Here is a 71436-nt window from a genome sequence, read left to right as displayed (position 1 = left end):
TAGGGAAAGAAAACATACTTCCATCAGGTATAAAAAAAATAAAGATAAACTATGGTTTGGTGATACTGTTGAAAACAAAAGTCGTGCGACATTTTCCGGGGGAAACTACTTTATGGTTTTGGACATGGTCAGCAAATTGAAGTCATCATGTCTGACCCTTGTTACTTCAGGTAACCTTGTCTAAATAATTATTTGAACAGAAATAAATATTAGAATAGCGGCCCTCATGACAGAGTATTAATGGTGCTGTTGAAGTGATGAGTTTCTCATGTCTCTTCTCTGACTTCCACTTGGAGAGAACACCTATTCACTCTGATCACAGCTTTAATCTGGCGGTCATGTCGGCCTGGATGTGTCCTCTTTTGTCTGTGTATCTAAACCTTGTTGGTCGAGTTAAGTCATTGTTAATAGGGTAATGTCATAGAAATGGTTATATATTTTTAGTCCTCTGGAAATAACGCGGAAGGAATAATGTGAGTTTACACAGCGTGCACCTTGTGACCTTTTAGGTGGCATGAATCTGGTCAGGGCTGTTTGGAGCCATTTTCCTGTCTCGAGAAATTTCGTGTCATGTTATGAACTGCACAAAACAGACAACCGCATGAAAACGTCAAATTACTCTTTTCCCCCTTTTTTTTGTCTCAGATTGCTGATTTGGCAAACGAGGACACCCCTCAGCTGTATGTCGCCTGTGGAAGAGGTCCCAAGTCTACCCTGAGAGTCCTCAGGCATGGACTGGAGGTACACACACCTCTCTATGAGCACATCCTAACCTGCTCTCATGGCTGCATCAAATGATGAGTTTTCATGTCTCTTCTCTGAATGTAATGTGAGGAGTTTATCTTTTTTATCTGACACCTGCAGGGTAGCCCCGTACCACGAAACATCAGCACATTTCTGCTCATTAATCGGATCTTCTTGGGTTTCCTTTCCTTTGTCCTCGGTTTCAGGTGTCAGAAATGGCTGTGTCCGAGTTGCCCGGTAATCCCAACGCTGTGTGGACAGTGCGCAGACACGTTGAAGGTAACGTCTAATTATCATCAATGCATCAGAGATTTCCCGATCCTCATTCGTTGGTGACTCTATTAGCAAGACTATTTCTTGCTAATATTTATGCCCACTAGGGAGAGCTGTTGTTTAATCTTGAAAGAGAGGTAACTTTACTTTAACCTGTGCCTGGCCTAGGGTCTTTTTGAAGACGTTTCTGAAGTCTATATAAATTAAAATCGGACGTGCGTGGAGTTATGCTAATGAGCTGCTCTTATGCTTGGATGGCCGCCTCATTGTTTTAAGTGGCAGTGGCGGAGAACAGAGAATAACAAGTTTGATGCTGTTTACTGTAAACATGACTACCACTCATGAAACCAACAATGAAAGTCATTCTACATTGAGCATCATTATTCCCCACGTCAATAAAACTAATTACAAATTGGAGCTGAAGGGGACTGTACACATACGAAGCAGGTTCCATTTTGTAAATTAAATAATTTTATTTGTCAGTTTTTACAGATCTAGCCAGTGAATAGATCAGCTTAACCAATCACACATCGGGAGCTTTGTTATAGTCATCATGGCCAATGTATATTTTGTACGACATAGCGGCAATAACACGTTTGCTCTTATTGCATCCAAAGTGGTAAACTACATTTATAAACCTATAATTATAAACCTTTAATAATTAATAAACCTATAGGCAGTAATCATCAATCCAGATAGCAGGAAGCGGGAGCCTTGAGGTTCTCAACTCTCCCCTCAATCCATTGCTTCTTTTTCCGCTTGCAACAACAATTATATTGTTTGTTGAACTCAAATTTGGCCTTTTGTCTCTTTTTCTCCGTCCTCTCCCACATGGTCCCTCCAACAGACGAGTTTGACGCCTACATCATCGTGTCCTTCGTCAACGCCACGCTGGTCCTGTCCATCGGAGAGACGGTCGAGGAGGTGACAGACTCTGGGTTCCTGGGAACCACGCCCACACTGTCCTGCTCGCTGCTGGGCGAGGATGCCCTGGTGCAGGTGAGTGGAACACACCTGGAGGCTCCCTTTGAATAACAACCAACTGACTGGAAGGGCACAGCCAAGGCTCCCACTTGACACTGTTCAACACTTGAGAGGAGGTTTACCCCGACTGACGGCGTCTTTAAAGTCTGCATTTCAGAGAAATGTGACGTAGCCATCGCTGTGATGATGTTATTTATTCACCATCCTGTTCCTAATCCCTCCTTCCCAGGTGTACCCCGACGGCATCCGCCACATCAGGGCCGACAAGCGTGTGAACGAGTGGAAGACCCCCGGGAAGAAGACGATTGTCCGCTGTGCCGTGAACCAGCGGCAGGTAGTGATCGCCCTCACTGGGGGCGAGCTGGTCTACTTTGAGATGGACCCGGTAAGTTACCGATTTAGCTTTTACTTTTATTAGACATTTTGGCCACAGGCAAATTAAAGCTGCTGCACATCAGGCCCACTCTGATTCATACTACAAATGTATACTTTATGTTTGACATCATCTCTGACTCTGGTTACTCCAGATGACCTTGTTAAATTATTATCTGAACAGAATATGTTTTTAGAATAGCAGCCCTCATGACCGTCAGTATTAATGGTGCTGTTGAAGTGATGAGTTTCTCATGTCTCTTCTCTGACTTCCACTTGGAGAGAATAACTAATCACTCTGATCACAGCTTTATTCTGGCATTATTAGGGTAATGTCATAGACATGATTATATATTATTTTCATGGGGTTTGTAGCTTTTGTTTCATGGTGTTGACAATTCCTGTCTATCTGGCTGATGAACTCAAATGTGTCTGTCGTCTGTCATTAATCTTCTTCTTCTCTCTCTCTCTCTCTCTCTCTCTCTCTGTCTGTCTATGTTGGCTTCGTAGTCGGGCCAGCTCAATGAATACACAGAGCGTAAGGAGATGTCTGCCGACGTGGTCTGCATGAGCCTGGCCAACGTTCCCCCTGGCGAGCAGCGCACCCGCTTCCTGGCCGTGGGCCTGGTGGACAACACGGTCCGCATCATCTCCCTGGACCCGCTGGTAAGTGGCACGCAGACCGAGGCTTCACCCCACCTCGCAACCCTATTATTCCCTGACCGAGAATACAAGACAATCAACAAGGCTGCTTGTCTCGCTGAGTTACGGCAGGCTTCTTAGAAGAGACTGAACAGGAGAACTGGCAGTTACATTTTACTGCTCTTGGTAAAAGCGTTACTGGGGGCTCCCCTACCCACAATTAAAGGGGAAGTTGACCGGGTGACTTAGGTTGGTATTAAACCTCTCTTTAGGGAGTCCGAGGCACCCACCCATACACAGGCTCATAAGGTCATATACTTGTCCATCAAAGTGAAAGCAGCAAGGGCTCCAACTGACCGTGGCTCCTGCACTGAGCTTGGATCAGACCAGGGTTTGTGTTTGGCTTTGACAGATGCATGACAGAGTGTCATGCATTAAATGCATTTTGAAGTTATTACTCTGTGGATCTTATTTTTTCATTTTTTTCATAGTATTTACGTATTCCCAAGTAAGCCAAACCTTTAGTTGGCACTGCTTTGACATTTCCCAAAGAAAATGGCCAATTCTGGGAAATAGTCAATACAATAGAAACAATTGTTGTTTCTGTATAGACATTCGTCATGTATTGTGAGCACTACATTTGATCTCTATAAATATCTTGACGTCTGTTGGGACAGAATGTGGTCATGAGCTCAATGATGTCCAGACATGGTTCAAACTAGTCAACTAGTTGGCTGGTAGTGATTGGTCTTGTGACCTTCTTAAGCTGATCTCCTGAAATTTGACCTCTCTACGTGGTCCTGATTGAGATCTTTGTTTGAAAAGCTACATTCTTCTCTGAACCAACTTGAACCATTGAACAAGTCCAGTCTCCTTTTTGTTTTTATTCTGTGCACAAGCATGCACGCCGGCCTAGATTGGTAACCTTTTAAAATGAATTGTCAGACATCCAGACAAACAAATTTCTCCTACGGGGGATTAATAAAGTTATATCGTATCGTATCGTATCGTATCCTACACTGACTCGTCTCGTTTGAACGTTTGCTTGTTTGCTTGTTGCCATAGTAATGACTAGCCCCATCTCATCCATTCTCATTCCAGGACTGTCTGCAGCCGCTGAGTATGCAGGCCCTGCCCGCCCAACCAGAGTCTCTGTGTATCGTGGAGATGGGGGGCGTGGAAAAACAGGACGAGCTGGGAGAGAAGGGAACCATCGGCTTCCTTTACCTGAACATTGGACTTCAGGTAGATCGGCCAGGCTTTGCTTGCTTGATGTTGGATCGTCTCTCATGTTGTCTCAAATCCTAATTGTATGCGTAGTACGTGTTCTAATGCAGTTATTTTCCCTCCTCTGGTAGAATGGAGTGCTCCTCAGAACCGTTCTGGACCCAGTGACCGGTGACCTCTCTGACACCAGAACACGCTACTTGGGCTCCCGACCGGTCAAGCTCTTCAGAGTCCGGATGCAGGGACAGGAAGCTGTACGTCTATTTATTTGATTCTGGCTGTCTCTCTCGGTTTCGCGAATCGTAACCTTTCACCCCCTGTAACCAAGGGACATGATGTGACCTGTGGCGAGCTGTGTAGTTCCCCGCCAAGCGTCTGGCACGCCCATCTGCTCTAGGGATTCCTCCTCATTTCATGTTTTATTTTCAGAAGCTCAAATAGTCCCGTGGTGCTTGCCCGTCCTGCTATTACTGTTATTTCCCACATGCGAGTCATTGTTCTGGTGGTATCCCACCGCATCGCCCCTGTCTGGCGCTGCGGGACTCTCCCTTCATCCTGACCCTTCCCATGGCTCCTGAGAACAGACACTTCTCTGAGGTCCTGGGAGGGGCTTGGGGGGGGCCGCTGACACCCTTTTGAGTTCTGACCCTAAAGAACAACCTTTCGTTTATAATCTCTTTCTTTATATATGTAACTTTTGTTTTCCTGCAACAAACATTAAAAACGAAATTGGAAATTTGAAAAAAAAAAAAGAATGTGACACCAAACCAAATGTTGAAAATGCTTCGCTACCATTAAAGTTCTCCTCGTCCTTCCCACCTCTTCCTCACAGGTGCTGGCCATGTCCAGTCGCTCCTGGCTGAGCTACTGTTACCAGTCACGGTTTCACCTGACCCCGCTATCTTATGAAACCCTGGAGTACGCATCCGGCTTCGCCTCTGAGCAGTGCCCAGAAGGCATTGTCGCAATCTCTACCAACACACTCAGGTACACTCCCTGGCCTAGCCCCGCCATTCATCCTCTTTTCTCTTTTATTATGGAATCGAGGGCACATGGATTTTTATTTTGTAATAATTGTGAAACAAACATGACTTATTCGTTTGTGAAATAGTTTTTGTTTTACATCTTAATGATTCCAGTTGCAAGTCAACCCGTGTCATTGACTGATTAAGATTTGCTGGTGTAGTTATGGTGTAGGGTCTTATAGATGGAGTTCGAGTGTGTGATTCTTCATCCTCCATGTGGTTCTCTCCCTGAAGGATCTTGGCCTTGGAGAAGCTGGGTGCGGTCTTCAACCAGGTGGCCTTCCCTCTACAGTGCACGCCCCGGAAGTTTGTGATCCACCCCGAGACCAACAACCTCATCGTGATCGAGACGGACCACAACGCCTACACGGAGGCCACCAAGGCTCAGAGGAAACAGCAAATGGCAGAGGTACGTGCAAAAGATGCATGGACTGAGTGTGTAAACCCTTGATGCAGTGTATAGAATTGATTGGCATCTAGCGAAACAGACTTTGTAGAGATTATTTATTTAGTTACGGCGATGCGCCATTGGCGACGCTTGGAGAGAAATTTGTGTCTAATTTTGTATTTGCATTGAATCTTTCTACTAGAGCTGTCAATCTAAGACAACTTTTCATTTGTGTGATGATTATGGGAATATGACCCATATTTGCATCGCTGGCGATGTGTTTAGCTTTGAGATTCACTTGCGTTAGACGGAACATCTATGAAAAATATACTATAGTAAATTCAGCGTTCGAATAATACAGGCACGTCTCAATAAATCAGAATATTGTGGAAAAGTTCATTCATTTCAATAATTAAATTCAAAATTGAAAATTATTATTAATATTAACTTTGATTCATTGCACCCAATGTGAAATATTAATAAACTGGTAGGAAAAAGCGAAATCTGATTGCCTAATGGTTGAAATCCAATGCTTCTGGTCCTTGCAGGAGATGGTGGAGGCGGCCGGAGAAGACGAACGGGAACTTGCTGCCGAGATGGCAGCAGCGTTCCTCAACGAGAACCTGCCTGAAGCCATCTTCGGGGCTCCCAAAGCCGGGGCCGGACAGTGGGCCTCGCTGGTCCGCCTGATCAACCCGATACAGGGCACCACTCTGGACCTGGTGCAGCTGGAGCAGAACGAGGCCGCCTTCAGGTGAGGCCAGCGCCGTCTGATCCCATGTGCATTCACCCCCCACTGCCCACACCCACGTCACCTCTCGCACCGCTAAAGCTAACGCATGCAGTGTATACGTCAGCCCTAATTATAGAAACAAGGTGGTCCATTGATTGCTATGGCAATCAAAACCAATTGCCTTAGCGGTGTTCCTATTCCTATAATGTGTGTAATGCATTGTTGTTGGATCTAATGTGGCACCTTGTATCTCTTGCTAACCGGCTGTTTATTTTGGCAAGACTCAAATGTTATTTTAAGACATGGTTTCACTAAACTCATTTTTACATTATTTCCATATTCTGAATGATGTCAGGAATTTGCCACTGGCTGTACTGCACAATATTTACTTATTTTTGAAGCGCTTGTATAGCATCCTACTGTTAATTCCCAAGGGGGACATGTTTCAACATCTTTTGAAGTGCTCGACATCCCTTGCATGTGTTCAGCTTCAGGAAACCCTTGTCTTACGCTGATGTTCTCTTTGCTTTTCTCTCCCGTCTCCTTCTCGCTCTCTCGCTCTCTTCCAGTGTGACAGTGTGTCGTTTCGCCAGTACCGGAGATGATTGGTTTGTTCTTGTGGGCGTGGCTAGAGACATGATCCTCAATCCCAGGTCGGTGGCCGGAGGCTTCATCTACACCTACCGGCTCTCCAGTGCAGGAGACAAGCTGGAATTCATGCACAAGGTGTGTACCGACCCCTGTGTTATCACCATCAACGTTCATATGATTCAATGTTATGCAACAATATATAACATTTATGCACATTAATGCAAACTTTTAGTCCTTAAATTGCACAGATAACAAAAGGTCCCATTAAGAAAGTCCAAGACAGAAAGGACGATGCATTAAGGAAACTCCAACTGCTGTAGCATCGGCCCTCTGCGAGATTAGCTAATTTAAGTGTTTTTCCGATGGAATCGTGTGTCAGAGAGGCAGCCTTTAGTGCCAGCCATAACTGTGAAACAATTTATTTTGGTGGATTCAATCAGTCCAGTAACACAATCTGTGCCCACGTATAGCGGTATGAAGTAAAGATGGAGACTGAGATATCAGTTTGAATAAAGGCATGGATTCTCTTCCCAGGATGCCGCCAATCCTTCCCCTTCTTCCAAATTGGTCTCATGCAACTTGATGGCCATGGGGGCTTTTTCAGCTCACATGTTTCCTTAACTCAAGTTGATTAAGATGGGAAGTGAGCCATAAGCAGTGCAGCTTTTTTAAGTACAAGGTCCTGGTCACAGACACATTCCCCCGATGACATACCTGTCAAGTGTATTTATACAGCCCTAAATGGCATCCGTTTAAAGGTCGAGGGCAGCACATTTCTGTTTGCCCACATCTCTTAATTATAGCACACAGTGACGCTGTTATATTCCTGCTATCTAGCAAGCTGCCTGTGTTGATCTTGTTTGAGACCAAGACTATCTTTGCTGGCCGGAAATGTGTCCCCATAACCTCGGTGTTAAGCAACAGCCTGAGACAATGAGACATGCTTATGGTTTACTCAGTCTTGCCACTGCTTAACGGGAACAAATATGATGGGGAAATAGCAATACTGCCCTATGGTCATTTCCATGGACGTTCTCCATCTTCATTGTCTCTAACAAAGCCATTATTATGGGTCTTTGCGTTAACACTTGATCGCCATTGCCCAACCACAGTAGATCAATGGTGATGACACCAAAGGTCAGGGTTTCCAGTCGAGGCGTGCGAGGAGACGTGAAAATCAGAACTGTAATGTCTCGGCAATGCTACATAAATACCTTGTCAATACTGTTTATAGATGCATATCTATGTATATATCTTCATGTGGTATAAAACTGAAATCCCAGAACCAACTTAGTCGCAACACTCCAAGACTCTGGAAAATAGTTTCATAGCCGTAACACTGTTCTCACTAAGAACATTCAAGAAACCGCTCTAGGTACCACTCTGTTTTGAACAGAACCTGTTTCTTTGTTAATCTTTCTAAATTACAATCAAATCAAACGGACGATTTGAATGCCCTACTCACAAATATAAAAAAAAAAATTATCACTGACAACTTGGCACTTAAATGTTAAATACGATAATGGAAATGTTGCAAATGTTTTTGAATATATTCAATTACTGCTGACATTTATAATGACGAGGAATAATCTTGTCTGCAGCTAACTATTGGTTGTCATGGTTTTTGATTGGCAGACTCCGGTGGAAGACGTGCCATTGGCCATTGCTCCATTCCAGGGGCGGGTCCTGGTGGGCGTTGGTAAACTGCTGAGGATTTACGACCTTGGCAAGAAGAAACTACTTAGGAAGTGTGAGAACAAGGTAAAGTTGATTATCAAATGTAGCAGTTGGGAACCTGCCACACCTATTTTAGGACCTTATTTGGCTGTCTTGCCATGACTGAACATGCACTGTGCTTCTTGTGTGTGGTCCATCTGTTCTGGTTGTTCAGTCAATGGCAGTTATTCACGTTGGCCTTTTTAATTTATAACTCGGTCAACATGATAACGATGATATGAAGATTTTGTGATGGACTATTCCATATCATGCCAACTGCTACTCTGCTGCCGTCACTCCGCTAACTTAATTCCTCTTCTTCCCCCCCCCCCCAACACTCTCGCACGCACTCACACCTCCAGCACATTCCCAACCTGGTGACCAGCATCCACACCATTGGGCAGCGCGTGGTGGTGACGGACGTGCAGGAGAGCCTGTTCTGGGTGCGCTACCGCCGCAACGAGAACCAGCTGATCGTGTTCGCCGACGACACGCACCCCCGCTGGGTGACCACCGCCTGCCTGCTGGACTACGACACCATGGCCTCGGCGGACAAGTTCGGAAACATCAGCATCGTAAGCAGGGATGGATGTTGTGAGGGTTTGATCGGTGGAACGATTGTTGTTGACACTGTTTATCGGTCCGGTACTTTACCGGTAGTCTTATTGGAAAGGATTTTTGTTTGACTGTTCTTTTACAAGAATTAGTTATAATTATCCATATAATAGAATTATATTTTTTATGCAAAGCAAGACAAACTATTTTTATGGGTCCTATTATAATTTTCTTTCTAATTCAGCCTCATTTTGAGTAATTATTTGCTCCTACATTTTTGGAGCGGTACAAGCCACACAAATTGCCAAGAATCGACATCCATCAGTACAGTCCACCATTTCTATCATAACAATTGAAACTTTGAATCTTAATTGACATGCTGAACCTTAATTCGTCAAGGACCCATAAGTCAGTTGAGATAAATTTGTCTTACTTTAAAAGTTTTGGAAAACCTTGGACAAATCGTGAGAACTGTAAACTCAAATGACATAAAATTGTCAACATTGGCCCGAATACTGCCCAACCTTATGGTATAATGGTTCTGTTAAAAATATCTGTTATGGAAGATTTGCACTGAAAAAATATTATGCAATGAGCCGCCATTTTTTCCCAGTCATAAATCCGCTGCTGAGAATCCCAGAGCTCTATAACATGGTGGGCCCATAAAGGAATTCCCCCTTGGGTAATGGGGAAAGTTGTGCGATGACGAAGAAAAGAATGACGTAACGGGATCAATTGTCAATTAGGGTTGCCGCGGTATACGGTATTACCGCTGTTACCGGTGTTGAGGCCAACACCGATTACTGTGTTGAACACCGGCAACAGTTATATATATTTTTTTTTTTAAGACGAGCATGCAAGTCGCCGTCATCTTTAGGCCTATTTGATTAAAAAAATAAATAATAATAATGTTTTATTGTTGATGTGTTTTTTTTCTTAAAAAAGTAAAACGTTATAAGACGCTGTCACCGAGAATTGGCACGCTGCCAGACGCTGTCACCGAGTGTGAGAGGAGAGTTGACGGAGAAGATGGCGGTTGACCTAGTTTCAAAGTTTAGACCACTTATGCTCGGTAATACCGGTGTTGACACGAGTGTATTACTCGGTGTGAAAATGTCCACACCGCGGCAACCCTATTGTCAATAACTCGCAACCAAACTAACGATCAGCCCAATTATTCAATCAAGCACAAGCTTGCCTCAAAGCGGCCCAGGGAATGGAGACTTGGCTTGCACACTCATTAGCATATCGGCATGCTCGCGGAATATTGAGCACACCAAGAGTTGGCTCATGCAACCATACTTTTTTCAGAAAATGCATATGCGGCGACATGTCTAGTATTGAATATGTATTGGTTGATGGGGAGGCTGTGGTGGTGGAAGGAGGGATAGTGGGCCTGTGTCTTCAGCCTTTGCGTGAGGTTTAATTGCTTTAGAGGATGAGTGGAGCCGAAACTGGAGCAATAAATACCTCCTGTGTAATTTGGTCAGATGAATTTAATTAGCTGTGCAAGCAAATACTTTCTAGCATTCAATTAGATATCTTCCTGGATTACATTAAAAGCAAGGGCTGTGTTTAAGCGGCCCTTATACTTTGCAGCTACATGTGTCCTTTTTTAATTTTATTTTTGGTCAACTATGTGAACAAATGAATTATCTCAACTCGTATATTTCACAGAAATTAACCATTTGATTTCCTTATTTAACTTCACCCGAGTCACAATCGTGTTTGAACTGCTATCTAATTCCCGGTTAATATCCTGATTTCTGACTTGCAAAAATATATATACGGTCACTACTAGGAATGCGCGATATACGATATAAACGATAAAAAATGGCCTACGATAGAGATTTTAGTTATATTGCTCTATCGCGATAATGCATGTTTGACGCGATCTATCCATGACCCGCGAAATATAAAGAGCGGGTCATGGATGTTAAATAAATGGGGTCAATAAATGTTCTCAAAATCAAATACTATGTTTCTTTCTTTTGTTTTATACATTTAGCAGTTTGGCTTTCCTTAGTCTATGTAACCTGTTCTGAAATGGTTCTATTATGATTTATATATCGTGATATATATCGTTATCGCAATAGGTTGCAATGTATATCGCAATATGGATTTTAGGCCATATCGCCCATCCCTAGTCACCACCACCAAGAGGTTCCTCTGAAGATCGAAGATTTCTGAGCTGTTTATGGACGCATCAACAGAGCTTTATATCTTCTATTCTGTTTTTTTTTTTCTCACAAGGTGCGTCTCCCCCCAAACACCAGTGACGACGTGGACGAGGACCCCACAGGGAACAAAGCGCTGTGGGACCGAGGCCTTCTCAACGGCGCCTCGCAGAAGGTACCACACCCGCCCCGCCGCAGTTCCTCCGCAACGTCACATTCTCTGTTCCCATTATCATGTCATTTATTTCCTGTGTGTGTGTCCCTACATCAGCCTTTAGCAGAGCTTTGTGGCATATGGTCGGATGTGTCTTGCATTTCCGTCAGCTCAGGGCTCTACAGTGTGCCCATTTCACTCGCATTCGCGTTTGGTTTGAACGCACTATACTGTGCGTTCAAACCAAACGCGAAGGGACGAAACGATTCCATACAAAGCAACGATTCCATTAGCGCGTTCACGTGGATTTGCAGCACGCCACTTTTGCTCGAGTTGAAATATTTAAACTTTGCCGCGACATTCGCGTGATGACAGCCAATCAGCGTTCAACAGCGTGGCCACTGAGTGACGTGCGTAACGTAACAGCCAATCAGTTTTCAACCGGCCAACCGTTCCCTGCAGTGCAGTCCGGGGTGAACCGCAGAATGGAGGAGAAAGTGATTGTTGCCGTTTGCGACTCCCCAAGCTCTATATAGAATAGTATATAATGTAATATAATTGTATGCATAATTTCACGGCCAAAAGCTCTGTGCGCCTCCGGCTGGCCGTAGCGTGGGAGGCGCTACGGGAGGGTTTAGCGGGGTTTGTTTACCTACGTTGCTATGGTTACCAGTCTTGTGTGTTCCACGGTTTATTAGGTATCTAAATCGCTGTCTAATCAATACTTCATTCACTGCCTCTTCCGTGGTCATTACAATATTATGAATAGACTGCGTGGAGAAAGTTAATGCTGTTACTGTAGTCGATAAAGCCTCCAAATTCAACCCCCGACTGGTTGAAGGATTTCGGGTGGCTAGTTTATGATGCTAAGAACATGAAAATGTTCTGTACATTTTGTAAGGAAGCCCCATTGGCAATGGCAAGCTCCTCTCTGTTTATAACGGGGAACCCTAATCTGAAACGCGATGCTGTGGTGAAACACATCGAGTCCACTAGGCATTCTCGCTGTCCCGATTTCTATATAAATCGCACCCAGCCCAATAACCCTGGTACGGTGGAAGCCGAAATTGGTGCTGTTTTGTGTAGCATAAATGTAATCTTGTCTATTTATTTGACTTAATTTTGCTTTAGTAAGTTGTTGCTGTTGGTGTGTGCAATTTCTGCACGCTAATAAATGTTCTAAACAAAAACCTATTGTGCCCCCATTTTTTTCCCCTGTGCTCCTAAATTTTTTAATTTAGGGGCACGAGTGCTCCTGAAAAAAAAAGTTAGTGTAGAGCCCTGCGTCAGCTTTGTGTCTGGGGGGTGAAACATCTTACCAGCCCTGGCAAAGCTTTTGGACATGAAATGAGTTAGAAGTCGTATTTCATGCCCAGAAACAAAAATTGAGCACATTACCCAGAAACTGCTAAAAAGGTCACTTATTGTCTTTTTTTGCGAGCCATGCACTTGTGCATAGCAGGGGATGTGTCTTGTGCAAGTTTCCCATTCCCACGCATTTCTTTAGCAATATCCCTTTGCACTATATGCAGCTTTGGTTCAAGTTTCTTTTTTCAGACCCATCCCAACCACAGTTCCAAGTTTTGTGGCCTTTGCTCATTATGTTGGGGGTGTCGGTTCTCTTCTGGAACCCAAACTCCTACGTCTGCATAGAGCAGTGTCCCATTCCTCTGTAATGACCTGTTGCAGCTTTCCCCCGACCGTCAGCCATCCCTGGACATGTTTAGTTGATGCTGGGTCTGTGGTGGCTGGGGGCCGGGGGTCCTGGGGGCCTGGGGGCCGGGTGTCTCTCGGGGTACTGTGCGTGAGTACGCTCGCTCAGTGCTGCGCATGAACGCTCTCGAGGCTTTTCTTGAACAAAAGCCCACCCTCCTAGCGACTTATGCATGATTCAAACATGAACAAAACCCAGTTCTTGTTTTGTCTCGGCTGTTCGTCGATTATGCGATTCAAATTCCAAAACAACTTCTTGGCCACCGTCAGCTGCAGCCCCTTCATCCGTTATTCTGTCAGTGGTTAATTTAATCAAACTAGGCATTTATTTAACTATTTAGTGTTGAATTATTAGATAATCTTGTGTGAATTTCATTATAATTCCATAAACTCATATTTTTATAGATAAATTGTCACTGATGTTTCTATTAGCGGCGCAAATGACGTGTGCGTTTGTGTGTCTACATCTGCAAATACCAGAGGTATTGGCCAAGAAACTATTGCATTGAACGAGACCTTTGTATCGTATTACGCTGGCGTTTCCTCAGGGTCATTGATGGGTGCTGAACTTGGCCCTCTTCCATGCCATGATGCAATAACCGGCCAACAAGCATGCACTAAAACACCCCCCTCCTTTTTGCCCCTCAGGCTGAGGTCATTATGAACTACCACATCGGAGAGACTGTGCTGTCCCTGCAGAAGACCACTCTCATCCCTGGGGGGTCAGAGTCCCTCGTCTACACTACGCTGTCCGGGGGCATCGGCATCCTGGTCCCTTTCACCTCACACGAGGTAATGGCTGACTGATCTGTTCTGTTGAAACACACACACCCACCCACTCATAAGTGGTGGTAGATCTTCCCAGGGGGTTGAATAACTGAAAATGACGGACCCGTTGCTGAATGTCTGTATATCTGTACTACTATTGACACTACACAACCTAGACATACATTGGCGTATTCCATGCCAGGATGGACAGTGAAGCAGGCTCTGTATCCTTGGCTGCTTGTATGACGGTTTAACCCGTCTCCCCTCTGACTCTTTCCAGGACCATGACTTCTTCCAGCATCTGGAGATGCACATGCGCTCAGAGTTCCCTCCCCTGTGTGGCCGGGACCATCTCAGCTTCAGGTCCTACTATTTCCCAGTGAAGGTCAGTATCGTGGTCTGGGTCAATTGCTGTTTGTTTAACCAAACACAAAACTAAACTTGTGTGTCTGTCTCCTTTTGGACTCGTTGTGCTCAATGTTCTCCTTCCATGCATTGAGACGCCTGTGCAGACACCTGCATACGATTTTAAGAGTGAATGGCTTCCCAATCGTTTCTTGTCCCTCCTGCCGAGGCACTCATCCCCTTATGTGTCTTAGGCTCGTCACATGGTCAATGACATCACCCGCTATGCACGCCTCTGCCCCATTGTAGCGTTGGTGGAGTGACTGACGTCAATTGCACGTCTCTCGGGGCCTAGAGATGCCCGAGGCCACCCTTTGTAGCCACTCAATGGCCCATAAAATGAATGCACACTTTTATTTAAAAACGCCTGCGATTAGCCTGACCGGGGCAACAGGGAACTGAATCGATGAAGTGCTACTTCTGGCTCAACCCAAGGAAATTCCCCCTCAACGTTCCCTCATGTGAATGTGATATTGAAAATGGAATGTTGAGTCTTCCTTAAATGTTATTTTAAGTCACATTCAACTGCTCATCTGCTGACTCTGTACTTGGCCCAAAAGGACTGTATGTTGTAAAATCATATATGGTATGGAATCCAAATTCTTCTATTCCAATATAAAATGTTTTTGGTTGAAGGCCTCCAATCGACATGTAGCGTTAAGTCGTAGCCCCTTGTTCCTGCCGTCCCCAGAACGTGATTGATGGAGACCTGTGTGAGCAGTTCAACAGCATGGACCCTCACAAGCAGAAGAGCGTGGCGGAGGAGCTCGACCGGACGCCGCCGGAGGTGTCGAAGAAGCTGGAGGACATCCGAACACGCTACGCCTTCTAGGCTGGAGCCGCCCGCCAGGACGGACGGACGGCCAGCAGGCGAGGCGCCCCGGACACATGTTCCACACACACGGACTGGTAAGAGGCAGAGAGCAGCTCACTGTCCTAAGAGTCCAGGGACCCTCTTCTGGGTTTTCGCGTTCAGGGACGGACGGACGGACGGACGGTGGCCTTAGAAATCTGCCGGTAACAGGCGGATTTCTTCAGAGGACTACTGTTATTTAATTAACCTGGATTAACAATCCAGATCATTCTGATCAAATCATTCAGAACAGTTTTTTTGCTTCTATATTTTCTGTTCCAAATGTGTTAATTGTACCGCCCATTTACCAAACAATAAGTGGTGGCTGCCACGTGTCGAAATATGGTGATGGATTATTAGGACAAGCTTTTAAAAACATGATTAATCCAGCATGGATGTAATTTGTAGGCTTCTTATGTTGACTATAAATCTCTGTATCCCTCTGCTGTACACTTACTTACACTGATTCATGGGTTTGTATGACAAAAGAAATGTTTGAATTGTTGTTGGAGTTATTGTTTGCTGATATGACTAAAAATGTAGCTGTCTGTTGGCTGTTGTAATAGTTGCGCCTTTATCTATGTCGGTGTCAGCAAGAAACTGATGCCCTGCCCTAATCCCGGGCTGGGGCCATGTCTTTTAAGAGGAGCTTTCCATGGATCAGACTAAACAAGTGGGTTAAAGCATTCTGACGGACAACAGCCGCTGTATTTGGTTTGGCCCTGTGAAATTCCCAACCTCAACCACAAATATTCTGAAATCATTCTCCCCATCGGCACACCCACCGATGAGGGGGTGTTCATGCTTTCCTTTGGACACAATACTCGGACATGGTTTTACCCGGTAGTCATTGGATTGAGGTTTTGGTGGTCACAGGGGGGGTTTGTAAATAAAGTTGTTTTTTTACTTTTAATAGTGTTTTTTGTGTCACTGAGTAACAGCTGTGGTATAGGATGCAGACGTCTTAAAGTGCCTAAGCAACAGGTGAAACATTACCAATGGAATTTCATGTGATCGCAAACAGGATGTGAAAGTTGCAATCTCAAGAAGATGACCAATTATCACTAACATTGCCCATAGACTAGGTAGATTGCCGTTGCCCACAATGGATGGATGTTTGTATTCCTGTAGTTTAGCTGGTATTACAAATACTGCATGAAATGTTGATGGGCAGATTGGCAGTATGAGTACTTGGTCGATGCCTTGTCTATTTGCTTTGGTTTTGGAACTAATGCATAATTAGTTCAACTGCTATGAAAGATTTTTTATTTTTAGCATGATCATCTTTTTTTTTAGTACAGTCTGGTTCAAAATAACCAACCTTTGATTATTTGCTTTCTATTTGTGGATGGGTCAAAGTATTCAGGGGGCAGGCCTTAACTCGCTGTTGAATATATATACATGGCTCCAAACAATGTGAGTGATTCTTCTATCGCTGAATAGCAATGTAAATTGGGTGGCCTTATCTCAACAATTCTTAACCTAATATACTTTACTCAATAAATTTGTTGAAAGGAGCTGAAACCATACACTTCCTCTACTCCTGAAATGAGTAGTAAGCCTGATAACAGTATTAACGTTACTCAGTCAGTCCTGGGAAGAGTAATGTTTTTGAGCATTAGCTTTTAATCATTGTATTTTTTTGAATGATCTAAAGAATTTAGTAAAATTACAGGGTTCAGAGGTCGGCACAAGATTACTAGAAAAGTCTTAATTGAAACAACTATTTTAAATTGGATCAGGGGGAGGCGCTGGGGGAACTGAACGAGAGAAGTTGACTGAGGTGACGTCTCTCTTCGGGGCCATTTCAGAAAAAGTATCTTCTTAATTCTTAAGAAGTTTATGTGTAACTCAAAGGGTCAATAAATCAGTTGCAGTCTCTAGCATAAATACAATCCTGACAATTGTGTTATTACAAGTTGTGATAAGTGATTCAGCCTATAAACTAGATGCTACTAATTTAAACCTAGTCACTTATTGTCAAGATTTCACACGTAACGAAAAAATAAAAAAAGTAACCAAGATTTATCTTATGATACTTTTGTGATAGGCCCCAAGGTTACAAGATTTCTCCTAACACACGGCCATTCGTTCATAGATTGAGCACCTCTATTCCCTTCTTGGCCTTCAACAGAATGTTGTAACAAGTCATCGTGGGAAGCTGGCCCAGCAGGAGTGCAAACAGCCCCTCATTTCAGTGGAGGCTAGCTGGCCAGCTATCTAAATTAATATCTACCATATGGGCTCAATTGAATTAAGGTCAAGTGACATGACAAGGTGACCAGTGTGAGCCGGCTGAATTCACTTTAGTGCTCATGACAGAGAAATTTAGCCACAGTGGACGCCTTCCGCTTGATGATTAAGAGTATTAAAGTGTTTATGCTGAAAATTAACAAATGAAAATGTAGCATGTCATCATGCTTTTGTTTAGTTATAACAGTGTTTGTTTTTTTGTCAATTAGGAGGACAAAGTGCAATGACATTACATTTAGGACATTTAGCAGACGCTTTTATCCAATGCTACTCACAATTAGTATCCAACTTTTTTGAGCTTCAGAGCAATAATGCTCCATGCTGTACTCTGTCTCCTTCCTCTTCCTCATTCCTCCATTCATAGACTTGGAACGTCCGGTAGTCTAAAGTTAAACGACCCCACTGGACCTTTTGGTAACAGCCTCAGCAACCATAAAAACTCTTAATGTTTTTGTCCAATTGCATGACAGAAGTACGTAAAATAATTATTTAATTATTTAATTACTCAAGATAACAGCATTCAGCTGGATTCCCCTTGCTGTCAGGAGCAAAAGGAGCTCATGATTAACCACGGTTAATATGCAATGTATGAAGGTGTCCTCTAGTCTAGGGGCCTGTTGTCTAAGAGTCTTGCGCTTAAGTTTAGGGTTAAAGTTGAAATTGCCCTACATCTGTGACTTGCATTTTACTGCTGTGTTCTTATGCGTCCACGTGTTGACCTTTAAACTCTCAGTGACCCTTCAATTAACCTCAAGCGCTGAAAGGGTCGATTCTGCACGCCATCTCTGTCTCTTTCCCCCCATCTCATCTCTTTTATGGAGGACTGCTACACATTACAAAATGATGGTCAGTATTGGTCATTACAGTGTTCCTCATAACAAAACATTGGTAATTTTAAAGTATTTGTCATTACATATTAGGGCTCATTACAGAGTATTGGTCGTTAACCAGTATTGGTCATAAATTCAAACTATCTGATGCGTACGCGCGTACACACACACACACACACACACACACACACACACACACACACACACACACAAATGAATACAAGCGATGAATACAATGAGTCAAATGAAATACAAGCTTCTGGACATACAAGCACCTCTTAAATTGCAAGTGTCAATCCGATTGCATGTCCTCCATTAATCAACTTCCAATCGTCAACTTTTTTCAAATAACACAGGAAGGAACTCATCTTTCGGTCATTGTTAAGGCTGATATCAACATGCGAGTCAATGGGACACATGAAGGATTTCTATCCGACCAAGGACAAACATGACCCTAAAAACAGGAAAAATCTATTCGGAATGCATTCAATGTGAATGTTGTTGCACCCTTCAGTGTGAAAGGCACTTTGGTGAAATGTAATTGTCCTTGACTGGCAATTAGGCAAACTAACCCATAAGCGTAGGCTACTTAATAAGGCTTTGTCTCTGTTTTTTTGAAGTGTCACAGGGTAGATTTCGTTGACGTTGATGCCTTAGGGCAAAATGCACGTAAATCCAGCTTCGATTTATTAAGCCATTGTCTTCCTTCTTTCAGTTATCTATCTCAAACTGTTTAAATCAATCATTGTGTTAATTCAGTCACAGGTGTGCCTAAGCTGAGTCATTGGTCAAGTAAGAAAAAAATCCTCCGTCCGTTTTTTATTACTACAACTCACCACTGAAATGGAAGGACCAGATCATGCAGCCAGTCTCGTCTCTTCCCGGGGTTTCCCATGTGAGAACACCATCCATTTCATCCAAAAAGATGGGAGTTGTGGTCAAGGGTTGGGTATGAGTGTGTTGGTTTTAGGTCTGGTTTGTGTTAATGGAATCTCCCTAACATGCACTAGCAGAAAACCACTCCATACATTTTCACCGAGGGACGGATAGTGATGCTAAGTACTTTCCAATCATTGAGTTTGACTCATGTCCGTGGTGGTCGTTGGGACGACTGTGAAAAGGTCTGCTGCAGTCTACAACTATCCTAACTATCCAACAAAAATCCTAAAATCAATATAATTCGGATTTTACATGTGATAGGGCTATCCGACACAAGTAATATTGCTGGAAAAATACGGCGGTAGCAAATTAGGAAATATCCCCGTCACAGATGAAAGTCCAGACAGTTTTCCAATTCATTTTTCAGACTGCTGTGGCGCGGTGGCTAAATACTGTACAGACCAGCCAATCCCATGAGATTAGGTCATTAAGGCTCTGTGAACTGGAGACCCTTCTGTGCCACTGGCTCACACGTAAGCCTATAGACGGCGGAAGGTGTTCAGATACATAGTTAAAGGAATCCATTGGGCTTTGAAGTCTAGCCAGAGGTGCACAGGTCCACCGCCGTGTAGCACGCGTGGGACGCAGACTGCATGGGCCCTCTTCTCCAGTCAAATTAAGCTCATCACAGAAGTGCTATTCTACGGGATCGAGTCAGAATGTGCCAAACAAGGTCAGAAACTAAACTAGTTGGAATATTGATTTGGGTTAGGCCAAAGTCACCATCAAGTCGTACGGTTAATGACGCATTGTTGATGTCGAAGTGGAATGGGGATTTGGGGACCTATCCAGCGCATTGTGGTTTCTCCCAGCGCTGCCAACTACTAAAGGGGAGGAGAGGACAGCCCAGTCACGACAAGGAGTGTTCCCCAGGCACTGGAGTTAAGAGCGCTCTGAGAAAACTCAATGGACTCTCCTTACTTCAACTATTCGTTTTTTGAAACAGCAGTTCCTAAGGCCGAAAGGCTAGAATTATTATACCTCTACCTCTCTAATAGCATGCACTTCACCTCTAAACGGGAATAATCTACTTCATGTGTAGAACGGAGGGCTCTAGTTGTGTTTCCGTGCAGTGGAGGGGCTGTCTCTGCGGGCCGCGTGTGTGCGCGCCTTGGATGGAGTCCTGAAGACCCGGATCTACTCTGAGGTAGGCTACAGGTGCGCATAGGATGCACGGATCAACCGTATACTTCCAGCTAATTGAGAAACGTATGTAAACGTATCTTCTTTAATTTTTTTGACGTTGCATTATATTTTGCGTGTAATCATTGTGTCTATTGAAAGAAGGCATTCTTTAGCCAAAGCGTCCTTAAACAGAGTCCAATTCCTAGGCAGCCTAAATATATCAAATGATCCCGCCAACTACTTTGCCATGTCGTCCTTTTATTTGATCTCGTTTCTCATTGAAATCTCCAGAAGTGAGGCTACCATCCAAACAGTGAAACACCCATTTTACACGGATACTGCACGTCTTTATATCTGTATTATGTGTCTTCATTGCGGCAGAATGCATGGGTTTGCCTACTGAAGTACCTGCCAAAACGGCATGACTTCGCCTTGGGAAAGTGAAACAAATTCGCCATTTTATCAAAACACGTCAATGAGGATTTTTTTTTTAACTGAGCAGTATACCATCTATTAGACCTGGGTATGTATGTGATGAGATGGACACATCCCATTCACGGTTCACTGACATCAGGGTGCAGTAGGGGTTATGTCTGGGGGCTTTGCGGCTGTTTCTACATTGGCCACTGGCCAGGCATGTCTACAACAGCGGAAGGTGTGGTAATTGGCCAGGAAACTTGTTTAACCGTTTATGGAGGTGTTATGTGATCCGATACAATTGCTATGAAAAAAAAACACAAATTTACATAATTTGTAGTTGTAAAGAGAAAAGGGGAAGTAAGTTGATCGTTGATTGTCTTGATGGTTTTGGGCATTTCGTTCAGTGAAATGGTGTAGGCCTAACCCTAACCAAAAACCCTAACCCTAACCAAAAACAAACTACCTTAAATTCTCACTTACTAAGGGTGGTAACTTATTGAAATAATACTACATCAATAAATTGAAAACCGTACATGTAAATAACTTTAATGAAATGAATTAAGAAACTAATGTATACAATTAAACTCAAGTTCAAATCGGTTGATAATCGGATGATCTCAATTATGTTTGTAGTAAGATTTCTTGTTTAAGCCTTGTCCAGCCTTGTTTTCTTTCAACAGACCTCTGCTGTCTGGGGGACAGGGGTGATGGGGCAGCAGTTGGTGGGATTTAATTAACATGTTGTATTCCTTCACACTACTATGGTAGAAATGAGTGTAGCTGCGTAAAGGTTCAGTTTTTTTCCATGAAAATGGTTTGGCTTTGTTGCTCATCTGTGAAAGGAAACTTACCGTTGTCTTGTTAGCCATTCCAAAACCCGTAAGGTACATATTGCTCAGATGAACGATAACGAGCAGAACAATTATTTACACCCTTTGATGCTTTATGATCTTAACAGGGCTCTACAATAAACCCAATTCATTTGGCACGCAAAATCATATTCTTATTATGTAATATTGGTTATGGGGTCTTACTCTGACTTCTGTGTCTAAACCAGCCTAAAAGCATGCTTGGTCTCTGAAAGAAATAACATCTATTTAAAGAATTAATAAAAGTTAGTTTTCATTGGTATGAGGGAACTAGTTTTCCTATTCTGAAATAGTTTGGTGCACTAAAGTTTAAGAGCTCAATAAAGTGCTGCCACGGGCCGTGGCTGCCTTGTTTCCAACCACACTAGTGAGATAAGGGCTGATTATGGTTCCACGTTCTCGCAATGCGGTCCACGCAGGCGCTTCAACTTAGTAGTGAACCTTTATGGTTTTTTGCGTCGGGTTTACGTGGCGCTATGCATGTCCGTGGTAAAGAGAGAACAAATAGTTGGTCTTTGTCTGTGTGTGCATGCTATTAGTTTACAATTGATCTGCTACTTTCATTATGGTATGGTATGGATTCTAGCAACTTGAAAGCTGAATACGACTCAGGCCACTAGTTGGTCATTGTTTTCCATTCTGGTCATTACATTCGAAGTCTATGATGACCGAATACAAAGCGTCTCAACTTTTTACAGATTACTAGCGAGTGCCTTAGATTTTTTACATACAAAGCGTATCGCCGGAAATGATGTAGTTAGCGGACCAATCACAGCCCTCCTTGCGGCTGCCTCGCCTCGACGCAAGGTCAACATTTTTGGGAGGTGCACGTCAGGCCCTTGCGGTGGGCGCAAGGAGGGTCCGCAAGGACGGAATGGGTCCCTCACCCCCTTGCGTTGCGTCAACGTGGAACCATAAAGAGCCCTTTAGTCATAAACACCTTTTAAAAGTATAGGCTAGTATAATACTCCTTCTTACAGTAACACCATGATTGTGGCTTTTTCCTGCTTGAAATTTGAATGCCACAATTGACAAGCCATATGATGAATCGAAATCCAGCGAGTAATTCAAAACAGATCTCCTTTTGGAGGAGATATGTAGAATAATTTTTCCCGATATAACAAAACCCTGCTTGATGGATTTACCTGGTTCATTTTCATCTGGGAAAATAGTTTATCCTAGAATATTCAAAGATGAATTACTGCCAACAACCTCAAAATACTAACAAATCCAACATGGATGTATTACCTTGTGTGTTTGTATGTGTAACATTTGACGTAACTAGTTGTGATTGATTTTCTTTGTCTTATAATTGTCTTTTTTGCACTTGACCTTTACTTTCATTATCTTCACGTTTTTCTCCCCCCTCCCCCCTCCATCGTGAGAGATTCTCATAGTTTCCCCTGTTGGCAATGATATAGCCGTAATGATAACTGAAGCTAAAACGCAGAGTTACGTATGTAACTCCGGTTCTATGAATCCTGGATGACCGCCAGAGGCGGTGCATTAAGCACTGGATTTATCCGTCTCGCGCATGCGCAGTTCGAGTACCTATACCAACAAGGTCACATGTGACCCTCGTGACATCGGATTGGCTATATAGCCCGGTGTCGACAGAGGATCTGTTCCCAGAATCTTCTCGCAAACCACGAGACTTCTGAGTGACCTGTAACTCTGGCGGTCATCCAGGATTCATAGAACCGGAGTTACATACGTAACTCTGCGTTCTATTTCATCCTTACTGACTGCCAGAGGCGGTGCATTAAGCACTGGATGGCCAATACCAACAACGTCACGAAGAATCAAAGCGCTCACCCTACTGACCAGAGACAGCAGAGCTTGGCCTCAGGACCACGCCCATTGGATGGGGAGTGGCAACGTTGACCCGGTAGAACCTGGAGAATGTGCTAGGCGACGCCCATGACGCCGCGGCACAGATGGTCCCCAGGGGTACCCCTCTCAGGGCAGCCCATGATGTTGAGACGCTCCTGGTTGAGTGACACCTCACCCTGGATGGCGGGGGGCGGCCACTGGCCCCGTAGGCGTGCGTTATGGTCTCCACAATCCAGTGGGACAGCCTCTGCTTTGTTAAAGCACGACCCCTGTTAGGGCCACCATGGCAAACAAAAAGCTGCTCCGACTGGCGAATACCGGCGGTAGCAGAAATATAAGCCCTAAGGGCCCGCACCGGGCACAGCAGCTCGGACCCACCCTCCCCAGAAGGGGGGTCAAAGCGTGCTAACTGGATGGGCTGGTTAAGGTGATTGCGTGGCAGCACCTTTGGCAGGAACGCAACATTCGGCCATAGAGTGACACCCGAGCCATCAGAGTTCCACCTCAGGCATGTATCACTCACTGATAGGGCATGCAGCTCCCCGACCCGCTTGGCAGAGGTTATGGCGAGTAAAAAGGCAGCCTTCATTGACAGCCACTTCAACCCCCCTTGACCCAAAGGCTCGAAGGGAGGCGATGACAAGGCTTCCAGCACCAGCGGCAGGTCCCATGCTGGAGACCTCATGGCTGTAGGGGGACGCAGCCTCAAAGCCCCTCTAAGAAAGAGGGACACTAATCTGTGGCACCCTACCGTGGCGCTGTCAACCCTATCATGTAGGGAGGAGATGGCAGCGACATAGACCCTCAAGGTAGAGTGCGAGCGGCCACTATCCAGGAGGGACTGCAGAAATTCCAGCACCGTGGTCACAGCGCAATGCACTGGATCCACGGCCCTAGCCGCACACCAGTTGGAGAACAGCTTCCACTTGTTTGCGTACTGCAACCTGGTCGACGGTGCCCTGGCACTCATAACAGTACCCCTGACAGCCGCAGTGCACTCCCTCAGCAGTGGGTCGGGCCCTGCAGTGGCCAAGCCCAGAGCTGTAGGTGAGAGGGGTCGGGATGCCAGATCTGACCCCCCAGCTGGGACAGGAGATCCCTCCTGTCGGGGAGGCGCCATGGCGAGCTGCAGCAGAGCCTGAGCAGCAGTGGATACCAGAGCCTCCCCGGCCAAAAGGGGGCCACCAAAGGGCTGGACGCTTCTGCCCAGGAGAACCAGAGGGGGCAATGCGCCGACTCCTCCGAGGCAAAGAGGTCCACCTCTGCCCTGCCGAAGAGGCCCCACATTGACTCCACCACCTCGGGGTGAAGCCGCCATTCCCCCGGTGGAAGCTTCCGTCGGGAGAGGAAGTCTGCCGCCCGATTCTGGGCCCCCGGCAAATAGACTGCCCGTAGGCTGGCCAGACGGGGAGAAGCCCAAGTCCACAGGCTCTGGGATACCCGGAGAAGCCGTGCCGACCTGGTGCCCCCCTGGTGGTTCACCTGGGAAACCGTGGCCATGTTGTCCGACCGGACCAGGACATGCCGGCCCGTGAAATGGGGCAGAAAGCTGGCTAGTGCCAGCTGCACAGCCCGGAGTTCCAGCACATTGATGTGTTGTGCCACGTCCCGGCCAGACCTCCGTCCCTGCGCAGTCCTGCCCTGCCACACTGCGCCCCATCCCGAGAGGCAGGCGTCGGTTGTCACCAACTCCCGGCGTGCCGGAATTGCGCCCATGGGCATGCCTGCCTCCAGATACGCTCTCTTTCTCCATGGAGCCAGAGAGACAAGACACTGCAGGGTCACCTTGACCCTCCTCTGCCTGTGCCACTTGGCATCTAGGTGCAGGCTGTTCAGCCACATTTGGAGTGGGCGCAGGGACAGTAAGCCCAGAGGCACCACAGCTGAAGCAGCTGCCAGCTTGCCCAAAAGCTGAAGAAACGGAATAAAAAGCAGGCTCCTGCCGGCTCTGAAGAGGGGAAGGAGGCGGAGGATGTCGTTCACCCGTCGAGGTGAAAGGTAGGCCTTCATGGCGACAGAGTCCAGGACCAACCCCAGATAGGTAACCCATTGGGAAGGGTCCAGGCAACTCTTTGATTGGTTCACCGTCAAGCCCAGCCGGGCGACGTGCGACAGCAGGCGGGCCGTGTCCTGGGCCACCTGGGACCTGGAGGGCGCACAGACCAGCCAGTCGTCCAGATACGGCAGGACCTTCATGCCCTGCGTCTGCAGGGGTGCGAGGGCTGCCGCCACAACCCTGGTGAAAACCCTCGGGGAGAGGGAAAGCCCGAAGGGAAGTACCCTGAATTGGTAATGCCTGCCCCGATAGGCAAACCTCAGGAACCGCCTGTGGTGTGGCGCAACCGGCACATGAAAATAGGCGTCCTTCAGGTCTATGGTCGTAAACCACTCCCCCCTGGCAACTACCCTCAGGGTGTCCGCCGAGGTGAGCATGTGGAATGGTAAAACTTTTAAAAACGTGTTCAGGCCCCTTAGGTCTAGAATGGGCCTGAATCCGCCGTCTTTCTTGGTTACCAGAAAGTACGCCGAGTAGAACCCTGTTGTAACTGAGCGTCCACTGGCTCGATCGCACCCTTGGCCAGGAGGGCGGATAGCTCCTGGGCCAGAGCTGCGGCCTTCGTCGGGTCGCGGACGACTGTCATCCTGACCCGGCCGAAGGCCTGGGGCCAGCGTCGGAACTGTAATTCGTACCCCCGGGTTAAGGTGGAAACCACCCAGGGGTCTATAGTACAGGCAGCCCAGTAACTGATCTGCTGCTGGGAAAAACAGCCGACGACCGGCCCCGTGGTCCTAGCGCCTGGCCCCCCGGCCTCTATCGGCTCTGGAGGGGTACCGGTGAGGCTCCGCGGCCCGAGGCTGCCCGGGCGATGGGCGGGCGGGGGCGCGAAAGCTATCAGCGGGCTGCTGGGCGGGCCGCCGAGACCTGCGTAGGCCCTCATCTCGCGCTGGGTAAGAGCGTGGTGGCTGGTAGCGGCCCCGGGGGCAGCCGGGGGGGCTCTAGGCCTGCCAGGAGCGGACACACTCCTGTGAAGACCCGACAGCTGCAGGTTGGTTTGCCTAGCTTGGGCAGCTCGCTCCAGCGTCTCCAGGGCAGCTGACCCAAACAGCTCCCCCGGTACCACTGGCACGGCTCTGAGGGCCTTCCTGCATGCCTCCGTCAGGGGCGACTGAGCCAACCAAACCTGGCGGCGAGTCTGGACCAGGGTGGACATAACACGCCCCAATTCCCTGGACATGAGGGCAAAGGCCTGTAGGGACGCATCGCTCAGGTCCTGCGTAGACGGCTCAACTGCAGCTTGTTGCAGCGAGGTCGAGAGCGCCAGCATTAGGTGGGAGAGGGAATTGCCAATCCGCCCCATACGCGCTGCTGCGTCATAGGCCTTCGAGAGCAGGTCATCTGTGACCCTGCACTGGGGCCGAGGACACCTGGCATCCGGCCGCAAGGCCTGATCGGGGGTTAAAATGAGGGAGGCAATGGCGGGCTCAACGGGTGGCATGCGACCCAACCCATACTGCGCTGGATCCCGCATGGCAGCCAAGGCCCGAGCACTGGAAGAAGGACGGGGGAGAGCCTTGGCATCCTTCCAGCAGACCTGCAGCTCCTTTAAATACTCCTCCGAAGGAGGGACAGAGAAAGGGGCTGTGGCAGGGCTGCGCCTGAAAAAGGCGCTAGGCTGAGCCAAGCCTAGGAGCCTGAGGAGCATCAAGCCCCAGGCGAGCCAGGGCCGTACGGATGACGGCCCCGATGGGGTTACCCTCTGTGCTGTGCCCAGAGCTCTGAGCAGAGGAGCGGGAGGCCTCCCCAAAAGCGTTTGAGGCTTCCTCCCCCGTGACACCCTCACTGAAGAGGTTAGCCGATGCCGCCAGCGACAGGACATCGTCCGTGCCCGGCACATCCCCCAAGGAAGGGTCAGGCCGGATGTCAGCCACCGCGCCACCTGCCCCAGGTTGCAGGGTCAGGAGGAGTTCCAGTATCCTCACCATGTCGGACGACAAGCGATCCACCTTGGATGCTAGCTCGTCCCTAGCCCTTTTCCTGGGGGGAGGCCCTGCTCTACCCCGACGCCAAGAACGGCCGGGCTGAGCTGGAGGAAGTGGCGCCATTGATGGAAGGTCGACGGCTGCCGGATGTTCCACCGCTGCGAACCTAGCCAGCCTGAGTGCCAAGGGCATGGAGCCGCAGTTCATACAGGCCCTCTCGGTAAGGCCCTCCCTCAAATGCTCGAAGCCGAGGCAAGAGGGGCAGCGATCATGGCCATCGTCAGGCTCAAGGAGGGCCACACAGGCGCCACACACATGAGCCATCAGCAGAACACTGGGAGAGGGAGCACTGCCTTCACCAGTGAGCTACTAACTCAAGAAAAGCCAAGAAAGTGTTACCGGGAGAGGACGCGAGAGCGCAGTCTTCACCAGCAAGTGACTGAAAATAATTACACACTCAAATATACAGCAGTGTTCTCGGGAGAGGACGCGAGAGCGCTGCCTTTACCTGTAAGTGACTGAAAAGAAACACACAAGTGTTACAGGGAGAGGGCGCGAGAGCGCTGCCTTCACCGGTAAGTGACTGAAAAGTAAACCCCAACAGTGTTACAGGGAGAGGGCGCGAGAGCGCTGCCTTCACCGGTAAGTGACCGAAAGAAATACGCAACAGTGTTACAGGGAGAGGACGCGAGAACGCTGACTTCACCGGTAAGTGACTGACCGGAATAATTTTTTCTTTTTTTAAACAAAAGTGTTACCAAACAAATTTGGTAACCCAGAACACAGCCGAGCTGTTTCTATCAGGGAGCTATCAAGTAGCAGCTACAAGCGCTGGAAGGGAGCGAACTGTACAATGTAGCCAGTAGTGAAAATAATCCCAGCAGTGTTGCCGGGAGAGGACGCGAGAGCGCTGCCTTCACCGGTAAGTGACTGAACGATTATATATAGATATATATTCTTCTAACAAAAGTGTTACTAACAAAACTTGGAAGCTTCTACTCAAAGGAAGCCTTTCAGCGCTGTACAGACAAACAGCCCCTGGAGGACGAGTTCACCCGTTGCTCCGACCCTTGGTCGCGAGGCTGCACACACGCTATCCGCAAGCGGTACTACTACATGCGTCTTTGCGAGAAGATGAAAGGAACAGATCCTCTGTCGACACCGGGCTATATAGCCAATCCGGTGTCACGAGGGTCACATGTGACCTTGTTGGTATAGGTACTCGAACTGCGCATGCGCGAGACGGATAAATCCAGTGCTTAATGCACCGCCTCTGGCGGTCAGTAAGGATGAAATAGAACTCAAGACACTAGATGCTGCTAATGGGATAACAACATATTGCAGGTTTAGGGAGTTCATGAAGTACTTCCGCACTTTTTGGGAGGTGGGCTTGGTTATGCGCTTGGTTATGTGTTTGCTGCTCCTTAGGGGACACCACTTAAGATGACTATCACTCACTGAAAATGATCTTTTCCCTCTGCAGGAAGCATCAAGTATCAAGGGAACAGTGAGCAGTGAAGCTAGTCTACAGCGTGTCGCTTGCGCCATGCCAGTCATGGTGAAGAATGCAGTGAAGTTGTGAAGGACCCAGGAAGTGTGAGGAGTTGCTGAGCGAGCCCCCCCGTGTACATGCTGTTCTGAGTGCCAGTGTCCTGCGGAACAGAACGTCAGAGCCCAGGCGATGGTCCAGCTGTCTGTCTTAACCTGCCTATTTGGAGGCCTCTTGGGTAAGTGTGTGTGTGTGTGTGTGTGTGTGTGTGTGTGTGTGTGTGTGTGTGTGTGTGTGTGTGTGTGTGTGTGTGTGTGTGTGTGTGTGTGTGTGTGTGTGTGTGTGTGTGTGTGTGCATGCATGCTTGGTGGTAAAAATAAAGAAGAACCCTTTTAACTACAAATTAAAAATAAGTCATCATCACATTTGGTGGTTCACTGAGACTCTCGGACAGTGAGCTATATATGATGATTGATATCAAAATATATTTATATATGAGCAGTATTCTTTCAGTACATTAAAAAATAAATATTTTCACAAATAAATCTACATTCTTTGCAAAGAAAAAATTAATTTAGCATGATTTATGACCTACCATGACCTTAAGGACCTACATTACATGTGCACCTTATCATAACATCAAGTATTGTCTCTCTAGACATTGTCCTTTGGCTAGTCACTTTATTCTGTCACTGGAATGAGGAGAGGGTTGAAAACATCAACCTGACGATCATCTTGCTCCAATGTTTCAGTTTTTGTGCGCAATCAAAGGTATCATGCAGAATCGCACACACACACACAAATAAATTAATACCAAATTACCTATTTGGTATTATGCTGTTATAAGCAGACCTTTTACGCTTTAGTGTAGGATTATTTTTATAAATAATGGTTATATATTTCAGGATTGTAGTTAAGATGTGGAGTATAATTGTACAATTGCAAATAGAATACAGAAGTCACTGATCCTCAGCCCTATATGTTTTATGTGGCGTATAGTATATTTTCCACTACAATTGCTTATGTTTGTTTAAAACAGGCTTTGTTATGTAAGCATTTTCATCAAAGGTTCTGTTTCCAAGGCTTCGATGGTCAGCATGCTTTTCATTTGACTTCGTAAAACATACAGTGTATAAACATATATTATATTTCATTGGGAATGAATGTCATTGGCAGCCCTTCATGTGTGGTTATATTCAGATTGATTTGCAGAAATGGTCTATTTGCTTTGCTAGTGATTATGTGACCAAACGTCAGAGCCTCTCAACACTCAGGAGGCCAGGGTTGAATTATATATATCCTAAACATTGTTGTAGAATTTAGGCTGGTCAATTGCAAACACTGTGATTAATGTTAACGAAATGATTATCCATTTGGATTGCCTTGCGTTTGTTACTTGTTGAACTGAAGGTGAAAGTGTTACCTGTAAAACTATCACTATCGCACGTTTTTTGTCCCACTTCTGCACCGCGAGAACCTGCAACATGATCAGTTGTCTCCCTACACACAGAATTTGTGCTTGAGGAAGGTAGAGCAGAGATGGCGCCCTCATGGGACTTTTGGCTCGACAGCTTCTGATGATTTGTCCAGGAATGGCAGACCACATACAAAGAGTGATCACAGTTCACTCTGTCGCGTGCTGTGAAGCAGTTTGTAATAGGATGTTCTTTGGCCGATGGAAATAAGCGAAGACTAAACTGTGAATGTGTTAAGCATAACATAATTTTCATGTGATTCTGTTCCTCTCAAACTCTTTGTGATTTGTAATTTGAGAAATTATTTTTCAAATTAATTCATAGATTTTCAGAAGATACAGCTGTGCCTTCCATCTATGTTATAGATGGAAGTTAGAGATGGAGTAGATGGAAGTTAGAGATGGAAGTTATGCACACCCATGTTATAGAAGTGGGCAGATGTTCCTCTGCATCGCAACAAACGTTGGCCCGGGGGCAAGAGGCCTATTTAGAAAAACACAAAACAAGACATTTATTGAAATTGCAGCAAAACTTGTACCAACTGAAACATGGTTAGGTTGCAAGTTCACAAGAGCTATCTCATAGTTCAGGTAACACAGTTTAAAATGAACTAGTTCATGTTCATAGTTCACAATTTAGAATTTTTAACTAAGTTCAGTCCCAGAAAATGATCTGTTCATGTTGATTTCTTATTATTTTCTTCTATTCTATTATTTTCAGTAGAACCTCCTCCTACTCATCCATCCCCAGCCCCCCACATTGATTGCCCCCTACCCAAGCGAAATTATTTAGGGTTAGAAATTATATACTACTGTAGAATCAAGATTACTTTTGAAAGCCAAGACAGTTTGACTGGGTTGGAGGAACTTCGCGGCTGTTGGCTCAGGGCTTACCCTTCTTGTGATGATCGTCATTAAGCGGCAATATTTCCCCAGACTGGTCGGATTCTTCAGTTCGATATGTCTTTTTAAATTCGTTGCCAATATGGCTGAGTTTCGACTTGTTTGCCCAGACCCGGAACTGGGAGGCACAATTTGCATATAAACAAGTGTATTTTACCGTTCAAATCTGTACTCGTTTGTTCATAAAACTCTTTTGAATATTCATATGCACTATTGGGTAACAGTGGGTGAGCGTCGTTCACTATCGCCAGTGTGCACGACGCTCCCATTCAGTAGCTGCAAATGGGAACCTTCAGTTCACCGAGAGTTCATTTAAGCTTGTGTAAACAAGGCTGCTATCCCCTCTGGGCATTGATTGTATCATTATTTACAAGGGATTCAGTACCGTGCAGTAGTATCGGTCCGTCGGAAGCAGACCGTGTGTGTGTGTGTGTGTGTGTGTGTGTGTGTGTGTGTGTGTGTGTGTGTGTGTGTGTGTGTGTGTGTGTGTGTGTGTGTGTGTGTGTGTGTGTGTGTGTGTGTGTGTGTTCTCTGCTCAATACCAGCGAGGTTACACACGAAGAGGTGTGTCAGTACACAAGCATTTTAATATTGCACAGCCAAAGTAGCAGGGAGAAAAGGTAAAAGAAAAAAGAGGTTAAAAAAAGCAAAGCAGTGTTTAAAGCATCTGTGGTTGATAATGGGGACAAAGAAGTGAAAAGTTATTACTTTATAAGAGAAAAGGATATGCAGTGTTGTATAGTAGCGAAGTAGAAATACTTTGTTACTGTAGTTAAGTAGTTTTTTTGGATATTTGTACTTTACTTTACTACTTATATTTCTCTACTTTTACTTTTACTTCGCTACATTTTGCGAAGAAAACTGATACTTTTACTCCGCTACATTTCCCTTGAAACCTTCGTTACTCGTTACAAAATCAACTCATCTTTAGAAAAAAAAAAAAGAATCATGAGAGATATGAGAATAACGTCGGGGACTGTGGTAGAACACAGCCTGCGAGCCTGTTTGGCGAATCAGCTGTCCCAGCGCACGTTCGCAAAGCCCCCTTGCTTAGTTACTGTTGCTACGTCGATCAAAACTCCTACGACTGTCAACACACAAATGCATGGCTAGGACGAGGGCAAGGGCTATCAAAATTCTACTATTTGTATCAGGCTGGTTTGTACACGCAGTATTACAACACTATCTTATACACTTCAATACGCTGTATATGTGCCATTTTTGCTACAAAGCTAATTTAAATACCCTTTTTGGGCAGGGACTTAAGTTTTCCGAAAATCCGCGATCCTGGATGACACCAAAATCAATATTAAGTAACGTGTACCAGCGCTTGCGGGATAATAGGTCGGGCTACGATATCTGTCAGTGTCAGTGATTTTTTTTGGAGTAACTCCGCGACAGCATCCAGATCATGGCAAAATGGACTGCAATATGCAGTGGAAGGATGCTTTCAAAAAAGATCAACAACGAAGGGGAAACAACAATAATCGAAGCAAAATCATACAGGTCTCAATCAAAAAATTTGAAACTTCACGACCTCAAAATAAATACCACCAGCACAACATTTTAAACTAGTAAGGTTCTTTCACCGCTGGGTAATATTTGTATATAATATTTCAAGCTAGCTAATAACCTATAAAGATTATTTATTCTTATTCCATCTCTGGCGAGGTATCTATCTAGCCAGTTAGTGCTAAGGCATGATTGGACGAGGGCAGTTATAGGGAGGAGTTTCGATAACGGTTACTTGTACTTTTACTTTCAGTACTTAAGTACATTTAATATCAGAAAAGTACTTTTGATACTTAAGTACAGTAAAGATCAGATACTTTAATACTTTTACTTAAGTACTATTCTAAAAGGTGACTTTTACTTTTACTTAAGTAATTTTCCAGTAAGGTATCTGTACTTTTACTTAAGTATGGCTTTTGAGTACTTTATACACCACTGAGGATATGTATATATATTAGATAATAGCCAGTACTCATTTATAGAAATATATATATTATATCTATTTTCAAATGATCATTTAATGAGATCAGCCTCTTTCACAAGAGAGCCCATCACAGCAGCAGCACACACCCCATGACTGCATAACACACCACGTCCAAAGAAGAAGAATGGCGTCATATCAAATCAGTCACTGGTAACTAGCATCCTCTGGGTTTCCCATTAAAACAGGTTTATTGGAAAGGGGCAGCGCGTCCGGGAAAGAGGCAGCTCATAGCGGAGGGCTGTGACCTCAAATATTTAGGTGGGCTATAGAGGAGCAAAGGGTCAACTTCAAAGAGGTTCTCACGGTCTGGACGGCTCTCTGCTTATCAATTTACATGTCTGAGTCTGATTTGCAGTACAGAGTTGACTCCGAAAGGGCGGAAGTTGGGGAGGCTTATTTGATTAATTTACATGGTATAGAAGCTTATTTGTTTTATATGGTGTATAGTTCATATTTTTGTTGACCATTTATTATGGTTGTTTAAACCAAGCTTTGTTATATTAGCATTTACATCAAATAATCCTTTTTCACGTAGTATTATTTTACTTTGTAAAACATGTCTTTCCTAGCCCTTAATTTGGGCGTAGATTCAGATTGATTTGCTGAAATGGTCTATTTATTTTGAATATGTGACCCAACGTCAGAGCCCTTCAAGACAGATTAGGGTTGAATATATATTACTTAAACAATATTTTTCCATTTAGGCTACGTTAATAAAACACCTTTCATGTTAGCTTATGAAGGGTGTGTGTGTGTGTGTGTGTGTGTGTGTGTGTGTGTGTGTGTGTGTGTGTGTGTGTGTGTGTGTGTGTGTGTGTGTGTGTGTGTGTGTGTGTGTGTGTGTGTGTGTGTGTGTGTGTGTGTGCGCGCGCGCTTCAGGATGATAATCCAGGATGGGTTGATGCATTATGTTACAAAGTTAGCATGTGATGGGTTGATTAACCATTTATGTATTACTTGCACTTTATATTCATAGTGCATTCTATGGACCCTCAGAGCTATATGCACTTTAAAAACGGACTGGATATTTTTAACTTTGTTGACCAGCTGCTATCTGCTATCTGTGTCTTATGTATTATTATTATTATTATTCTTATAGCGCTGCTTTAACAATAACGTTTTATTGATTGCACTACTGGTTAGATGCTAAACTGCATTTCGTTGTACTGGTTGTCCTTACTTGTGCAATGACAATAAAGTTGAATCTAATCTAATCTAATCTAAATGTGCAAGTTTCCACTGCTGACTCGATTATTAACAATGATAACAATTATTAACAATGAACTATCCTAATAACACATCAATAAAGAATTAGCTATTACTTATTTTAGGATTAAAAATGCATTGCTTGGTTCGTTTTCCCTTTTATTTCTTGCATGTTAACATTTGTAAGATGTGTCAATTCAACACAGATCCAGATCAAGAAACATAATTTACAACAGACGTGTAGAGAAGAAAGATAATTTACGTTATTTTTTCCTAATTGTGGACCAACTGAGAACGCATATCCCAGACGTTGATGGTTCAACTATGAGACACAATGTCCCAAAAGACTGAACCAAACCACAACACATTTTCAACACACAGTGATTCAATAGTGGTTACAGATTAAACTGAGGTCCTAAGCCTCCCATTCATATCCGCTGGGGAAATCTAAACCAGAGTAAATGGGTGTTCATTGACGTTGCGATGCGTAAGTGCCATATTTAAGGAAACGCTTTGAGAGGTGATGAATCTGTGGCCTGCTGTTAACAAGCATCCTCCACACCGACATTCTGTCCTGCAGCTTTTGCCTTAACCTAAGGGTAGCTAGCTGGCTAAACCATGATCAACCAACACCTGTGGTGTAATGAGTTACGGGTTTGTTTCCCACGGCCCAAAGATCCAAAGATTCTTTCCCAACATACCTCAGCCTGCACATGCTCTTGAGCATTATGACGAACTCCAACCACTCAGTGGAAAGCTGCTTTTGATTTGTATGCTAAAAGTTCCGGATAAATGTGAAAATTGTGTCCTTAAAGGAATGCACGTAATGAATGAACTTGAATGGCGAAGCACAAGTAGCGGTGTCATATTGCCCCTTGGAGCGAGGGATTAGTTGAGGATTTGGCGTGTGTTTGCAACTGGTTGACGGGGGTCTGGTTCATCTTGTTTTTATCATCCATCCTCTTGTTTGAGATACAGTTTCTCCCCCAAAGTCGTTTTTATCCGGGACATAAATCTTACCACAACATGTGCATGATGTAAAAGATTGTGTACTTCTGACGGCGACACTGAGACAAAAGTCAAAAGTTGACATCCAACAATAATGCTTTTTTTGGCTAATCTATTTATCTGAAAAGCGAACGCAATGCGTAGCCCAATTTTATTTCTGTCATTCCTGTGTTTGTGTGTGTGTGTGCGAGCGTGCCTGAATGTATGCATGTGTGCGTCTTCACGTTGTGCTTTTAGTGATGTTTTTGGTAACGCTCCGCTAACAATGTGGCTAATGGAGTAGTGACTGTCCCTCTCTTCCAGGCCTATTACTGCTGGTACCGGTGCTCCTGGCCCCCACGCCCCCTGGAATGTGCACGGCCCTGAGAACCATCAACAGCAACCTCAGCCAGAGGCGGAAATACATGGTGATTAAATAGCAGCACGATAAATGTAGTGTTTCATTTTGTGAGAATTAACATGGATTGTATCTGTGTATTGTATTATTAGGTGGGCATATTCCTTTACATATGTGATACCCTTTTTTAAACAAATAATGCAACCCCTCAGCTAAGTGAATGCTCATATGTACCACAGGATTGAGAGTGCAGGGTCAACTAGTAGAAAGACATCATCATCAATCATGGGCTGGGGGGCAGTGCAGGCAGGTGTGAAAGCCAATGGAGCCCTTTATTCAGCTTATCAAGTCCAACAGTTCCACTCCTAATCCAAAATGTGTTCAATGTCTCCACACCCCCCATCCCCTCTTTTCCACTGCAGCAGCATAACTTCCCCATCAACTACACCATCAGGGTTCACTACGAGGAGGTCTTCAAGCCCTCCAACATCAGCAGGCTGGTAAGGATGACTCCCCGTATCTTTGATATCCCTCCGCTCTCTCCGTCTGTCTCTCTGGGGAATCCCATAAACCTGCCTGTAGGGGGGGATTTGGATTTGTGCACCATCTCTTTGAACACCTTCCTCACCCTGTGTCTCTTTTCCCCTCCCCCTTCAGAAGTTAAAAATCAACAACTTGGAGATGTTTGCTCTCCAGAGGTTGTGGTTTCATGTCAATCACGGCATCCTGAAAAAGGTAAGGAAACCCAAATAGAAAAGATTTAAAGTCGAATCCTCAGCATTAGCAGTTCAGTAGTTAACTCCCATGCATAGTGTTTTACTTTGACCCCCCAAAAAATGTCCTATCTAATGTAATGCGATGGCCAACCGAAGCCTCACGGCTCTTCCCTCCTCCTTCTCCCCTCTCCTTCCCAAGATCCTGCGGGTGATCCCGGAGAGGCACCCCTCGCGGCGCTACGGCGCCGAGCTGGAGCGCCGCTTCAGGGACGCAGAGGGGCTCTTTGTTCAGTCGCACCCGTCTGAGGTAGGCGGCCGGCGGCAGCCACGCACACAGACGGCACACACGGGGTCGTGTCCCAGCGTGACAGGCCTCTCTCACAGCAGCAGGTCACAGCGTGATGTCAAACAATAATAAAGATCACAGACGCATCCATTTGCACGGTGCACCAATCATCATGTCATCAATCAATATCTGTCATCCTCACAGAAGAATAATAAACACTTGACAGCATATGAGAGGGAGAGAGAGGGAGATGTTTTTCTCAATCTGGTTTACGTGCCATCTGTTGACAGCCTGCAATGCTCTAGGGCTGTTTTTTTTTTTTCTTTATTAAATTAGGTTGGATTCATGCCTGCTGTCATCTCATTTGAGGATTGTCTGTTACTAAACTGTATATCTTACAATCCATTGGCACTTGGGACATTATTTTCTGGATTAACGTGGTATTTGTCCTCTGGGCTTGTAATACATGGGCAATGTTAACTGTGTTGATGGGACAGACCCTTGCTGCATGCCAACACTTGCTGAAATATGGTTAAGGTAGATCTGAATGGACTACTCTTAGCCTCTATCGGTGGATACCTTTTAGCCCATATTAGGGACTAAGGGCTGATCTCTGAAACACAAATAAAACCTCAAATGCTTTCCTGGGAAAACAAAGATACCATCCATTGATTAGAATGAAACCATCAACCATGCTTAAAATCCGGTAATCACAAACATCATTTCACCCATCGAATATCTATACACACATTTTTGTGAACATCAAAGGCACAGCATATTAACTGTTGGCTCACTAACATTCAAAAGTTGATGTATAGAAGGGTGATTAAGGTTGGTTGGAGGGCAGATCTTTTGTTCATCAAGAAGTCCATTAAAAACACCTAGATATTGGAAACAGTGGGATTCTTCGGAGTGTTAGATTGTGCAGACTTTGATCCATCTTGTAGAGAGGTCAAGTGGAGGGTTGGCTTGATACCATTTCTGTGCCTTTCTATTTTGAGCAGCGGTTTGTACCTGGTCTTAGATCAAAGGTTGTTTTTAATGTGTGTAATTCTAGTTCAATCGCAGAAAAAGACATTTAGCTTCCAAAAATGTAGCTTCTTAGAGCCAGGCCATTGGGATCATTGGGATTAAGAGATCAGCACAGCTTACAGGTGCTACGGGTCGTGTACGATTGTTGGTTTAAAAGATTAAAAATGTAGCTAAATTACCAACAAAATGTGAAGAAATAACAGTTTTGAAGTTATATCAAACACATTTATTTATTGTGTTGCAGAGATATTTTCTTAAGGTAGCAGCAAGCCCAGCTAGCCTTGGCTCGTGCTGTCTCGCACTGCCACGTTTTAGCTCAAGAGGCCGTTTACGTCCCTGCAGCGTCCAGTCTGCCCCCAGTCTATCTTGAGAGGATGAAGGAGCCTAGAGGGTGTATTATAACCTCCGGTCAAAAGTATGCTGGGCATGTAATGCTGGCTCTAACTTACCGGATCACATGGAGAAAAAAAACAACGCCAAACACACACTCTGTAAATAAGCTCAACGATATGTTCAGTTGAGAGTGACCGTGCCTGTCCTCGGTTATCCCAATAGGTATTTTGTTGAGGACTGATTCGACAGTTGGACTAATCTCACACATTGCACCTTTTAAGGAATTGAAATCATTAAAAACGAATAAAGCAATCATTTAATGACTGCCACATTCTTAATGATCTGCCTCACCCACAGTCAGCTATTGGCTGTACCCTTGCATGCCTTCCCGGTCACACCGGGCTCTATGAAGGTGTTTCCCTCTGGGGATGGAGCTGCTCTCGATTCAAGACAAGTATGATGGAGTGCTTTGTCAGTTGGAGAGCACTAGGTGTCACCATTGGCCCAAGGATATCCTCTTACGTTCTACTTCCCTGGCACAATAGGTTCTGTGGTGTTTTGGTCCTTTGATCCAAATGCTCTTGGTGGTCGTGTGTCACAGAGAACGCTAAGATCTGGAGGTTCTTGCTCTGGGGCATTGCTCGGGTCTTGCAACCATGCAGGCCTGCACCACTACCTAGTATAGTGTAGTCTCCTTGCTGTCTCCAAACCGACCGTCCATCCTGTCCACATATCTCATGGACCCCGATCCGAAGCTACTCCTGTACCAACAGCATGCATGGGTCAGTGTGTCAACGCAACGCTGCCAGAGCCAGTTACGTTATAGACTTCCCTCGCATGTCCCCCACACATTAGTTTTCCCCTTTTATCACCTTGATCAAAGCTTGGGAACCCTGTCTCCTATACGTGTTCATTCTCAAGGCATCCTATGTGTCTAAGTACACGTGTTTTTTGGCTGTGCCCAGGCGTTCCAGAGAGAACTCCCAGAGAAGGTGCAGGAGAAGTTGGACAGGATGACGGAACACCTGGACAGCGTCCCCGCGTCCAGCTGGCGGTTCGTCCCCCCAAAGCACCTCCTCGATAACTTCCGGCGCTCCATGCGCTGTCTCTTTGGGGAGTGCTTCTCCCAGGTTAATCCCCAGGTTGACTGTGAGTACGATGTGAACCTGTGCATGTGTGTGTGTGTGTGTCTGCTCTCTGCCCGCTGTACTGTAATCTACTGTAGTGGGTTTAAAGCTAAAGTTTACGTGTCAGTTTTTGTGTAGGATGCACAAGTTTGAGCAGGCCTAAGTTCACTTACCGACCAAAGGGGCCAGGGACGAAAAGGAATTTCTGATTCTTACACATATTATTTTATCATTATTTGAAGACTTAATTCAGCTTTCCTTATTGCAATTGTTGTTATCCCCACTGAAATTACAGTAATGATTGTGATACACAACGTTGTATTTTCATTTTTGAGAGATATTGTTATTCCTAAATACAATCTTTAGGTACATGACCTTTAGCAGCTTTTCTACAGGCAATTTAGTCCTCAAATGTAGACCTTCTTTGTGATATTTAGACTCCTGTTCAATCTCATTTTTTACTGTTAAAAATGTTTAACAGTTTGGTTGAATTTGTAACAGTCTGGAAAACACATTTTGGAAGTCCTAATGTTATTCCTAAATCATCCTGATTCTGTAGTAGATTTATTCACAGAAGATATATTAAGTACTACTACATCGAGCAAACTCAGTGAGGACTCAAGGCATCTCAAATATGAGGTGGCCCAAGGGGGAATGATTTATTTTAAGATCAATGTAAGGAGTTGCGAGTTGCAAGTCGTTGCAAGGCGAATCTTTGGTCTGAACTGGGCTTAAGAGAGTCGTGAATACATTTGAAAGGTAAACCAGTCAACCAAAGACGGCAGTCAATTATTTACATCGAATCATTTTATACCTGCACTAAACATTAGAAAGTGATGTAATATATAAACAAATGATTTCCAAAAGAAAAAGACTTCTGAAATCTTTTTTTTTGCAGTGTGTGGAAACTCTCGCTCGAAGAAAGACGGAAAAGTAACCCAGCGACAGCCACAGCCTCCACGGTGAGGCCAATGGTGGAAGCTAATCCTACCAATGGACCGATTGGGGACGAGACAAGATCTCAAAATGAAAGACAATTTTTTTGGGATATTCTACCCAAAAACTAAGGTTACGTATGTTATTTCTAAAGTTTGCCTACGTGAATACTTTCCCAAAGCTGCACTTGAAAGGAAAGGAATAGGTCATACAAGAGACAGATCCTTGATTGGACACAATAACTGTTCATGAGTAGGGAGTGCAGAATTCTGCTTGAAGCCTGGAAAGTATTTTCAGGAGAACAACTTCACTGCCAAAGAGGATTGTTTGTCGATCGTAGGAAAGATAAGAGCCAGGAGAGGTTTCAGGTTTTTTGTGATGGTCGTCTTTACACAGTCAGTATCTATCTACATACAGAATCTAGATATATATTGTTATATATACCTTCCAGTAGACACATATTTTATAATATATAATATATATATATATTATATATTATATGTGCATTGTGTACATTGTATGTACATTGTTTTCTTTGCATTCCTAGTAATAGCATGAAAGCTGTGTAGATTGGTTTGCGAACGTTACCTTATCTTACTTCAGAGAAGTTATGGTTGAAAGCAATTGGTGAATCAATTTCTATCATGGTCTGTTGCATTGTCAAATCCCCTTCCAAGATATGAAGACTATACAATTCGTTTCATGATCACCACAACAAGGAATTACTAAGGAACTACTAAGCCGACTTCCTTAGACACAATTGAATCTCTGGGATTTTCTTTATTTTTCTACAGTCAGTATGAAACAATCTAACGCCATGACCAAGGGCTCAGTTATTTTTAATTTCCATTCAGACGTGTCAGATTATTGCTATGATTTTTTTTTTTTTCTCTTAGAAAGACGGCTAAACAATAAATATTTGTCAAAAAACAAGCTTGCCAATTTTATAATCCTCACTTAAAGCTGCAGTGTGTAGAATCGAGAGACATCTAGTGGAGCTAACTTTACAGAGAGGGAATATCATTTCCATAAATTGTCAATTTGTGTATATTCCAATGAAAATAAGATTAGTTGTGTTTTCCATTAGAATGAGCCTTTTATAACTACATAGGGAGCAACTGCTAGATTATGCTAAATTCTGCACACTACACCTTTAATATACTCATCTGTTACTGCTTATCTTGGTCCACTTGTGAATTGACCGTTGTGACCATATAAAATCGGTTTGAAATTGTAGCAACCATCATATATGATTGAGTAGTTCACCCCGAGCATTTGCCATAAATAATTTGATGTAAAAAGCTTTGCTTTTCATTGCTTTGCTAGAGTGAATCCTGACTTCGACAGCCGAGCAGCCATAAACTTTGACTGAAATCTACGACTTTTCATTTCTGGAAACATAGAACTATATTGTGTATGGTCAGACTCACTTATAATAGAATACACTTTTGCCAATGAGCCGCATAGGCATGCCAATCAAAGCCAAAATGTTCATGTCATGGTGTAAAAGTAATGATATGATGTGGCTCATGCTAACAAGACATGGAAGTTCTCCAACTCATTCTGCTTCTGTTTCTGTCATTCTCAGAGAGAAAATAAATAAATAATTGTATTTATTTTACTTTATTTACTTAATTTAAATTAAAAACTGTTTGCTCCAAACATTGTTATGTTTGGTGTGAAGCCACTAAAACCAACACTTTGATGGGAAGATGAAATAAAAACTGGCTAACCAAGGCCACTTATCAGTTTGCTTTATTTTTTAACAGTATTATGTGCTTTAAAATAGCCCTGAAAACACACTACACTATAACAGCATCTACAATATCTTGTATCTATTTTATGTTTCAACATAGAATTATTAAATGGCCTTGTGAATATTTTCCCTCTTTTTTTAACCAAAGTGGTATTGAAGTTATTCAACTAAAAGTCACCCAATTTGTTTGAATGTTTATTTTTTAATTTGTCTTATAAGTCAGAACATCTTTTCTTATAAATGCAATTTTTTTGTTTTATCTTTTTAACAATGCTTAAAACGAATTTATCAGCCGCATTTGCCATTATTTCCATTAGCTCTCAACAGTTAATAACAATAACATGCCATTTAAAGGGAAAACACATAACTACTTCCGTCCGCCCGAACAGAGGATAGGAGGGTAATAGAGGGTAATAAATGTCTTTGTTACTTGCACAGTCGGAGGATTCCCCCTGATATTGTAAGCTCTAGTCTTTTCTTTATCTTTCAAATTACATAAAGCTGGAGTCCAGAAGAAGGATTGGCTACTGCTTCGATGGTGCCGACCAGTTTAGTTTCTTAAGCAATCATTTGGGCATAATCCGAGAGGTGGATGGGGAACCATTCACTGTAGGGTCTCTGTGTGACTTGCATGAACACATGACCATGCACTGTGCAACATCTGATTGGGCTGGAAGGAACAGGGAATGTGATTAAGAAGAAGTCCTTGTTGACCTGTATCTGAAGGAACTATTATGTATCTTACTAGCTTAAGCAGCTCCTGAAATGTCTTCAGCTTGTTGCTTGGTATCTAGTACGCATGAGGTATCCCATAAATGTATTATTAAGTTGTGTCTACTAGAAGGTTGGGCATATGCCATTAGTTTTAGTTAAATACAATCCAAACATTCTCACTACCTTCTGTTATTTATCAGCCCACTTGCTGTGTTTGTTTTGAGTTTGTTTGAAATGAACACTTCATCACCTCTTTGAGATTTATATTGTATGCACTAAGAAGCACATGACAGAATAAGAACATAATTGTAAAAATTGTTATTTGTTGCATTAAAGCCTTTAGTTGTACAAGCCATGTATTGACCACCCTATTCTGGATTTATTGGCTTATATTGTTTCTTTCTCTGCTAGGAATTAGGAACACAATTGCATAATGGAAATACAATGTTTTACATTATTTCAAAATGTTCACAGTTTTGTCAAATACTATCGCTGTCACTCCAGGGACAATGATACTAAAAATATATACATAAATATGCATATGATTATTCGATTCAACTTCTTGATTAATATTCACCAACCATACCAATAAAACATCTGCCTTAAAACTAGAATTGTTGTCAGGAGTAAGCCTTTGGTATACATTTTTAACATTTGTATCATTTAATGGTTCATATAGAGAATCGCTTGGTGCAACATGTTGCAGTCTAACCTTGGCCAAAGATTTTATTAGCAGGGTTTTATTCATGACAAGATGTTGAATGTGTTTATATTTAAATGTGTACGTTCTGGTGAAAGGCTTTTTTTATCAATTAAAATATGTATGTTTACCAAGTCACATGTGTCCTGTTTCTTTTTTGTTAAACGTAACTGTTTTTTTATTTCTGCAAATAAATTGCAAATATGCAGTTGCCCAGATAGGCCTTCTAACATTTAGAGTTAAGCCGATTTACTATTCTGCAATGTACAATTAGTAGAGAAAAAATGGATTTAATATATTTGACATAGAAGGGATACAGATTCATAAATGGGTTTGGTATCTATATTTACAGTAAATAGTAACCAGTAAAAAAAATACGCTTCGGTAAAAACAAAAAACGTTGTCCTTTTGCCCTGCCTACGTTTAACAAGTGTGTCCTTCGATAGACACCGTAGTTCCTTGTTATGACGGCTATGTCAAGCAGAGGTTCGGCAACGCTGGTTGAGATACGCTTTGAATAGTTCTCTCCAGCGGTTCGTTTGTAGTCCAATAATGTCTAATAACGGTATTCAGATTCCGAGACGTCTTCCTCTGCTCTTGACCCATGAAGGGGTGCTGTTACCCGGTTCCACCGTGAGGATTAGCGTCAACACTCCTCGGAACATGCAGCTTGTTAAGAGTCGCTTGTTGAAGGGGACTTCGTTAAAAAGTACCATCATCGGAGTGATCCCAAACACCAGAGACCCTGACCATGACACAGACGATCTCTCCCCTTTGCATAGGTATGGTCACCCTGTTATAACACAACGAGTACCAAATGTTATCCCTGTGATGCATAGTGCATACCTAGTTTTCCAGATTGGATTTTTGCCCACCGAGTCATTAAAATACATCTGTGGATCCAAATAGATATTCCGGTAGTTTTCACTCAGGGACATGCTATAGATGTTTCATAACTTCGATAAATGCCCTATACTCTGTCCTCTGTGTTGTGTTATTTTACTTGTGTTTTCTTGTGTTATTCTGGTTATTATTACATCCAGCTGTTGAGTTAGTTGATGACTTAACCACATGAAATGAGTCTGGCCTTTATGGAAATAATAATGGAATGATGATTGTAACCTTTCACGACAATTTGAAGTAACCTGCCATCCATTATAGAAACCTATTCCCCTGCCATGCTGGATAAACTTCAACAGACCGTGAAACGGACTTTAACCTAGAAGTTATCGATTTAACAACAGTGTTATCATATCAGTCTTGCTTGTATTTGTCAATACGTATCTTCTGTCAAAATTCCGTGTATGTCATGCATGTTTCTCCAAATCATTACATTTTTTGTCCCTAATTTAATTAGAAGGCTTCTGGAGTTCTGCTTGTACTTTCAACATGCCTTTTCACTGTCCTAAGCATTGGCACAGCAGGACTAGCAGTGCAAGTGGTGGGGAGCAACTGGCCCAAACCCCACTACACCTTGCTCATCACGGGATTATGCCGGTTTCGTGTCACTGCTCTGCTGAACGAACGACCATTTCCTCTGGCTGAGGTGAAACGCCTACGTTGCTAGGCTCTTCTCAAACTGATCTAGAAGCCTAATCAGTGTACATAGTTTTATAGTGATAAATGGTTAATCGAAACCATACCATTTTCTGAGGCTATCATTTCGTAGAAAAGTCATGACAAGGATTTATAGAAATTCCATTATTTCAGAAATGTGAATTCAACAAGTAGTAATGTTAACACAATATGCCGTCATCGTATGTTTTGAGCACATGCTGGAAGAACCGTGTGTGTTTGCTGAGGCCAATGTCTCCATGTTTACTTTTAGGTGGAGCAGCTGGACAAGCTGGAGCAGTTTTCACCCTCTATTAGCCTGGAGGAGACGGAGAGGGACGGGGAGCTGGGGGCTCTATCTCAGGCCTTCTACCAGGCAGCTCTGCAGGTAGCTTCAGTGTGACTGTGGCCTATAGCGGCTCTGATTTATAGGTTATCACCATACAGGGGATGAGCAGAGGTTTGCACGCCCCTCATCAGTTAACACTAAATCGCCGCATGCTGTCTGTTTTTGTGTGTAGTTGGTAGACATGCTAGACATGTCGGTTCCAGTGGTCGCCAAGCTGAAGCGTCTGTTGGACAGCCTGCCCAGGGAGACTCTGCCTGATGTGGTGGCCTCCATGATCCGCAGCTCAAACAAAGAAAAGCTACAGGTGTGCTCTCTGTCTGGCTGTCTGTCTGGCTGTCTGGCTGGCTGGCTGGATGGCTGTCTGTCTGGCTGTCTCGCTGTCTGACTGTCTGACTGTGTCTTCGTTTGTAAATATACAATATAAATAAGAGCCCCATTGCATTTCTTAATAAGATTGTTACATCACGGCAATTGCAAACAAACGTTGTCAGATTTACATACGGACATTGTGGCTATATTATAAATGATGTGTATTATGGGTGTAGAGTGAGGTCAACAATGTTCACAAATCTTCACTGGTGTGTTCTCTTCCCATTTTCATTCACTCATCATTTCATATATCGTTATCTGATATTATTTACTCTTTAAATCCTCCATACAATGTGTTGCTGCGTCCCATTGTGCGTCGTGCCCTGTGTGTGTCTGATCCACGGGTGAACCCGTAGGTGCTGGATGCAGTGGGCCTGGAGGAGCGCTTCAGGAGGGCTCTGCCCCTGCTGACCCGACAGATAGAGGGCCTGAAACTGCTGCAGAAGAGCAGGAAGCCCCGGCCCGATGACGAGAGGAGGGTAACGGAGCGCACACGCATGCAGGCACACACCCGGGCACGCGCAAGCACTCGAAGCACTGATCTGTCAATGCAATCAGTTGATGGAGTTTGTTAGTACCCAAACCGCAGAAGGCCTCAGTTTACTGGTCAGGCATTCAAATGAGAAAGAATAAGGTATTTCCCAGCATCTGAGAAAACCGAATTAGAATTGATCTAAAATGCCTCTAAAATGTGTTGCATGGTGTCAAAAAAGACTTCCTTTAAAAAAAGAGTTACCTCCTCCAGCCTATACCCAGGAGAGTGTTTTATGGCTTCAAGTCAACTCTCTGTTCCAACTGCGCAGGCCTTTTCCGTGCGCAAGGGAGGGGTGCCTTCCGGGCGGCAGTTCTCCCTCGACGACGAGGCGGGGGAGGAAGATGGGGATGACTTCCAGGTCCTGGAGAGGAAGGTGCATGGGGTCAACATGCCTGAGGCCGCCCTCAAAGTGTGCCTCAAGGAGCTCAAGAGGTGTGTGCTGCACCTGTGGTCACAGCCCCCTGTAAAGGGTCCCTTGACTTCATGCGCTTAGAACGTTACTATTTTTTTTTGTTCTGTTTGTATTTATATTCAGGCTGAAGAAGATGCCCCAGTCCATGCCTGACTACTCCCTAACCATAAACTACCTGGATCTCATGGTAGAGCTACCTTGGGACAGGAACACAAAGGGTATATTACACGCACACGCACTCTCACTCACTCACTCACTCACACGTAAACACTCAAAAATCCAATATCGTGGCTTAACTAGTGCAGACAGTGCAGTTAAAATACAATGTTAATCCTCACCTAACCCTACCCGGTGCCCTGCATGGTTGAGTGTGCCTTCTTTCAACTCTCACGGAAGTAGATCTTAGAGCGGACGCTTCAATGCCATTTTGCTCCACGTCCTTCACAACCTCTGTGCAGACCGCCTGGACATCGGCGCCGCCCGGGTCCTGTTGGACAACGACCACTACGCCATGGACAAACTTAAGAGACGCGTCTTGGAGTATCTGGCTGTGAGACAGCTCAAAAACACACTGAAGGTGAACCATACGCCCCTTTGCATAGTGCATGGTGTATATTGTATGAAGCACACTACAATGTATGCACAGTAAATAATAGAATAGAATGTATGTGCTGCTCCATATGTTATGTTGATGTGTTGGTTGTGTTACTTCAAACCATTTCAAGGGCCCCATCCTGTGCTTTGTGGGGCCACCTGGTGTGGGCAAGACCAGCGTGGGACGTTCCATAGCCAGGACGCTAGGCAGGGAGTTTCACCGCATTTCACTTGGAGGCGTCTGTGACCAATCAGATATCCGGGGACACCGGTAAGGAAAATAAAGTTTGGTATTTTTGGGTTGCTCTGGGAATATTTAAATCTCTCAAATTATCGTACAAAGAAAACCAACTAGGCTTAGAATGTTTTCAAAACAAAACCGATGGCTACAAAGCTACATTTATTGATTTTATTTTAAACTATGATTTACATATATTATCCGGACTGTTGGAACATCCCACACTGCCCTGGTAAAACCAGACCAAAACCAATATTTCATCAATGTGTTGCTATTTTGTGTGACTTTCCCAAAGCATGCATGGTAATGAATATTCGACTATGTCAACGTAGATGGAACACAATGTTTGTTTGTTGTAAACAGCATGTTTGTTGGTTTTAGGGAAAACCAAATATTTGTCTTGAACAATGTTTTCACAAGATTTGAATAAGTAATTACATTTGTAATTTTTTAGCAATTTGGTTGCGTATACCCTAAAAGTCAGAATAAATGTCCATGTTGTTGCCACCAAGTGTTTCAAACACTTCCGCTGTGTTTTCAGGGTTGAACCCTTAATAATACATATATTAAGAAACAAATACGATATCAGAAAAAGATAATTGTTTACAAAAAAAAAAGCCAACATACAGTAAACAGTTCAGTGAAAAAATCGATGTACCTCATTTTCCTCATGTTCCTATTGGTCAGTCGGACATACGTGGGGAGCATGCCTGGCCGCATAATAAACGGTTTAAAGACGGTGGGCGTCAACAATCCCGTCTTCCTATTGGACGAGGTCGACAAGCTGGGGAAGAGTCTGCAGGGGGACCCCGCAGCTGCGCTGCTGGAGGTAGGACGGCAGGACATGTGCCTTATTTAAACTAAAATATCACACAAGATAACACACAATAATGAAAAGAAATATGTCTCATTGGCCAAATGAACACACCATTTTCCACCATTTCATTTTGGAGTCGTCGGGAGTAGGTCATCTGTTCTATCTAGAAGATTTAGATGTTTAACAATATTGACAAAGTGGGACAGCGGGACAGCTTTTCTGAAGCCAGTATTTTGTAATGGGCTTTTTACTTGCTGCCATCAAGGTCTTTAGAGGGTAGGTATGACCTTTACTCAGCCTGTCTGGGATATGTCCAAGATAGAGGGAGGTAAATGTTGCTACCACAGGTGCTCAAAGGCTAGCATACTGATCATGTGCAAGCAACAGCAACTATCTACCTTTCCGTTTCCTCTCAGGTCCTGGACCCTGAGCAGAACCACAGCTTCACAGACCACTACCTCAACGTGGCCTTCGACCTCTCCCAGGTCCTCTTCATCGCCACGGCCAACTCCATGGCAACCATCCCCCCCGCGCTACTCGACAGGATGGAGCTGCTGCATGTTTCAGGTGAGGCCGGAGCAACATGAACCAGGGACAATTCTCTTCAGGCATGAAAACGTTTTTTCTTGACGGGAGAAATTCAGAGAAAATAAGTATTTTTAAAGGTCTTAAACGTTTTTTTTGGGATGTGCACACATACATTTTAGAACAAGTATTAACAAGGGGTTAATGTTGCCCTTTTTTCAAAGTCGTAAGTAATACATGCACACAAATGTTTTTGAACGAAGATCTGAGGGAGCGCTATTAACTTAAAAGAATGTTGATTTTAATTACATTCAGTGGGGAAGTTCAGGGGTTTTATCAAGCAAGGTCAAATGCAGTTACATAGCTAATTTTAGCAAACCCTTAGATTACATAATTAGACTTAATTAATTTTGCTGGGCACAAGAAAGAGTTAGAGAGCATGCCGCTCTGCCAGCGCTGCAAGCTACACAAAACCTTATTTGTGAAATGTATTAGCAAAATGTCAGTAGATTTAAAATCTAAATTGACCATGACCAAAACATAGCTTGATTTTGGTTGGATGGTCTCTTTTGGCTGCGGATAGTTTGTTTTAATACAAGGGACGATCAGTTGCAACAGTCCTTACCGGTGACATTTTAACTTTCTGAATTCTTTGTGGGGGCATTTCAGCGCTTTAATGAGCCAGTGTCTTCTCTTCCCGTGGTTTATGAATGGAGTGGGCTCCATGTGTATTTGTATCCTCCTCCTACTCTTCTGAATAAATGTCCCAGGACGTGTTTGGTGCATAAAATTGGGAACTGCCTTTGCTGTGAATGGTCCCTGTGCTCAAAGCATCAGACCTGTTATTTTAATGGATTGATGGATTATACAGTTGTGACTTAGACGAGTTAATCCTTGGATAGGAAGAATCAAACATTGTCCATGATATTTAATAAAATATACTACAAAATATATTGTATTGCTGCCAACTACTTGAGATACGTTGCGACAGAAAGGAAAGCATTGAGAACAAAAAGAAACAAACGTTGGTGTCAGTGGAGAAGAGAGCAGAGGAGAAATGGAGAGGAGACGAGGGGAGAGGAGGGGAGAAGAAAGTAGAGGAGAGCAGTTGAGGAGAGGAGAGAAATGCTGGGGAGGGGAGAGAGGTGGGCATTAGCTAGTGTGTTTTAAAAACCGGGGCATTATAGGAATGAAAAAAGTTCTCATTCCTGGTCGTTTCCTGTGGCACCGTGACCACTTGAGGGGTCAAATGTCAGTGGAGATGCTTATCTTCCAAGAGGCCAAGCTTGTGCTGTGTGGTGGTCTGTGCTCTGATGTTCCGTGGCTTGGAAACATCACATATAAAGGGTGACCCCGCCGTCGCCCTGTCAATAAAAAAAAGGGAAAGGACATCTAATGAAAGCGTTCCGATTTCATCAGTGTTTCTAGATAAAGCAAAGGTCAGACCCTCTCCCTGTCCCCACCTAGACGTGCACGGCTTCCGTAACCAGATCATTTGAGCCCCATGTTGCTTATCAGGTATATTCGATTAGTCATTTGATTGAGTTGATACCAAAAGCCCTCGACTAATGCATTTTGCCAGGAGCACCTGATTACTGCACACCACCGGATGTACACATCCGGTCAGGATAATCATACTGTAGTTATTCTATTTTCTGTTTAGGTTGTCGTAATTAATATTACATTTCCGTATACAGTTACGGTACTTTGAGGAACCGAAAGCCAGGAAACAAGGAACACAGCTGGAATGAACAAAAATGGGTTTTCTTTGACCTGAATATATATAAAGCAGGTAGTGGAAACAAATAGCCCAAAATAGAACTTAAGTCAAAATAATCTAAGATGGATGATAGACTTGACATAAACATACCGAGCCGTCAAGAACTGAACCCCAAGCAAGACCTACAATGTCCGGGAGATGGACTCAATGATCAGCTGCGTCTCTGGTTGGTCATATTGATCTTTATTTTTTGGGAAAGGCTAAATGAGGTCTAAATGGGGCTGCCACAAGTCATTTTGGGGTAACTGGAGCTCTTTAAGGATGCACCTGCACTAGGCTAAGTCATTATGCAACGGCGGATGATATGGACAGGGGTCTCTCCGTTCCAAAGATGGGCCACTGAAAACACATCTTCACCCTGTCCGTTCTTACCAATTGGTTTCCTGCAGGCTTTATGAACATGGACATTACTTCACAATACACATTACACATTTGACTTCCTTGCCAAGGTTGGTCATCCCATTGAGAATGGTTGCTCACACTCACCCTCTTGTCCACCCATATTTATCTACATTTGTCCCCAAACATTATGATTGTATGGAAATAATTGTAGATCATGTTGATTTTCTTTTGTTTTTGCTTTTTGTTTTTTGTGAACAGCCGAATGGTGTGGCGCTTTAAATGTTGCTGCCGAAAGCACTTGGGGGATGGCATAGATTCTTCCAATCTGTCCAATTAAACACACGTGCATCTCTACACTCTGTGTTGGCGAAACACCCAGCCCTCGCATACACATTATACAAGGGTGTTTGTGTATGTGACATATACATTACTTGATTCCATCGACTAGTATGCAGGAGAAAGTCCCTTCAGTTCAACTTGGGTTTGCAAAGTTGCATCTAAGCGGACCACAAGACTTTGAGAGTGAACCACAAGGACACAGGGGAATCGGTGGGTTGAAATGCAGACTTATTGTCCATGTTCTTAAGTTAAGCAAACAAAGCACATCATCCCCACATTAACCTCAGACCAGCTGACCGGCGACATTCCTGGATACCTCGGAGTCAGTGAGTCCACCGTGAACTCCACATTTGTACCAAAATAAGGTTGACAAATATCTGGTCATTCAACGGGGCCAACGATCTCAAATATATAAAGTGTATAGCTATAAAAAGAATGCCATGGTTGTCACATTGATTTGTTGATTTAATTGTCCAGCTTGAAAATGTAGCTTATAAAAAAGAATATACATCCTCATCCCGATTCTTCAAGCTATAAGTTGATCTAAATAGCTATAACCCCCCTAGGCTACACCCAGGAGGAGAAGGTGGAGATAGCCAAGCGTCACCTGATCCCCAGTCAACTGGAGCAACACGGCTTAACATCCGAGCATATCCAGATACCAGAAGACACCACGCTGGATGTGATCCGCAGGTCACGCACACACACACACACTCACACTCACACTCACACTCACACTCACACTCACACTCACACTCACACACACGCACAAAGATCACAGTGATTGCAACGACAGTCTGGTCCACAGCTGGACAGAGCTGAGTCACCTGTGGGACGGGGAAATGTACAATGTGCAAACATGGGAAGACTGAACCTAGGTACTCTTTAACTAGATTGTTAATTAAGGCAGTGTTTTGGTCCAAATTTACTTAACAGTGAGGGAATTCAGATTCAGAGCAGGTAGGGGGTTATGTAGAGGTGAGAGGTGAGCTCTCGACTCTAGTCCTTGCATAATTCTCCCTGAATCTTCCTTCCCTAAAGCCTGGTTGATATTTATATTGTGTGTGTGTGTGTTTCTCTAGCTATACCCGGGAGGCAGGTGTCCGTTCCCTGGAAAGGAAGATCGGTGCACTGTGCCGTGCTGTGGCTGTGAAGGTGGCCGAGGGTCAAAAGGTCACAGAGCCCGAGCACGAGAGTCTAGAGGGCTCAGCTCAAGAGGCGAGAGGTCAGAGCCCTGTCCGTCTTTTAGTCATCCTGGCTTTTTACGAGGAAAAAGATAAAATACAAGACATTGGTGATAAAGGATGTAGAAAGTTAAGTAAGTAAGTAAGTTAAGTATAGTTAAGCACAGCTTGTGACGACTATTTTGATATATACAGTATTTATAAATATTTAATATCTATAAAACTTTATGTTGCCAATTTAGGGATGCAGTCTGAGGAAACTGTTTATTAGTGGTGCTTATGAATGTGTGCACACATCTTTTCATTGATGTGAGGTGACAGGACCTCGCTGCTGCCATGTGGCGCACCTCCTCCCCTTCAAAAGTCCATAGGCTCTGAACACACACACACACACACACACACACACACACACACACACACACACACACACACACACACAAGCCCTTTTCGGGGCGTCTATGGAGACAGGCCCTCTCCCACTTGCTCGCTTTCAGTGTGTGTGTGGTTGTCTGTGTGTGTCTGACTTTGAGGTTGTGTATGTGCGTTGGTCGTCAAGTAATCCTGCAGCAAGTAGTACTGTACCACGGGGCCGTGTACACTGGCAGACATGAATTACAGCCATTATTGTCCCATGTAGATGAAAGGGAAGCATTCTTGGGCCCTTTCATTGTTTTTTGGTGACGACAAACTAGAAGGGAGTATCACAGGGCAAGTGACACTTGTATGCGTTGTAACGTGTGTGTGTGTGTGTGTGTGTGTGTGTGTGTGTGTGTGTGTGTGTGTGTGTGTGTGTGTGTGTGTGTGTGTGTGTGTGTGTGTGTGTGTGTGTGTGTGTGTGTGTGTGTGTGTGTGTTGGATGGATGGATGGATGGATGGATGGATGGATGGATGGATGGACAGACACTGCAGCACCACCGGAGAGGCCCATAGTAATCGACCACGTCGCCCTCAAAGACATCCTAGGAGCGCCGCCATTCGAGATGGAGGTAGGGGGGGGGGGGGGGGGGGGGGGCGTCAGAGGGCAGCCTCCGTCCACGGTGCGAGCACGTTAATTCTGGGTTTGGGTGAAGAGAGAGCAAACCAACAACTCGGGAGGTCTTAATGATTTCAGAGTCAATTTGGTCAAATAATATCATTCCGCGCAACTTTCCTTTTCTTCTCCTGGTTTTATTCCGTCTCTTTAATCTGCGCCGCTGTCCTTCCCCCTCCTGCATTCTCAAGGCCCACCTGGCATAGCTCAGCACCCCCATGCACCCCCTGCTCTCCCTGGGATTTCACAGTCAGCCCCCCCCTCCAACCCCTCTTCAAAGCCTGAGATTCCACAGGCATGGTGGTAAAACAAGGCATATCATTCATACCATCATGGTCTCCATCACAGGAGTCTCCCACAGAAGATGATAGCTTCTCAACCCCCTGTTCAATGAGGTCATACTGAGCCAGGCCCTACCAAAGACGTTCCAAGTTGATGTGCTGGTTTATGTTAACCCTAACCTGATGTGTTCCTTCTCTCTTTTCTGTCGTTCTTTTTGAGTACCGGTATACATAAATCTGGCCGACACCATTCACTTGCACTTTGGCACCTTTAAGACATGATTTAATTATTTTAGACTTTAAGAACTTGCTTTTAATACTTGCCCGTAGACTTGCTATGCCCAGTTGTGGCTTTGGGCCTTGTCAAACTAACTTTGCAAATGGCATGCACTTTGTTGAAAAAGGTTGCAAAGTAGGAATATGTGCAAGCTGAAATCAAAAGAATGTTGATGTCTACATATCTAATCATTTTCATTAGCACAGCCCTGTTAAGTTGTCAGGATCAAAGAGCAGGATTAAGAAATTCACATTGTAGGGGCTGACTTGTTTCAATCCCTTTGAGGACCGAAAATCCTGTGTCACATGTACAAGTGGTTGTGAATTAAGTGGATTGCCAGTAGACTCATGAGTGAAACTGCCATTGAGCTAAAAACATTTGACCGATGCTTGGTTTCCTGTTGACTGACCATAATCGGGTCAGTTAACAATCGGGTCATTCAACCCTAACCCTTACTATTTAGGATTTATCACCAACAAATAAATGTTGTTGGCCATATGTCGCCCCCATCTGGTCAGAAATTGTACTGCCCGGAAAAATACCTTATCTTAAATTTTTGAGTTGACCCTTGATGACCTGGTTAGCAACATCCTACAGAATCGTCTCTACCACATGTGATGTACAAAATGTGCATGTCTGAACGCCAAAAATCATTATGCTAATCTATTAATGTATATATAACTTAACACATCTTTACTGAATATATCTACGGGTAACATTTATCGGTTGCCATGTTATTGGTCTCTGAACATTTCTAAGTAACTACTGTTGAACATTACACGATTAACGATCAGCCTTCAAATAATCTTGTGCTTCAAAACATTTATAATGTTCAAATTTAAGAAACTGCAATTGATTTTTCTGATACTTCTCTTCCACTAGAGGGCAGTGGCAGATCTGCTTGCATTAAACACCAGACTTATCACATCCATATGTCCGTGCCTACCGCTAACATGCTGCTATACCCAATTATTACAGCTTTGTTGCCGGGCAGAATCATGGACATATCATGGAAGCATAATCTCTTTGTTAAAATGTCTATATATATTTTTCTTTTCAAATGTTATAAAAATGATATATAAATTCTAAAATTTATTCTGAGAGCACCAACCATATTTTTTTTGTTTGTCCTTGTTGCTAGGTATCAGAGCGCCTCACGCTGCCTGGTGTGGCGCTAGGCCTGGCCTGGACCCCTATGGGGGGGGAGATCATGTACGTGGAGGCCAGCCGCATGGAGGGGGAGGGCCAGCTCACCCTCACGGGACAGCTGGGCGACGTGATGAAGGAGTCTGCCCACCTGGCCATCAGTTGGCTGCGAGCTAATGCTAAAAACTACCAGCTTACCAATAGTAAGCATGCCCTGGTCACACAATCCCTGAAACACACGCACACACACAAAACCAAACCGCTTATTCCATTACGTGTGTGTGTGTGTGTGTGTGTGTGTGTGTGTGTGTAGTGGTGGGGGGAGCAGACCCGCTAGACGGTACAGACATCCACCTCCACTTCCCTGCTGGAGCGGTTACTAAAGATGGACCCTCTGCCGGCGTTACCATAGTAACATGCCTGGCCTCACTGTTCAGCGGCCGATTGGTCAGGTCGGACGTGGCCATGACGGGGGAGATAACGCTCCGAGGACTGGTGCTGCCGGTAAGAAGTCTGATGTGGAAAACAAATGTGGGCTTTGATGCGTTCAACCTCAAAGCAGAGCATCAGGGATACTAGTGTTTCACATGCGGCCAGTCTTAGCCGTGAGGGAACTCTCTTCTCTAAGGTTGTCTAGCTCAATAATTTGGAGTGGACTGAGTTGCTGAAGGCTCATCTGCTAAAAGCCTACAGAGTAAATAATACAGTTAAAAAAAGTTCACATTTGACTGAATAAAAACAATTTGGAGGTCTGGGTCAGTGCCATCCTAACCCATGTCACATCCCGTGCGTGTTGCTTTGTTTGGAACCGCAGGTGGGCGGCATCAAAGACAAGGTCCTGGCAGCCCACAGGGCCGGGGTGAAGCGCGTCATCCTTCCCAGGCGCAACGAGAAAGACCTGGAGGACCTCCCGGCCAACGTGCGCTCCCAGCTGGACCTGGTGACGGCGGGAAACCTGGAGGAGGTGCTGAACGCAGCCTTCGACGGCGGCTTCGCCAGGGCGGCCAAGGCTCCGGAGCATCCCCGGGTCACCAGCAAGCTGTGAAGCCCACGGCAGGCGGACGCCACGGCTACGTACCCAGACTGTAAACGCTGACATTTAGTTTGGGCATTTACTTTGGAAGTCTTAATTCCAGTGTTAATTGCCGTAGTTTGATTGACGTTGCGGTTGTGGTGTCCTTTGAAATCATGGAATAAGGTTTTGATTGCGCAAAACATCATGGCTAAAACATTTTGCCTATGCAATGATGGACATCTTTAGTTGCAATTATTGTTTAAAATAATATTAATGCTTTTAAAAAAGTGACCAGTTTACTCAAACCTTGCATTCTGAGTAATACTGCATACCTATTCAAAGCTACTTTATCCCAGCACTGGCAGAAGTTGATTTTGTTAAAAAATAATAATAATGGCAATGTCATTAAATAGCTATCATGTTGATATATCATGTCATATTCATTTAGTAGATTTGGTTATTGTATGACATTGAGATTATTCAGATTCAGATAACTTTATACAGGCTGCAACTCAGTCGACATACAAAATGGAGATAGTTTAGCTGACACTTTTTTCCCAAATGGACTTGCAGTGAATATGGAAGCAGCCATTTATGAGCAGGTAGGTGTTCAGGGTGCTCAAGGCTGAGCCCCATTAGGATGAGGATCCATCTGACCACCTTCTGGCTCGGAGTCAAACACCATTAATGACTTACCATCCTTCCTATTCAAATGATACTGCTATGATCTCAAAAGTCTTGTTTTCCCTAACTATGTAAATATAACTGAATAGGTTTATTTTTAATAGGTTTTATACAAGAAGGAGACCTGTAATTAAATGAGATTGGTGTAAAGGTTTCTGCTGAAGGCAATGCAGCATTTGGTCGAAGTTATTGATATGTTGGATTTACATTGGGAACTAACATTTCCTTATTGAATGAGACCGTAGGCCCTTGGTTGGTCAATACCAGGAGGGTCAGTGTACACATATTTGAACTTTCTGGTTAATGTTGGGATACGTTTTACGGTTAATTTTGGCAAAGGGTTATGATTTAATTTGAGGGTTAGGTTTTAAGGTGTTTTCTGGTTCTTGGGTTTGGTAATAGGGTTTTTTATGCTCTTGTTTTCCATCTTATTTCCCCTCACTATTTTGTGATTTTTAGTTCTTTCTTTCTCCATGATGAAACAATGTCTTAGGGAAATGGTTGAAACTATGACTTATGCCATTCTAGGATGAATTAATACAAAGATATATATTAAAATAAATATATTAAAATAAGTTTTTGGCTATCCTAGTATGTTGGATGCATAGTGCGGAAGCTTCCTCACACTCAGCATCTGAACAAGAAGTAGACTGAAGGGGGACGGAGAGAGCAATGAGCACTGTGAAGGAGCTGCACAGTTCAGCCGGTATTAACACCCTCAAATGAGTCAAATGAATGTCACCTGTGTGACAGCTTTGCTGACAGGCCACTCTACTTTTTTGGGGAACAACGGCTATGAGCTATTTATATACTACTCTTGTACCAGGTGAGAAGAGTTTAAGCCATAAGGTTATCTTGGCCGAGTTGCTCATTTAGTTGATCACTCAATTTTTTTGCAATAGCTTCCATGTCTTGAAGTGTTTGTCTAATATCCATTTTGATTGCTTCCTATGGTATTTTGTTTTATTATGGCTAAAAAATGTAATATGCTGGTCATAATATAATTTAATCCTTTCACACTTTATAACATATAAAGCAAGAATTTACAGATTTAAATATAATTTCACATTACACAGATCGAAGGCAAATAAGTCATATTTTCATGGCAATAATATGAATTCAAATTATTATAGACATGACCTTCTGCATACTAGGGTGTTGCCCTAATGTGGGACACTGCCTAATCTGGGACACCTAAGGTAGAGCATTTATCTGCGCGAGGTCTTGGTGGACCTCGCGCCGACTGCTGCCAGCCACCGCCGCGCTAGCAGACTGGAGCCGCTAGGGGCGGATAGGCTAAGCACTGCTCCTTCCTTCTCTTAAAGGCACCCAGTGCAACTTTATGTAAACATTCAATGAAAAATAAACATTCAATTTCTAGTCTTTTTTACACGTAGTAAGTTTCAATAACTCCATACCATTACATATCGACATTCAAGGAGCAAAGATGAGACGTCGTTGTGTGGTGAGAACTGATAGAAAATCGTAAACAACAACAATCGCCGGTGGGGAGAAGCCATTTTTCCATTGACTGGAAGCCTGCTTTATTTATTGTAGGTTACAAAAAATAAAGAAAATGGCGGCATTGTTGTTATCGATTTTGTATCAGTTCTCACCACACAACGACGTCTCATCTTTGCTGCTTAAATGTCGGTATGGAATGGTATGGAGTTATTGAAACTTACTACGTGTAAAAAAGACTAGAAATTGAATGTTTATTTTTAAGCCTCGAAAGTTGCACTGGGTGCCTTTAACTCCATGTCGTCCACTGATTTTGCTGTCGTCCAAAGGTCCAAAATGGTACCCCAAAAAAATCAATGAAACACTTGGTTTGCAATCATTGGTTGTTGAAAGTGAAAGATGGATATCTTCCGTGCTTACAAGTAAAGACAGGCGTTTAGTTAGATATTTTTGGTTTTCAAGTAGGCCTAGATAAATTATGCACATGGCAAGTGGAAGTCGAGCAACTTGTTTTAAAGTTGATTCATACTTTTGTTTTGTTAGGATTTTTAACTTTAAACATTTTTTTACTCGTCATACATCTAATTATCATGCAATTGCTCATACAGCATTATCATTATCGGCATTATCCCGACCAACAATTGCAGCATATGACTGCACTGAATCAACATCAAAAAAAGAATGTATTTTCAGTCTTTGTAAATTCTATTCCCTGTTGTCGTCATTCAGTAAATTCAAATAAAAAGCTATACATTTTGATCGACTATATGGGCAGTGACTTGAGTGTTGCTGTTTATTCCTGTGCCCATCAGACTCCATCCCACCTCTCATATTCCGTCGACGAAGTCTATCTCTTGTTTAACAGTTCTACCGATAACTATAAACCTAACCCTCAACCAATCAGAACCCATTATGAAGGGCTCATAGGCCCTATGGTTCTTTTTAGCCCTGTTAAGCTTGGGCGCAACTTTGAAATTGCTTTGTATTTTTCTTTGTTTTTAGCTAAAAAGTTGAACGTTTTTTGTAAATCTAACAACATTGTGTGATGTTACATCAAATCATGATGTCAAAGGGTGCAGCTGATAGAGCTGTTCAGCGACCCCTGGAGTCCTGCCACGATAGGTCTTCAATGGAGCTTGATGTAGAGTTAGAAGCCGAACAATGTCATATGAGTTTTAAGTCAACTATAACCTCTGGCCACTTAGTGTCTCGACGATGCAGCGGTGAGTGTTCTTGGATGGCAGAGCTCGAGACCGGGGTTCAAGTCCTGTAAGAAGTATGTATGAAGATTAAGCTTACTACCATGTGTATTTAATGCCATATGTAACCTCTCTATGACATCAAATCATGTAAAAGCCCCCTGGTTCCCGTGGGCGGTCTCCACGGGAAGCAGAAAATTTCATGAGTCTAACAATGTGAAGTTGGCTCCGTGGTGCAGCGGAGAGAGCACACGACTCTAGGCCCTGGAGTTCTGAGTTCAAGTCCCGTCAGTATGTCTCCATTGCACATTTTATTTTAAAGATTCTAAGGGAAGGGGGGGGTAACTTTACTTTCATCACTATACAATAATGTGTCCTACTAAAAATGAACAGGAGGCCTTTGGTTCTTTTCTGTATTCTTATTAAAAATAAATCCTGTTTCCTTGAATCGAAGACCGTCAGAGGAACTGGGAGCTGAGTCCCATTGAACGGCCAAAGATCCCGCACGGATGAGCCCCTGTGTTTTATTTGATACATTTCGACAGTGTTACCCCTTATGGGTTTTTCATGACGACAGATAAAAAAACGACATTGTTACCCTTTACGTTTCATTTGATAAAAACGACAGTGTTACCCCTTATGTTTTTTTCCCATGATGACTGATGAAAAACAACAGTGTTACTCCTTATATTTTATTTGACAAGGACGCATTTATTTGTTCAAATATGTTTTTTTTCATGACGACCAATAAAATACGACAGTGTTACCCCTTATATTTTATTTGACAAAGACAACAGTGTTACCCCTTATGTTTTTTTTCATGACGTCCAATAAAAAACAACAGTGTTACCCCTTATGGTTTTTTTCATGACGACCAAAGAAAAACGACAGTGTCACCCCTCATGTTTCATTTGATAAAAACGACAGTGTTACCCCCTATGTTTTAATTAATAAATATCGACAGTGTTACCCCTCAGGTTTCATTTGATAAAAACGAGTGTTACCCCTTGTGTTTTTTTTCATGACGACCAATGAAAAACAACAGTGTTACCCCTTATGTTCTTTTCATGACGACCAAAGAAAAACAACAGTGTTACCCCTTATGTTTTTTTTCATGACGACCAATAAAAAACAACAGTGTTACCCCATATGTTTTTTTTCACGACGTCCAATAAAAAACAACAGTGTTACCCCTTATGGTTTTTTTCATGACGACCAATAAAAAACAACAGTGTTACCCCTTATGGTTTTTTTCATGACGACCAAAGAAAAACGACAGTGTCACCCCTCATGTTTCATTTGATAAAAACGAGTGTTACCCCTTGTGGTGTTTTTCATGACGACCAATGAAAAACAACTGTGTTACCCCTTATGTTTTTTTTCATTACGACCAATAAAAAACAACAGTGTTACCCCTTATGTTTCATTTGATAAAAACGACAATGTTACCCCTTGTGTTTTTTTTCATGACGACCAATAAAAAACGACAGTGTTACCCCTTATATTTTATTTGATAAAGACAACAGTGTTACCCTTTATGTTTTTTTTCATGACGACCAATAAAAAAACGACAGTGTTGCCCCTTATGTTTCATTTGATAAAAACGACAGTGTTACCCCTTGTGTTTTTTTCATGACGACCAATAAAAAACAACTGTGTTACCCCTTATGTTTTTTTTTCATTACGACCAATAAAAAACAACAGTGTTTCCCCTTATGGTTTTTTTCATGACGACCAAAGAAAAACAACTGTGTTACCCCCTATGTTTTATTTGATAAATATCGACAGTGTTACCCCTTATGTTTTTTTCATGACGACCAATAAAAAACAACAGTGTTACCCCTTATGGTTTTTTTCATGACGACCAAAGAAAAACGACAGTGTCACCCCTCATGTTTCATTTGATAAAAACGACAGTGTTACTCCCTATGTTTTAATGAATAAATATCGACAGTGTTACCCTCAGGTTTCATTTGATAAAAACGAGTGTTACCCCTTATGTTTTTTTCATGACGACCAAAGAAAAACAACAGTGTTACCCCTTATGTTTTTTTCATGACGACCAATAAAAAACAACAGTGTTACCCCTTATGTTTTTTTCATGACGACCAAAGAAAAACAACAGTGTTACCCTCTATGTTTTTTTTCATGACGACCAATAAAAAACAACAGTGTTAACCCTTATGTTTTTTTTCATGACGACCAATAACAAACGACAGTGTTACCCCTTATGTTTTTTTTCATGACGACCAAAGAAAAACAACAGTGTTACCCCTTATGTTTTTTTTCATGATGACCAATAAAAAAACAACAGTGTTACCCCTTATGTTTTTTTTCATTACGACCAATAAAAAACAACAGTGTTGCCCCTTATGTTTCATTTGATAAAAACGACAGTGTTACCCCTTGTATTTTTTTCATGACGACCAATAAAAAACAACAGTGTTACCCCTTATGTTTTTTTTTCATTACGACCAATAAAAAACAACAGTGTTACCCCTTATGGTTTTTTTCATGACGACCAAAGAAAAACAACTGTGTTGCCTCCTATGTTTTATTTGATAAATATCGACAGTGTTACCCCTTATGTTTTTTTCATGACGACCAAAGAAAAACAACAGTGTTACCTCTTGTGTTTTTTTTTCATGACGACCAATAAAAAACGACAGTGTTACCACTTATGTTTTTTCATGACGACCAATAAAAAAACAACAGTGTTACCCCTTGTGTTTTTTTTCATGACGACCAATAAAAAACGACAGTGTTACCCCTTATATTTTATTTGATAAAGACAACAGTGTTACCCTTATGTTTTTTTTCATGACGACCAATAAAAAACGACAGTGTTACCCCTAATGTTTTTTTCATGACGACCAAAGAAAAACAACAGTGTTACCCCTTATGTTTTTTTTCATGATGACCAATAAAAAAACAACAGTGTTACCCCTTATGGTTTTTTTCATGACGACCAAAGAAAAACAACTGTGTTGCCCCCTATGTTTTATTTGATAAATATCGACAGTGTTACCCCTTATGTTTTTTTCATGACGACCAAAGAAAAACAACAGTGTTACCCCTTATGTTTTTTTTCATGACGACCAATAAAAAAACAACAGTGTTACCCATTATGTTTCATTTGATAAAAACGACAGTGTTACCCCCTGTGTTTTTTTTTCATGACGACCAATAAAAAACGACAGTGTTACCACTTATGTTTTTTCATGACGACCAATAAAAAAACAACAGTGTTACCCCTTATGTTTTTTTCATGACGACCAAAGAAAAACAACAGTGTTACCCCTTATGTTTTTTTTCATGATGACCAATAAAAAAACAACAGTGTTACCCCTTATGTTTTTTTTCATTACGACCAATAAAAAACAACAGTGTTAACCCTTATGTTTTTTTCATGACGACCAAAGAAAAACAACAGTGTTACCCCTCATGTTTTTTTTCATGACAACCAATAAAAAACAACAGTGTTACCCCTTATGTTTTTTTCATTACGACCAATAAAAAACAACAGTGTTACCCCTCATGTTTTTTTTCATGACGACCAATAAAAAACAACAGTGTTACCCCTTATGTTTTTTTCATTACGACCAATAAAAAACAACAGTGTTGCCCCCTATGTTTTATTTAATAAATATCGACAGTGTTACCCCTTATGTTTTTTTCATGACGACCAAAGAAAAACAACAGTGTTACCCCTTATGTTTTTTTTCATGACGACCAAAGAAAAACAACTGTGTTACCCCCTATGTTTTATTTGATAAATATCGACAGTGTTACCCCTTATGTTTATTTCATGACGGCCGATAAAAAACGACAGAGTTGCCCCTCATGTTTTTTTCATGACGACCAATAAAAAACGACAGTGTTACCACTTATGTTTTTTCATGACGACCAATAAAAAAACAACAGTGTTACCCCTTATGTTTTTTTCATGACGACCAAAGAAAAACAACAGTGTTACCCCTTATGTTTTTTTTCATGATGACCAATAAAAAAACAACAGTGTTACCCCTTATGTTTTTTTTCATTACGACCAATAAAAAACAACAGTGTTAACCCTTATGTTTTTTTCATGACAACCAAAGAAAAACAACAGTGTTACCCCTCATGTTTTTTTTCATGACAACCAATAAAAAACAACAGTGTTACCCCTTATGTTTTTTTCATTACGACCAATAAAAAACAACAGTGTTACCCCTCATGTTTTTTTTCATGACGACCAATAAAAAACAACAGTGTTACCCCTTATGTTTTTTCCATTACGACCAATAAAAAACAACAGTGTTACCCCTTATGGTTTTTTTCATGACGACCAAAGAAAAACAACTGTGTTACCCCTTATGTTTTTTTCATGACGACCAAAGAAAAACAACAGTGTTACCCCTTATGTTTTTTTTCATGATGACCTATAAAAAACAACAGTGTTACCCCTTATGTTTTTTGTCATGACGACCAATAAAAAAACAACAGTGTTACCCCTTATATTTTTTTTCATTACGACCAATAAAAATCAACAGTGTTACCCATTATGTTTCATTTGATAAAAACGACAGTGTTACCCCTTGTGTTTTTTTTCATGACGACCAATAAAAAACAACAGTGTTACCCCTTATATTTTTTTCACGACGACCAAAGAAAAACAACAGTGTTACCCCTTATGTTTTTTGTCATGACGACCAATAAAAAAACAACAGTGTTACCCCTTATATTTTTTTTCATTACGACCAATAAAAAACAACAGTGTTACCCCTTATGTTTTTTCATGACGACCAAAGAAAAACTACAGTGTTACCCCTTATGTTTTTTTTCATGACGACCAATAAAAAACAACAGTGTTACCCCTTATGTTTTTTTCATGACGACCAAAGAAAAACAACAGTGTTACCCCTTATGTTTTTTTTCCACGACGACCAATAAAAAAACAACAGTGTTACCCCTTATATTTTTTTTCATTACGACCAATAAAAATCAACAGTGTTACCCATTATGTTTCATTTGATCAAAACAACAGTGTTACCCCTTGTGTTTTTTTTTCATGACGACCAACAAAAAACGACAGTGTTACCACTGATGTTTTTTCATGACGACCAATAAAAAAACAACAGTGTTACCCCTTATGTTTTTTTCATGACGACCAAAGAAAAACAACAGTGTTACCCCTTATGTTTTTTTCATGACGACCAATAAAAAACAACAGTGTTACCCCTCATGTTTTTTTCATGACGACCAAAGAAAAACAACAGTGTTACCCCTTATGATGATGCATTGAATTTATATAGCGCTTTTCTAGACTAACCACCACCAGTGTGTAGCACCAACACGGGTGATGCACGGCAGCCAATCTGCGCCAGAACGCTCACCACACACCAGCTTGAGGTGGAGAGTGAGGGAATTAATGAGTCAGCCAATTATACAGGAGGATGATTAGGGGGCCAGATTGAATGAGCCTGGTTGGGCCAGGACACCGGGGAAACCCCTACTCTTTACGATCAGTGCCATGGGATCTTTTATGGTTTTACATCTCCTCCGAAGGACGGCACCTTCCACAGCACAGTGTCCCCGTCACTGCACTGGGGCATCGGGATTGATGAGTAAGGAGGCCAGAGGGAAGAGTGCCACCTACAGGCCACCACCCGACACCACTTACAGCACCTGGTATTCCCAGGCGGTCTCCCATCCAGGTACGAACCAGGCCCGACCCTGCTTAGCTTCCGAGATCAGACGAGATCGGGCGTGTTCAGGGTGGAATGGCCGTACCATATGTTACCATATGTACCATATGTACCAAAAAAACATACCATTATGTTTTTTTTCATGACGACCAATAAAAAAACAACAGTGTTACCCCTTATATTTTTTTTCATTACGACCAATAAAAAACAACAGTGTTAACCCTTATGTTTTTTTTCATGACGACCAAAAAAAAACGACAGTGTTACCCCTTATGTTTTTTTCATGACGACCAAAGAAAAACAACAGTGTTACCCCTTATGTTTTTTTTCATGATGACCAATAAAAAAACAACAGTGTTACCACTTATGTTTTTTCATGACGACCAATAAAAAAACAACAGTGTTACCCCTTATGTTTTTTTCATGACGACCAATAAAAAAACAACAGTGTTACCCCTTATGTTTTTTTTCATGACGACCAATAAAAAACAAGTGTTACCCCTTGTCGTTTTTTTTCATGACGACCAATAAAAAACGACAGGGTTACCACTTATGTTTTTTCATGACGACCAATAAAAAAACACCAGTGTTACCCCTTATGTTTTTTTTCATTACGACCAATAAAAAACAACAGTGTTACCCCTTATGTTTCATTTGATAAAAACGACAATGTTACCCCTTGTGTTTTTTTTCATGACGACCAATAAAAAACGACAGTGTTACCCCTTATATTTTATTTGATAAAGACAACAGTGTTACCCTTTATGTTTTTTTTCATGACGACCAATAAAAAACGACAGTGTTGCCCCTTATATTTTATTTGACAAAGACAACAGTGTTACCCCTTATGTTTTCTTTCGTGACGACCAATAAAAAACAACAGTGTTACCCCTTATGTTTTTTTCATGGCGACCAAAGAAAAACAACAGTGTTACCCCTTATGTTTTTTTTCATGACGACCAATAAAAAAACAACAGTGTTACCCCTTATGTTTTTTTTCATGACGACCAATAAAAAACAAGTGTTACCCCTTGTCGTTTTTTTTCATGACGACCAATAAAAAACGACAGGGTTACCACTTATGTTTTTTCATGACGACCAATAAAAAAACACCAGTGTTACCCCTTATGTTTTTTTTCATTACGACCAATAAAAAACAACAGTGTTACCCCTTATGTTTCATTTGATAAAAACGACAATGTTACCCCTTGTGTTTTTTTTCATGACGACCAATAAAAAACGACAGTGTTACCCCTTATATTTTATTTGATAAAGACAACAGTGTTACCCTTTATGTTTTTTTTCATGACGACCAATAAAAAACAACAGTGTTACCCCTCATGTTTTTTTCATGACGACCAAAGAAAAACAACAGTGTTACCCCTTATGATGATGCATTGAATTTATATAGCGCTTTTCTAGACTAACCACCACCAGTGTGTAGCACCAACACGGGTGATGCACGGCAGCCAATCTGCGCCAGAACGCTCACCACACACCAGCTTGAGGTGGAGAGTGAGGGAATTAATGAGTCAGCCAATTATACAGGAGGATGATTAGGGGGCCAGATTGAATGAGCCTGGTTGGGCCAGGACACCGGGGAAACCCCTACTCTTTACGATCAGTGCCATGGGATCTTTTATGGTTTTACATCTCCTCCGAAGGACGGCACCTTCCACAGCACAGTGTCCCCGTCACTGCACTGGGGCATCGGGATTGATGAGTAAGGAGGCCAGAGGGAAGAGTGCCACCTACAGGCCACCACCCGACACCACTTACAGCACCTGGTATTCCCAGGCGGTCTCCCATCCAGGTACGAACCAGGCCCGACCCTGCTTAGCTTCCGAGATCAGACGAGATCGGGCGTGTTCAGGGTGGAATGGCCGTACCATATGTTACCATATGTACCATATGTACCAAAAAAACATACCATTATGTTTTTTTTCATGACGACCAATAAAAAAACAACAGTGTTACCCCTTATATTTTTTTTCATTACGACCAATAAAAAACAACAGTGTTAACCCTTATGTTTTTTTTCATGACGACCAAAAAAAAACGACAGTGTTACCCCTTATGTTTTTTCATGACGACCAATAAAAAAACAACAGTGTTACCCCTTATGTTTTTTTCATGACGACCAATAAAAAAACAACAGTGTTACCCCTTATGTTTTTTTTCATGACGACCAATAAAAAACAAGTGTTACCCCTTGTCGTTTTTTTTCATGACGACCAATAAAAAACGACAGGGTTACCACTTATGTTTTTTCATGACGACCAATAAAAAAACACCAGTGTTACCCCTTATGTTTTTTTTCATTACGACCAATAAAAAACAACAGTGTTACCCCTTATGTTTCATTTGATAAAAACGACAATGTTACCCCTTGTGTTTTTTTTCATGACGACCAATAAAAAACGACAGTGTTACCCCTTATATTTTATTTGATAAAGACAACAGTGTTACCCTTTATGTTTTTTTTCATGACGACCAATAAAAAACGACAGTGTTGCCCCTTATATTTTATTTGACAAAGACAACAGTGTTACCCCTTATGTTTTCTTTCGTGACGACCAATAAAAAACAACAGTGTTACCCCTTATGTTTTTTTCATGGCGACCAAAGAAAAACAACAGTGTTACCCCTTATGTTTTTTTTCATGACGACCAATAAAAAAACAACAGTGTTACCCCTTATGTTTTTTTCATGACGACCAATAAAAAAACAACAGTGTTACCCCTTATGTTTTTTTTCATGACGACCAATAAAAAACAAGTGTTACCCCTTGTCGTTTTTTTTCATGACGACCAATAAAAAACGACAGGGTTACCACTTATGTTTTTTCATGACGACCAATAAAAAAACACCAGTGTTACCCCTTATGTTTTTTTTCATTACGACCAATAAAAAACAACAGTGTTACCCCTTATGTTTCATTTGATAAAAACGACAATGTTACCCCTTGTGTTTTTTTTCATGACGACCAATAAAAAACGACAGTGTTACCCCTTATATTTTATTTGATAAAGACAACAGTGTTACCCTTTATGTTTTTTTTCATGACGACCAATAAAAAACGACAGTGTTGCCCCTTATATTTTATTTGACAAAGACAACAGTGTTACCCCTTATGTTTTTTTTCATGACGACCAATAAAAAACAACAGTGTTACCCCTTATGTTTTTGTCATGGCGACCAAAGAAAAACAACAGTGTTACCCCTTATGTTTTTTTTCATGACGACCAATAAAAAAACAACAGTGTTACCCCTTATATTTTTTTTCTTTACGACCAATAAAAAACAACAGTGTTACCACTTATGTTTTTTCATGACGACCAATAAAAAAACAACAGTGTTACCCCTTATGTTTTTTTCATGACGACCAATAAAAAAACAACAGTGTTACCCCTTAAGTTTTTTTTCATGACGACCAATAAAAAACAACAGTGTTACCCCTTATGTTTTTTTTCATGTCGACCAATAAAAAAACAACAGTGTTACCCCTTATGTTTTTTTCATGACGACCAATAAAAAAACAACAGTGTTACCCCTTACGTTTTTTTTCATGACGACCAATAAAAAACAACAGTGTTACCCCTTATGTTTTTTTCATGACGACCAAAGAAAAACAACAGTGTTACCCCTTATGTTTTTTTTCATGACGACCAATAAAAAAACAACAGTGTTACCCCTTATATTTTTTTTCATTACGACCAATAAAAAACAACAGTGTTAACCCTTATGTTTTTTTTCATGACGACCAAAAAAAAACGACAGTGTTACCCCTTATGTTTTTTTCATGACGACCAAAGAAAAACAACAGTGTTACCCCTTATGTTTTTTTTCATGATGACCAATAAAAAAACAACAGTGTTACCCCTTATGTTTTTTTTCATGACGACCAATAGAAAACAACAGTGTTACCGCTTGTGGTTTTTCCATGATGACCAAAGAAAAACAACAGTGTTACCCCCTATGTTTTATTTGATAAATATCGACAGTGTTACCCCTTATGTTTATTTCAAGACGGCCGATAAAAAACGACAGAGTTACCCCTCATGTTTTTTCCATGTTGACCAATAAAAATCGACAGTGGTACCTCTCTCGACATTTTTGCAGGGATCCGAACCTGAGCTGTTTAGAGTGTTAGCCTCCGAACTTATCAATGCACCATCAAGACCCCGAAAAAAGTCAACACAATGGTTATACTTGACTTTAAAATTCGCATGAAATAGAGATAAGAGTCTTCAAACAAAGGACATCAACCGGACTTGAACCCCGGTCTCCAGGGGGATAGCTCACAGCTCTCCACTTCCCACTGAGATTTCTAATTGAATTATGTCTGAGGTTATATATGACAATAGACATGATAGCATTTCGTTTTATCATGACGACCAATAAAAAACGACAGTGTTGCCCCTTATATTTTATTTGACAAAGACAACAGTGTTACCCCTTATGTTTTTTTTCCTGACGACCAATAAAAAACAACAGTGTTACCCCTTATGTTTTTTTCATGGCGACCAAAGAAAAACAACAGTGTTACCCCTTATGTTTTTTTTCATGACGACCAATAAAAAAACAACAGTGTTACCCCTTATATTTTTTTTCATTACGACCAATAAAAAACAACAGTACATCAACCACTTATGTTTTTTCATGACGACCAATAAAAAAACAACAGTGTTACCCCTTATGTTTTTTTCATGACGACCAATAAAAAAACAACAGTGTTACCCCTTAAGTTTTTTTTCATGACGACCAATAAAAAACAACAGTTACCCCTTATGTTTTTTTTCATGTCGACCAATAAAAAAACAACAGTGTTACCCCTTATGTTTTTTTCATGACGACCAAAGAAAAACAACAGTGTTACCCCTTATGTTTTTTTTCATGACGACCAATAAAAAAACAACAGTGTTACCCCTTATATTTTTTTTCATTACGACCAATAAAAAACAACAGTGTTAACCCTTATGTTTTTTTTCATGACGACCAAAAAAAAACGACAGTGTTACCCCTTATGTTTTTTTCATGACGACCAAAGAAAAACAACAGTGTTACCCCTTATGTTTTTTTTCATGATGACCAATAAAAAAACAACAGTGTTACCCCTTATGTTTTTTTTCATGACGACCAATAGAAAACAACAGTGTTACCGCTTGTGGTTTTTCCATGATGACCAAAGAAAAACAACAGTGTTACCCCCTATGTTTTATTTGATAAATATCGACAGTGTTACCCCTTATGTTTATTTCAAGACGGCCGATAAAAAACGACAGAGTTACCCCTCATGTTTTTTCCATGTTGACCAATAAAAATCGACAGTGGTACCTCTCTCGACATTTTTGCAGGGATCCGAACCTGAGCTGTTTAGAGTGTTAGCCTCCGAACTTATCAATGCACCATCAAGACCCCGAAAAAAGTCAACACAATGGTTATACTTGACTTTAAAATTCGCATGAAATAGAGATAAGAGTCTTCAAACAAAGGACATCAACCGGACTTGAACCCCGGTCTCCAGGGGGATAGCTCACAGCTCTCCACTTCCCACTGAGATTTCTAATTGAATTATGTCTGAGGTTATATATGACAATAGACATGATAGCATTTCGTTTTATCATGACGACCAATAAAAAACGACAGTGTTGCCCCTTATATTTTATTTGACAAAGACAACAGTGTTACCCCTTATGTTTTTTTTCCTGACGACCAATAAAAAACAACAGTGTTACCCCTTATGTTTTTTTCATGGCGACCAAAGAAAAACAACAGTGTTACCCCTTATGTTTTTTTTCATGACGACCAATAAAAAAACAACAGTGTTACCCCTTATATTTTTTTTCATTACGACCAATAAAAAACAACAGTACATCAACCACTTATGTTTTTTCATGACGACCAATAAAAAAACAACAGTGTTACCCCTTATGTTTTTTTCATGACGACCAATAAAAAAACAACAGTGTTACCCCTTAAGTTTTTTTTCATGACGACCAATAAAAAACAACAGTTACCCCTTATGTTTTTTT

General features: G+C 42.7%; 3 protein-coding genes and 3 non-coding genes across 8 annotated transcripts in view; 4 read left to right on the top strand and 2 right to left on the bottom strand.

Moving 5' to 3' along the window:
• sf3b3 (splicing factor 3b, subunit 3) overlaps positions 1-16233 on the top strand; it is a 25990-nt gene extending 9757 nt beyond the window's left edge. The window contains exons 11-27 of the mRNA XM_060061032.1: positions 646-741; positions 951-1023; positions 1865-2016; positions 2231-2386; positions 2884-3039; positions 4117-4260; positions 4374-4496; positions 5075-5229; positions 5502-5676; positions 6204-6409; positions 6958-7114; positions 8615-8740; positions 9058-9270; positions 11504-11602; positions 13943-14086; positions 14343-14447; positions 15159-16233. Of these exons, the coding sequence (XP_059917015.1) occupies positions 646-741; positions 951-1023; positions 1865-2016; positions 2231-2386; positions 2884-3039; positions 4117-4260; positions 4374-4496; positions 5075-5229; positions 5502-5676; positions 6204-6409; positions 6958-7114; positions 8615-8740; positions 9058-9270; positions 11504-11602; positions 13943-14086; positions 14343-14447; positions 15159-15299 (2421 nt within the window). The 3' untranslated portion in view covers positions 15300-16233. The remainder of the gene's footprint in view (positions 1-645; positions 742-950; positions 1024-1864; positions 2017-2230; positions 2387-2883; positions 3040-4116; positions 4261-4373; positions 4497-5074; positions 5230-5501; positions 5677-6203; positions 6410-6957; positions 7115-8614; positions 8741-9057; positions 9271-11503; positions 11603-13942; positions 14087-14342; positions 14448-15158) is intronic.
• LOC132465314 (small nucleolar RNA SNORD111) lies at positions 786-864 on the top strand. Its single transcript, XR_009527546.1, has one exon. It is a non-coding gene; the product is annotated as a small nucleolar RNA SNORD111 (small nucleolar RNA).
• Positions 16234-19715: 3482 nt separating the features above from the next.
• il34 (interleukin 34) lies at positions 19716-43718 on the top strand. Of its 3 annotated transcripts, none has more exons than XM_060061031.1 (8): positions 19716-20489; positions 29054-29297; positions 35950-36053; positions 36409-36483; positions 36641-36718; positions 36899-37006; positions 39316-39499; positions 40376-43718. In XM_060061031.1, exons 2-8 carry the CDS (start codon positions 29252-29254, stop codon positions 40441-40443), a joined length of 663 nt encoding a protein of 220 aa, XP_059917014.1. In that variant the 5' UTR covers positions 19716-20489; positions 29054-29251; the 3' UTR covers positions 40444-43718. The 3 variants fall into 3 exon arrangements, with proteins under 3 accessions (XP_059917014.1, XP_059917012.1, XP_059917013.1); XM_060061029.1 differs by having other exon boundaries at positions 19746-20489; positions 36406-36483; XM_060061030.1 differs by having other exon boundaries at positions 19746-20551; positions 36406-36483.
• Positions 43719-44032: 314 nt separating this feature from the next.
• lonp2 (lon peptidase 2, peroxisomal) lies at positions 44033-57629 on the top strand. The gene is made up of 17 exons (XM_060061024.1): positions 44033-44365; positions 44994-45129; positions 45412-45525; positions 45659-45790; positions 46212-46334; positions 46659-46822; positions 46926-47020; positions 47261-47379; positions 47528-47667; positions 48322-48463; positions 48868-49018; positions 52004-52130; positions 52520-52662; positions 53522-53607; positions 55351-55558; positions 55669-55859; positions 56170-57629. Exons 1-17 carry the CDS (start codon positions 44136-44138, stop codon positions 56398-56400), a joined length of 2532 nt encoding a protein of 843 aa, XP_059917007.1. The 5' UTR covers positions 44033-44135; the 3' UTR covers positions 56401-57629.
• A 7740-nt stretch (positions 57630-65369) lies between these two features.
• LOC132465329 (5S ribosomal RNA) lies at positions 65370-65488 on the bottom strand. The gene has a single exon (XR_009527560.1). It is a non-coding gene; the product is annotated as a 5S ribosomal RNA (ribosomal RNA).
• Positions 65489-67173: 1685 nt separating this feature from the next.
• On the bottom strand, positions 67174-67292 carry LOC132465318 (5S ribosomal RNA). Its single transcript, XR_009527550.1, has one exon. It is a non-coding gene; the product is annotated as a 5S ribosomal RNA (ribosomal RNA).
• Positions 67293-71436: the final 4144 nt, after the last annotated feature.

Source organism: Gadus macrocephalus, chromosome 9 (assembly GCF_031168955.1).
Source record: "Gadus macrocephalus chromosome 9, ASM3116895v1".
In the NCBI taxonomy this organism is placed as follows: domain Eukaryota; kingdom Metazoa; phylum Chordata; class Actinopteri; order Gadiformes; family Gadidae; genus Gadus; species Gadus macrocephalus.
The sequence above is the reverse complement of the archived record's forward strand: the minus strand, read 5'-3'. Positions and strand labels throughout refer to the sequence as shown.

Bases quoted from the DNA above. Each gene is read 5' to 3' on its own strand.
- lonp2 (XM_060061024.1), top strand. From the start codon at position 44,136: ATGTCTAATAACGGTATTCAGATTCCGAGACGTCTTCCTCTGCTCTTG. The intron at 45,791-46,211 runs GTGTGCTCTCTG...GTGAACCCGTAG, and splicing joins CAAACAAAGAAAAGCTACAG to GTGCTGGATGCAGTGGGCCT. The intron at 53,608-55,350 runs GTAGGGGGGGGG...CCTTGTTGCTAG, and splicing joins CGCCGCCATTCGAGATGGAG to GTATCAGAGCGCCTCACGCT.
- il34 (XM_060061029.1), top strand. From the start codon at position 29,252: ATGGTCCAGCTGTCTGTCTTAACCTGCCTATTTGGAGGCCTCTTGG. The intron at 36,054-36,405 runs GTGATTAAATAG...TTTCCACTGCAG, and splicing joins GCCAGAGGCGGAAATACATG to CAGCATAACTTCCCCATCAA. The intron at 39,500-40,375 runs GTGAGTACGATG...TTTTTTTTGCAG, and splicing joins GGTTAATCCCCAGGTTGACT to TGTGTGGAAACTCTCGCTCG.